At 35.4% G+C, this 68,551-nt stretch overlaps 6 protein-coding genes across 14 annotated transcripts; 3 read left to right on the top strand and 3 right to left on the bottom strand.

Annotated features, from left to right (window-relative positions):
• Window positions 1–954: 954 nt before the first annotated feature.
• On the top strand, window positions 955–9,023 carry LOC125188465 (sister-chromatid cohesion protein 3). 2 transcript variants are annotated; one of them, XM_048085314.1, is made up of 22 exons: window positions 955–1,240; window positions 1,355–1,547; window positions 2,089–2,201; window positions 2,296–2,388; window positions 2,604–2,764; window positions 2,844–3,080; window positions 3,210–3,354; window positions 3,448–3,626; window positions 3,788–3,933; window positions 4,003–4,130; window positions 4,731–4,904; window positions 5,094–5,255; window positions 5,368–5,568; window positions 5,643–5,780; window positions 5,857–6,060; window positions 6,184–6,328; window positions 6,728–6,840; window positions 7,180–7,314; window positions 7,426–7,688; window positions 7,958–8,082; window positions 8,359–8,649; window positions 8,749–9,023. In XM_048085314.1, the coding sequence occupies exons 1-22, from the start codon at window positions 1,196–1,198 to the stop codon at window positions 8,760–8,762; spliced, it is 3,405 nt and encodes a 1,134-aa protein (XP_047941271.1). In that variant the 5' UTR covers window positions 955–1,195; the 3' UTR covers window positions 8,763–9,023. The 2 variants fall into 2 exon arrangements, with proteins under 2 accessions (XP_047941271.1, XP_047941272.1); XM_048085315.1 differs by having other exon boundaries at window positions 8,365–8,649.
• Window positions 9,024–11,478: 2,455 nt separating this feature from the next.
• LOC125189114 (nodulin homeobox) lies at window positions 11,479–20,103 on the top strand. Its single transcript, XM_048086328.1, has 18 exons — window positions 11,479–11,636; window positions 11,880–11,961; window positions 12,459–12,584; window positions 12,669–12,827; window positions 13,571–13,654; window positions 13,731–13,862; window positions 14,007–14,225; window positions 15,096–15,224; window positions 15,385–15,480; window positions 15,923–16,084; window positions 16,930–17,030; window positions 17,148–17,239; window positions 17,322–17,444; window positions 17,522–17,591; window positions 17,843–17,906; window positions 18,273–18,791; window positions 18,908–18,942; window positions 19,100–20,103. The coding sequence occupies exons 2-18, from the start codon at window positions 11,890–11,892 to the stop codon at window positions 19,893–19,895; spliced, it is 2,979 nt and encodes a 992-aa protein (XP_047942285.1). The 5' UTR covers window positions 11,479–11,636; window positions 11,880–11,889; the 3' UTR covers window positions 19,896–20,103.
• A 15,562-nt stretch (window positions 20,104–35,665) lies between these two features.
• On the top strand, window positions 35,666–37,641 carry LOC125191143 (gibberellin receptor GID1B-like). Its single transcript, XM_048088625.1, has 2 exons — window positions 35,666–35,923; window positions 36,282–37,641. The coding sequence occupies exons 1-2, from the start codon at window positions 35,885–35,887 to the stop codon at window positions 37,269–37,271; spliced, it is 1,029 nt and encodes a 342-aa protein (XP_047944582.1). The 5' UTR covers window positions 35,666–35,884; the 3' UTR covers window positions 37,272–37,641.
• A 4,004-nt stretch (window positions 37,642–41,645) lies between these two features.
• On the bottom strand, window positions 41,646–44,046 carry LOC125186441 (LRR receptor-like serine/threonine-protein kinase ERL1). Its single transcript, XM_048082807.1, has one exon. The coding sequence runs from the start codon at window positions 43,753–43,755 to the stop codon at window positions 42,559–42,561; it is 1,197 nt and encodes a 398-aa protein (XP_047938764.1). The 5' UTR covers window positions 43,756–44,046; the 3' UTR covers window positions 41,646–42,558.
• Window positions 44,047–52,297: 8,251 nt separating this feature from the next.
• On the bottom strand, window positions 52,298–58,105 carry LOC125188751 (autophagy-related protein 18g-like). 7 transcript variants are annotated; one of them, XM_048085785.1, is made up of 9 exons: window positions 57,665–58,066; window positions 56,702–57,160; window positions 55,814–56,233; window positions 55,436–55,672; window positions 54,502–55,326; window positions 54,266–54,426; window positions 53,402–53,535; window positions 52,698–53,165; window positions 52,298–52,610 (listed from the first exon to the last, which is right to left on the bottom strand). In XM_048085785.1, exons 1-8 carry the CDS (start codon window positions 57,815–57,817, stop codon window positions 52,699–52,701), a joined length of 2,856 nt encoding a protein of 951 aa, XP_047941742.1. In that variant the 5' UTR covers window positions 57,818–58,066; the 3' UTR covers window positions 52,298–52,610; window position 52,698. The 7 variants fall into 7 exon arrangements, 5 of the variants coding, with proteins under 5 accessions (XP_047941742.1, XP_047941743.1, XP_047941746.1 ...); XM_048085786.1 differs by lacking the exon at window positions 52,298–52,610 and adding an exon at window positions 53,642–53,709 and having other exon boundaries at window positions 52,743–53,165; window positions 57,665–58,086; XR_007170769.1 differs by lacking the exons at window positions 52,298–52,610; window positions 52,698–53,165 and adding exons at window positions 53,642–53,709; window positions 53,804–53,886 and having other exon boundaries at window positions 53,462–53,535; window positions 57,665–58,105.
• A 2,087-nt stretch (window positions 58,106–60,192) lies between these two features.
• LOC125186338 (receptor-like cytosolic serine/threonine-protein kinase RBK2) lies at window positions 60,193–63,319 on the bottom strand. 2 transcript variants are annotated; one of them, XM_048082688.1, is made up of 8 exons: window positions 63,014–63,319; window positions 62,070–62,479; window positions 61,732–61,983; window positions 61,463–61,617; window positions 61,156–61,235; window positions 60,913–61,048; window positions 60,660–60,809; window positions 60,193–60,573 (listed from the first exon to the last, which is right to left on the bottom strand). In XM_048082688.1, exons 2-8 carry the CDS (start codon window positions 62,443–62,445, stop codon window positions 60,421–60,423), a joined length of 1,302 nt encoding a protein of 433 aa, XP_047938645.1. In that variant the 5' UTR covers window positions 62,446–62,479; window positions 63,014–63,319; the 3' UTR covers window positions 60,193–60,420. The 2 variants fall into 2 exon arrangements, with proteins under 2 accessions (XP_047938645.1, XP_047938646.1); XM_048082689.1 differs by lacking the exon at window positions 63,014–63,319 and having other exon boundaries at window positions 62,070–62,991.
• Between the last annotated feature and the right edge of the window lie 5,232 nt (window positions 63,320–68,551).

Raw genomic sequence — 68,551 nt, forward strand, 5'->3', positions numbered from 1 at the left:
GGCAGATGATCTTCATGGCAGATGATGGGGATGATGTGGCCGGGGGGGATGCCGGGGGTGCAGGGGTCACCGGGAGGGGCCGCGGTATATCGGCCCTCGCTTGATTTTTGACGGCTTCGTCTCACACGTCGACCCGGTAGAGACGCAGTTCTCTGGATGACCTTCTGTCGTTGCATGATATGGGGATCGATCTTGGGGACGATGATACTCCGTTCCGACGGCAGAGCGCGCCGAAGAAGAGAAGGCGAGGGGGAGAGGGAAGGTGCAAGGCAGTCAGCGAGTCATCGCGGCCCGCTGCCACTGGCCAGGGTAAAAGTGGACGGAGGATGAGTACGCCACGGTAGCCAAGGAGTACACTCTCCATTCGCGTAACCAAACGCGGGCTCAGATGTTACAGGTCTTCCGAGAGTGGAAGAACGCCACTGACCCCACGGAGAAGAGGTTTCTTTACGAGATGCTCGAGAGCATGCGTGCTGATTTAGAGATCGCGAGGTCACGGCTGGGGGGTTCCGACGTGGGCTCAGATACCACGGGTGGCGGCGGCGGCGGCGGCGGTCGACGAGTGGCGACGACGATGAGGAGTAGAGAGTGGCGGGGCTCGTGTGTTGAAGCCCTTTTTTTTAAAAAAAAATCATGTACTTTTTTTTAAAATCTTTGTATTTTTTTTTAATGGAATGGATTATTTTTCCCGTGTATGTGTCGTAAATTTAATTCCGTATATCGCAATTTTAATTCGGTAAATGTAGTATATTTTGAATTGTTTTTATTGCGGCTGGCCTATGGTTGACCTAAATCTAATCTGACGTGACAGGTGGTTTTTTTAGTGTTGCTGACGTGGTAGGGAAGAGAATGGCTGACCTAAGCACCATTGCGGATGCTCATAATCATTTTCTCAGATAAATAGAATTAGTCGATAATCGATAAATATATAAGTAAAAGTTTCAGTGTGGAGTAAATAACTCTGGTTTCCCGCTCCACTTGTCTTCACTTCCAAGTTCCGGCACTATTTTCAACTGGCGGGAAGATTTCGTTGGCTAATCGAAGCGCATCTCTCTTTCTCCTTCTACCCCTCTCTCTCTCTCTCTCTCTCTCTCTCTCTCTCTCTCTCTTTCGCCCGCTCTCTCGCTACTCTGGCACACCCTAATCCGTGACATTTGATTATCAGTGAATTAGCTCTCCAGATTTACAGTTGTTCATGGAAGAGGAGCCAGTTGCGCCGGATACGGCTACTCGTCGTTCGGTTAGTTGATTAAACTATAATTCGCAGATTTGATGGTTCCTTGATGTCGTTCTGAACCCTAATTTTGACTTGATCTTGACTTATGCGTAATTGCTGATGTTTGTGTTCGAGTAGAAAAGGACTAGGGCTGAGGTCAGGCAAGCCGATTTCACTCGCACTGACAGAATTGAAGACGAATTGGAGGATGAGAGGGAAGAATCTTCTGATGAATTTCAACAACCTCGCCCGAAAGCTAAGAGAAATAGACTTAATGAAGGTGCTTCAACTTCGGCTGCAGCCAGTCGTAAAGCCGACCTCAGCTTGATCGGTACCGCCTCTTTCCTCGTAGTCAGTTAGAGATATTTATACCACTAATGTGTTTGGGATTGGTTTATGTATATATCTATTCAAAATTCTAACCACTGAACTAAATTGTAGGACCTCTTCCAAGGGGTTCGAGCCTTTGATCTTGTGCATAAAAAATTTAATTATAGGACTTCGTATATTAATTGCAAGCGAATATGTCACTTTTTTCTCCTATTGCAGCTCCAGTATAAGTTGTGGCTGAGATAATATCAAGATTTGATATTTTTAGACCGAGTTTACTTTATTGTATGCTCAGCTAATCGTTTTTTTATTGTCTTATGCTCCGTTTTTCCCGCTTGGGGTTAACTGGCATTGGCTGTGTTGGGTTGCCTCAAGATGAAATTACGTGTGCTGTATGTTTCAGGCTAATTTTGCAGACTTTAGTTCACTTACCATCTAGTATATACAGTCTGCAGAGGAAGGGACTGAGCTGTTTTCTACTTTTTTATCTTGTTGCATTTATTATATTATGTGTATGACAAATGCAGCTTTCTTGTCTTCAGATGTTATCAAAGGTGATGGGAAGGAGATTCCAGAGGTAGTCAAAAGATGGGTTGAACATTATGAGAGGAACCAAAAGTCCGCAATGGCTGAACTCTTAACTATGCTATTTGAGGTTTATTATATGCTGTGCCCCTATCACTCTTTCTATTATCAGATTTCATATTTTATCAGTTTGCTCTACTACTTAAATGCACTGTCTCATGCAGGCTTGTGGAGCAAAATATAGTATCCTAGAAGAGAATATTGAAGAGACTGATGTTGACGATGTGGTTGTTGCTCTTGTAAACATGGCTAAAAGGGTATCTTTTGCTTATACCGAATCAGATGAATTATATATGTGTCGTGTTAATGTAACACATTTCTTTGGTTCTTAAAAGTGTTTATACATGTTTTAGAATATTTAGTTTTTTAGCATGAGGATATTTTTTGGTCACAACAGACGAGCGTTCTGTGGACAATACTATCAATAAAAATGATTGAAACTCAAAAAAATTTCTTGACAATTATGACTTAGGGGGAAGTTGAGGATTATCAGAGTTCCAAAAGGGGCTTCAAGAATTTCAAAGAAAATCTTGTATATTTCTGGGACAATTTGGTCAGCGAATGTCAGAATGGACCACTGTTTGATCAGTCACTATTTGATAGATGTTTGGACTACATCATTGCGTTGTCATGGTAAGTACATAAAATCAAGTTACCATGAATATTAAATAGAACGAAGTAGCTTTATTAAGCTTGTGGTTTTCTTTGACAGTACTCCTCCTAGAAGTTATCGTCAGATTGCATCTTTGATGGGACTTCAACTTGTCACATCCTTTGTCAATGTAGCTAAAATCCTTGGTCCGCAGAGGGAAACCACTCAGAGACAGTTAGATGCTGAAAAGAAGAAGAATATTGAAGGACCTCGAGTGGAGTCGCTCACTAAAAGGTTATCAATGACACATGAGAAGATAACTACGTTGGAAGAGATGATGAGGAAAATCTTTACTGGGTATGTTATCTATTTGCTGAAGTTTTGTTCATTAACTGTGATGAGATTTTGTTACTTAGTTTTCACACCCTCTAAGGGACTTATATCCTTTCAATGCTGTAAGTTCATCTTGAATATTTTTTTGTAAAGGCTATTCGTGCATCGTTACCGAGACATTGATCCAGATATTCGAATGTCGTGCATCGAGTCACTTGGCGTGTGGGTACTGTCATATCCCTCACTTTTCTTGCAGGATTTATATTTAAAGTATCTTGGATGGACATTGAATGACAAAGTAAGTTACATTTTGTTAAATTATTGTTCAGTGTCCGAGGCTTTATTTTCTTCCAAATGCTGAACATTTTCTTATCTTCCATCTGGTTTGAAGAGTTCTGCTGTTAGAAAGATTTCTGTCCTGGCATTGCAAAATCTTTATGAGGTGGATGCCAATGTGCCATCTCTGAATCTTTTCACTCAGAGATTCTACAGAAGGATGCTTGAGCTGGCTGATGATATTGACATTTCTGTTTCAGTATGTGCAATAGGCCTCGTAAAACAGTTGTTAAGGTACAGCAATTTGCGATTATATGTGTATGTGTGTGTTTATTTCCCTTTTTTTTGGGGGGGGGGGGATGGTTGAGCAGGGGGAGCTTCCCGAGTAAGTAGACATAATGCATGGCGATCATACATAACACTTTTCCTGATTAGGGGTTTTGGGTATATTGCAGACACGAACTTGTGCCTGATGAAGAACTAGGCTCTTTCTACGACTTATTAATTGATGACCCACCTGAAGTCCGACGCGCCATTGGAGCACTAGTACATGATCATTTGATTGCTCAGAAATTTAACAATTCACAATCTCACTCAACAGGTACCATTTCCAGATGCATATATGTTTTAATTCTTTGATTTGCCTGATTACCTATTTTGTTTCTTTCAGGCAGTGACAGTGATTCTCCAGAGGTCCACATTAATAGAATGCTGAAGATACTCAAAGAATTCTCGGCTGATCCCATTCTGAGTTCATATGTCATTGATGATATCTGGGATTACATGGGGGCCATGAAAGTACGTCACTGCTAATGATAGCATGTGTGTGTGTGTTATAAATTCAATTAAAACATTAAGAGAGCAGTAGTTGGAAACATAAAAATGATAGTAGTATATATTATGGTTTCTATGATGTTACTTTGGCGTGCTGGACTGTATATTTCTCTCCCCTTCCTCATTCTGTTACTTTGCTGACAAAGAAATAAGGAATCAAAAGAACGAGGCCCCGTCTAATGTCAACTACATTATTAATTCACCTAGGGTTTAGAAGCACAACAGATTCGTGAATCATCAAAATAAAGTGAGTTTAGTGATTCTTTCTAGGTTCTGAAGGTAGTGATAGTATATTTTGTACTCTCTCACTGTTGATGTCCTCACTTCTTGCATTACCTCTTTTGGCTTGTTGTTCTTTTTTCTTTTCACGTTCTTTCGTTCCTGGAAGTATGCTTGATCTAGTATTGCCTTATGGCCCTTATCCGAATCATCTTCTGGCTGTTCCAAATTCTGTGGCTGGAATAAAGTTGTTTAAATAAGTTCAATGGAATCAGATGTATTTGCGTTCATACTGGTATGTGTTGATAAATTGGCTACCTCATGAAGGAGTGAACATCCCTGCAGGATTGGAAGTGCATCATTCGTATGCTTCTGGCAGATAATCCATCGGCCGAGCTTGATGATGTAGATGCTACAAATTTGATTCGGCTCTTCTTCTCATCAGTTAGGAAAGCTGTTGGAGAGAGGATTGTTCCTGCTACTGACAATAGAAACCCACATCATACCAAAGCTCAGAAGGTTATACAATAACAGTTTTCTCATATTCTGTCAAATATTCTATTAGAGTTCCAATTCTATTTTTTCTTAATATACTGCAGCGGTTTATTGGTTTTCCTCAATCACAGTTATCAACATATTATCCTGGACAATGTATTATCACTAAATTCTACAATAACCAATTGCCTGTTTTTGCTTTACGATTACCAGGAAATGTTTGAAAACAGTAAGCGCGACATAACAGTTGCCATGATGAAGACCTATCCCCAGCTCTTGCGCAAATTTATGCCTGACAAGGACAAAGTAGCTCCTTTAGTAGGAATTATTCCCCACATGAATCTTGAGCTTTATTCTCTTAAGAGACAGGAACAGGTGAATATCTTAAATTGCTTTACTACTCGGTTTCATCTGTGTAGTGTTACAAGGCATGCTACTCTCTTAACACAACAGAGATGCGATATATGTCATGTTCTGTCTTTTGCAGAACTTCAGGGCTGTTCTTAAACTTATAAGAGAGGCCTTTTTCAAGCACGGGGAGAAAGATAATTTGAGAGCATGTGTGAAAGCAATTAAGTTCTGTTCCTCTGAGAGTCAAGGGGAATTGCAAGACTTTGCCCAAAATCAGATCAAGGATCTTGAAGATGATTTGGTTGCCAAACTAAAATCGGCTATGAAAGATGTTATGGTGGAAATCTAACAAAGCTAATATTTTCTGTATTTGGATGTTGATCTGGGGATTGACTTGCTTCTTATGTGCAGAATGGTGGGGATGAATACTCCTTGCTTGTAAATCTGAAAAGGTTGCATGAACTCCAGTTGTTGCACAAAGTTCCTCTAGACAGCTTGTATCAAGACCTTGTGCATATTCTTAAGAGTTTCAGGAACATAGATGACGAGGTCTGCAAATTAAATGTCTTCATTGAATGATTATTTTCTTCTATCATGCTTCTTGACATCGGGTTTTATTATACAGGTTGTTTCTTTCTTGTTTCTGAATATGTTCGTTCATATCTCTTGGTGCCTGCACTCCATTCTATCAAGTGAAACAGTTTCAGAGGCATCTTTATCTTCTCTATTAGGGAAGCGTGATGCCTTGTTGGAGGAACTTGATTACTTTTTACGTAACTCTTTTCAACTTCATAGTGAAAGTAGGTCCAAAACTCAGCTGGCATATTGGGTCAGTACTCATCCTATGATTTCTAAACATATTTTCCCTGCCTTCTTTGCCCTTTACTTTTTTTATGGTGTTTTAAAGAATTTTAGAATTATTTTGTTTGACACTGCCATATACTTTTTGTAGGTCTGTGGTATTCTGGCAGATACCTGGTGTTTGTTTAAAAGGGCTAAATTTTCTATGACAAAGCTGGAAATATTAGGGTACAGTCCAGATGTAACAGTTATTGAAAAGTATTGGAGGATGTGCGAGCAACTGCTTGATGTTTCAGGTAGTCACCTTGTATCTCTTCTAACTGGTACAGTTTCATAGATGTTTTTATTCAGTAACTTGTTTTGCAGCTGTGTGAATATTTATGCATGTGGTCATAAGTTTCATAGCATTCCAACTACTAAGTGATTTGGTTTACCCTGATGGCTGTGGTGAAGTCCCACCATTCTGAATCTGTCCCTTATTAGATTTTTGTATTTCTTTTGGTTTCGGAAAATCATATAGATAGCTGGTCCTATCTTCCTGCTTGCTTTGATGTACTTTGACTAATGAATTCATCCCTAAAGTACTTGTCAAACAGTTTGACGGGAGCATGTTTGTTTTCTCTTATAATATAATATGTGATGTAATGTATTCTTTTTTTTTTCTTTTTTTTATTTTAATCTATGTTTCACTGCAGATGATGCAGAAGATGAAGAAGATGAAGAAAACAGAGAATATACTGAGGAGACTAATGCAGACACAGTTATGTTTGCTCTGGCCAAATTAGTGGCTACTGATACAGTTGCTAAGGTATCTCAACCTTTTGTTTTCTTTCTAGATATTGATATAATTTCTTTATGTCAATCCATATGCTGGTTCTTATGTACTGGGCACTGGCTATATTTTTTGCTTATACTCCCCCGTCCATGGAAAATATTCTCATTCACCCATTCGGTCCATCCACCAAAATAAGTCCAATATCTATTTATGGAAACTTTCTCACCACTTTTTTTCTTCTCTCCTACTTTACCAATTGCACATTAAAATCATGAGACCATTCTTCGTGGATGGAGGAAAGATAAAGCTAAGTATAAAAGTGTCACGATTTGTATGTGCATAGATGATGTATTTATTGTGTTCTGAATGCAGGAACATCTTGCCCCAGAGGTCATCTCTCATCTGGGGAAGTATGGTGCTAGTGTCACTGAGATAGTTAAGCATCTAATTACTCTCTTAAAGAAAAAGGGCGACATCTCAAATATTCTTCTGGAAGCCTTAAAAAGGGTAAGGCTGTAAATTACCCACTTAGTACTATTTATGGTCTTTATTTTTTCCAAAGCTTCAATGTCTTCATTTTTTCTATTTCCTTTACAATATTTTTTATGGTTTGACTAGGCATACCAAAGGTATCTGGCAGCGATTTCCTCTGGTGATGATGAAACATCAAGCAAGCAATTCCAGGAGTGTAAAAGTCTTGCCGCTCGGCTGTCTGGGCCGTATGTTGGTGCTGCTCGAAACAAGTATAAAGCTGAAATTTTGAATATAGTCAGAGAAGGAATCAGTTTTGCATTTTCAGAAGCACCAAAGCAGCTGTCATTTCTTGATGGTGCAATGCTGCCTTTTGTATCCAAACTTCCTCCGTCTGACATACTTGACATGTAAGAGCATGTACTTCCAATTTTACTGGCATTAAAAAGGCACAAAAGAGACTAATCACATAAGAGCACTTATTAATTAATTATGTTTTTCTTTTGGTTGAAAGTATCAGTTTATAAATGGATTAATATGTTGTTGATTGATTATTTAATTCATTTATATACGTTAGAATCTCTGTTTTACCTCTGGGTCGAATGGTCTGATTCCTTTCTGATAGCATGTTTCTATTGCTCGACAAATAAATTTACACATTTACATGTTGTCTGACTAGTATGAAAGGAGTTGAGAGAAGAACTGAAAATGTGAAGACAGATGAAGATCCAAGTGGTTGGCGTGCTTATTACACATTTCTAGACACCCTTCGGGAGAAATATCTGAAAAATGAAGCGGCCAAAGGTACTGCTTTAGATTTTGGTCTGTCATTAACATTCCCATTCCCTTTTTTTTTGGGGGGGGGGGGGGTTGTGGTCTCTGTGGAATTGCAAGTCAAGTCACAGCTTCTTTTGGCTTAAAAGCATAACGTCTGATACAACTTCTTGCTCTCTAGTTATGTAAATCCATCTATTGATAACCTTTAGTTTAACTAACTACTAATTTAACGGCATCAGAATTTTGTGGTATTTAACCTTGGGGTAATACTTCACTAATTACCAAAACCTGATGTGAATAAAGTTGCAGATGGTAAAGAAGGCACAACTGTGAGACGACGTGGTCGTCCACGCAAGCAGCAGACCCTACAAGGAAAGAGACTTTTTGATGATCAAAGTTCAAGTGAAGATGAAGATCCGATTAGTGGGTCTGATCAGGATGTAGATGCTGAAGACAAGGAAGAAGAGGATGAACTACTGATACATTCACTTAGAGCATCATCCAAGCTAAGATCATTAAGGGTTTCTAAGAGCCAGACAAGAACAGTAGACAGTAGCCTTGCAGCAGAGGACTTGGCAACCCCAAAGACTTCAGGTACATATGGCTTTGTTTCTTGCCTCTGCCGCTTGAGGACTAGAATAAGGCCTTTTATGTTTCATTTCACTGATATAAAATTACATTTTCTTGATGTAGGGGCATCCAGTTAGAAAAACATCGCACTGAATTTAAGCAATTTCTGGATACTAAGAGTGGGTACCTCTCTCATATGATACTTGGTACAGGCCTCAGCTCGTGCCATGTTAAGTTAATGAAGCTACTGTTTTTATGTGTATTTTTGTTGGTCCCACTTTTGCTCATAGATTCCAAAAGATGATTCCGCAGGTGTACAAATTTGCTACAGGAAATTCATGTTCTATTTTCGTCCTATGATACTGTTAGGAAACTTTGCTGCTGGTTGATCTTTTTCACTACCTCGTATTTACAAGTTTACTCTTACTATAGTTGATCATTCTTTTATGCTTTTCTTGGTATGATGAAATGGGACGAGGATGGAATGAAATGAAGGTAGGAATGATATGACAATTTATTTGCATTTCCTTTGCATTTTCATTTCGTTCTCTCGTTTATTTTATTGTACCATGCAAATGAATTGAATGGAAGTAGGAATCACATTCCATCATTTTAAGAAGGGTTTTATTTATTTTTTCCTATTCTGTTTTCTGAGATCTAGCCTGAATAAAATTAGGAAACTGAAACTAGTACTCCATATAGCATCTTACTCGTTGGCCATTGCCCATTGAAATCCTATTTGTTTACCTGTCTTCTCGTTTTCATTTTGGTCAATTGCAATTACTTTCTTGTTTTGTGTTGGACTATTTGCGTGCACACTTTTTTTGTTTGTTGTTAAATACATATTCAACACAAATTAAATTCTTGTTTTGGCACTAATAAAGTATAACAAAAACTGAAGTAACATTATGGGTACAGTGTTCTAAAAACATTGTTCTCTTCGTCTCACAAGAGTACGCATATTTAGTTGGCCACGAGTTATAATGCACAATAGGTAAAATAAGAGTAAAATATAAAGAAAATATAAATAAAATATTGTTAGTAAATAATGAGTTTCATCTTATTAAAAAGAAACAAGATTAAAAAATTAGAAAAGGCATGTTTTTGTATAATTGACAAAAAAGGAAAGAATACATATTACTTGTGAATTTTTTTTTGACAAATATTTTTATTTAGTATTCGTTCTTTTCCCGACATACTGGTTTTATAGATGCTTTTTTTCAACATATGTTTATAGTCTTTATAGATGCTTTTTTTCAACATATGTTTATAGTCTTATACAGATAAATTCTTCTGCTTCATCATTATCGAAATATACTCTTTTAAAAAAAAAATTGAATGGATTTTCGTTGTCCAATATTGACTCGGCATATAGATTTATATTCTTAACCCGAATCCAAATTTGATCTTCATGGATCAAATTAATTTTAAAGTTATCGAAAAATATTTTTTTTAAGGCGATGAAATGAAGAAAGATGTGTGAATTTGAAATGATAAAGAAAAATTTTGAAAGTAGATGAATGATGAAACAAGCAGTCAGAAACGATGACAATTGTTAGTAAACGTAAGAAAAACAACAATCGGAACAGCAACACCGAAATAGGTGCACCTCCCCTTCACGAAAATAATCTCATTTTTCTACTTTGAGATGTCCTTAAAAGATAATCTCAATTTTACTTATTTTTTTTAATAATTTATCCATTTTTTCGTTCACTTTTTTACTTTATTAACTTTTTCTTGTTCTCTCTTTTACCTTACTTATTTTAAAATTAAAACTCGTGCTGTTCACAAATCAATTTTTTTTATGGACAGAGGAATATAAACTCCATTCATCTCATAAAAATATATGCATTTTCTATTTTTGTCCGTCCTATAAAAATATGAGCATTTCCATTTATAAAAAGTTGTTCCTAACTCATTAACCACATACGTATTTATTTATTTACAACTTATACCACCATTACAATTCAATAAACACTGAATAATACTCCTTCCGTCCCAACTTAATTGTCACTCTTTTCCATTTCGTCCGTCCCAAATTAATTGTCACACTTCATTTTTACCATAAATGGTAAGTAGGTCCCACATTATACTATCTCACTTCACATACATTTTATTATAAAACCAATATAAATAAATAGGTCTCAAATTCCATTAACTTTTACAATCAACTTTTCTTTACATTTCTTAAAACTCATGCCCACTTGAAAAGTAACGAATAAGTTGGACGGAGGGGGGTAATTACACCTTACCTACGAAATGTTTCACCAATGTTTCAATTGTATACAAAATATTTTAAGTTAACAAATATCATACAAAAAGTTTGATTAGTGTTGCAAATTAGTACATTCCGTCTAAAAATCACTAACATCGTTACTTTTTCTTATTTTTCGTCATTTGGACTCTAAAATTAGCTACAAATATTAGCCGAAAGTTAAATGTGAATTCATTGTTTAATAAAATGTCCATATGACAATGCATAAGGTATTATTTAGAGAAATAATATCACGTTTTTTTAGGGCAATATTTTGGAGAAAAATAAGAAATAGTAATAGTGATAGTTATTTTTAGACGGAATGTACTAATTCGTAACACTAATCAAACTTTTTGTATGATATTTGTTAACTTAAAATATTTTATACTCAATTGAAATATTTTGCATGTAGATTGTAATTATCCCGATTCCCGACGGAGGGAGTAATGTTTCCACTATCCACTATCGTACGCGCCAGAATGGAGGCGTGTGTCTGACGCGCGCTCGTCCTTGTGGGCTCCACCGCAATAGGTGCCTCCCTTAAAACAACGCATATTAACCTACGCCACAACGGTGCACAGTAGCATCGTGGTGCACTGCACACTCCCTAAACCATCAATTTTCATGAAAAAACAAAATTGAATAAGGTTTTCGCACCAACGCTATTTATCTTACTTAAATTACCTCCATTTTTCCGCTCTCTGCAGTTCGTTACTCCAAATAGTAACTTCGCCTGCCATCCCTTTCAAGTTTTGAGGTATGTTGTAGTATATTTAGGGTTTAAATTTTGTCTCTTCTTTTTCAGAAAATCCCTATGTCAATTCTGCCGGTTTCGCTTCGTACATAACGAGCAAAGCCAATGAACTTGCTTGCAGTCGCGCTTGTTTTGCATAGAGCAGTCATGCATAGTTGTCCTTGAAGTGGAAATATACATTCTTCAAATGTGTTTTATTTTGAAGGAGTTGTTAATTGTCTTCTTTCCCCTAAATTAATTTTATAGATTCTGAAGGATGAGGGCATCAAACGAAGCGTCTACCAGCACTGAGCTGGCGAGCACTTTATTTCGAGGCCGGCCTGAGGTGGTAAGTTGAGTAAAAGAGACTTAGTTCGATCCGTTAGCATTTTTGCAATAGTTATTAAATGAAACCCAATGATTAATTAAGAAATTAGACCCTATGCATGAGCACTAGAGAGGTAATTCAACTCCTCTTACTTACTTTGAATACATATTGGAATGTTGAATAACTATTTTGTAACTTTGTTCATACTTTAACGGGGATTCTTTTTGAGGTATTATGTTTGGATTCCTCGGGGGTGATTTTACACACACTATCTTCATAATAAAGTGGCGGTGTGGATCATTTAATGTGGTGCAGTATGTATTGCAAAAAAAAAGATTGGATTTGGACCAAAATATTATCTGGACTTAGTAATTGTGTGGAAAGTATATAACCAATCACTACATTTTATAACCAACCAAAAACTTCCTTCAGTCAACCTTTTAGGCCATTGAATTAGTTAGACTATACATTTGGAAACCATAAGGTTCCTTAATGACTTTGTTCTGTTTTTAATAAAGGCACTTGATTTAATTGCTGCGGTCAAGGGACTGCATGAGCTTAGTCCTCAACAGCTTGGCAAACTAATCAGAGATTCTGGGAACAATGTGGTTAGGCACATTGTCGAAGATGGATCGTGCATACAGGTTATTAGGAAGAAATAAATAGCTATATTGTTATTACTATTTAAACTTTGGAATGCACATGTTAGAATCATATGAATATTGCAGGTTGACTTGGAAAAATTGGCAAGGAATCTTCCTCTTCACCTTATTGCAGTGATTATGGCTTGGGAAAGGGACAAAGCCACATTAAAATATTTGCTGTATGGAATTCTTCTCTTGCATTCCATGTGTGATCTTGCCTCTCGGGTGCCCAAAATTGAACAGGTTATTATTTATCTATCATCATGTCAAGCAGATGACACTGGTCTAACTTTTTGTTAATTTTCAAAAGCCCTATATTACACTCAATAATTCGATTTGTGTGCTGATTGATGCAAGATGACAAACATAAATGGATGGAAAGAAAATCTTTATTGGGACTTGGTTGCTTTACTAGTGACTTGTATTCTCTTGGAGTGGTTTTTTCCACAGCATCATGCAACAGTCTGTTTGTTTTGGCTTTCCTCTCTTTTGCTTTAGGTTGCTTCTCATTTTTAACTCTCAATATTATGAGATTTGCATTCAGGAAACTATTGTAATAGATAGAGGTTTAAAAGTATTTTAACAAGTTTTTTTTCTAGTTTTCCTGACAACCTTTCTGCTTAATTTCCTCTAGTTTTAGTTCATTGCAGTTGCTGATGTTTTTGCATAAACCACAACTTCCTAAGCTCATAAACTCATCAATCATTTCTATGATATGGGCTACTTAATGCTTTATAGGTATTTTAGTTCCACCTCTCCAGTGCCCTTTTGGTCTTTAACCTTCAATAACTATGATTCACAGCACCTTATCTTCACATTGATCCTAGCTCTTTCTTAATTTTTCTTCCCTGTTTTTTTTGCACTTGGAAATCATTGTCATTCTCAGCTTCTGGCAATGTACTTGTTACGTGTGTTATGATGTGGTTATATGTGTATACATCCTCTGTATGTCCCTTAAATCATATATCATCATATGTTATCTTCAGATATTGCTTGATGATGTGAAGATATCAGAACAACTGATTGACCTGGTATTTTATCTGCTAGTTCTACTTGGTTCATACAGACAGGTCAATATTCATTTCCTTGAAAATTTAGGTCTTTCCTTTGTTGTTTGTAGATATGTACTTACTACTTCGTATCCAGGAATCTCACACCATTCCCAGTGACATGGTTCTTCTTCATTCGGCTCTGGTAGCTTGCAGTCTAAAATTGTTGACAGTCATTGTTTCTCCACAGTACCAAGAGGTTGCTCAAGCATTGACTGCATATTACAAGGTAGCAATCCAGGATTCAATGAAAACTGAGAACATTAAATTACTTGTTTAATGCTATTAATCTTCCTACTCCATCTTATTGATTGTTGTTATTTCAAAGTGTTATCAAATTATGTTGTGGCTGAGTAAGTGGAGTTGGTGGCAGGTGGACATATTCATAGAGGCAGCATTTGCTGCTGTTTGTGTGGATGTCAAGTTTCTGCAGATCAAACTGTGTGCTCAACAGGATGATTCATCTGGAAGTGCTTCCCCTACTGCTGAAGAGACCTTGAATCACCTCTGCCAGCAGTGTGATTCTTCTCTTCAATTTCTACAGTCCCTGTGTCAGCAAAAGTTGTTCCGGGAATGCGTTGTTAAGAACAAGGTTTTTCTTGATTTTATCCTATCATCTGATTAGAGTTTTCACTGCCTGAAAGCATTGGCATTTCTTTATAACATCAAATGTGGTGAATACATGTTTGCTGCTCCAGGAAACTTGAGCTGGAATTTCTGTTTTTTATACATATCAATTCACTCACCTAGGACTTCATTTATTTCTTTCCAAGTGATATAGTAAGAGATTCCATAATCAGCTTAATATGCTTATCTGGCTGCGGCTTTATCTGATGAATGTTGGTGTCCTATACGTCCTAGGATTTGTTTGTTACATTTGAGCTTGGGTGAAAAAGTTGCTGTTAGCTACGAAGGAATGTACTCCCTTGTCTCCCAATAGTATAGCACATTTGGCTTGCATGGATTATTGGATTTTAAGAAAATGGTTGGTCGATGTGGTTTGAGTGGATAAAGGGCATTACCGAGGGTCCCACTAAGTAGAAAAAATACGTGGTGTTTTGATAAATGTGTCTTTGGAAGGTTGAAATATAAACTAGAGTGTGGGTCATGGACCAAAATGGAAAGCGCTAACTTTTGGCGAACGCCAAACATAGTAATTGTGCTATACTATTGGGGGACGGATGGAGTAATTGTTACTAGTATCAGTGGAACCAAATGATTTTACAATGTTGGGAAGTCAAATTATTTTTTGTTAACTTAGCTAGAATGTTAGATTAGTACTGTGTATTAGTATTTACAAGTTCTATTAATAGCACTTATAACTTTATCTCACTCGTTAACTAAAATCTCACACTTCTGAATTCTTTCTTCATTTTTAATTATTTTCTCCTTTTCGTTTTCCCCTTTTGTTTCTTTATTAGTAGTATTTGTTTTCTTCCCTGTGACATGTTTATTAATTCAGGAGTTGTGTGGCAATGGTGGCGTTCTTATTCTGGTTCAGGCCGTCATGAACTTAAAGTTATCGGGCTCGGACAATATTTCCTCATACATGGCTGCTATCTCACGCTTAAAATCTAAAGCTTTATCTATTGTGAGTGCACTTTCCCATTAAGATAAGTGGATAATATGTCTTTGAATATTACAACTGATGGTAAAGTTGGCACACCTTAAAATTTTTATGTGCTTGTGCTTGGTTTGGTTGTGTGAACATGCCCTTATTTCTTTAAGTAAATGTGATTTTTCCGCTGCAGCTTTTGCACCTTTGTGAAGCTGAAAGTGTATCCTACCTGGATGAGGTGGCCAGCAACACAGCAACTCAGGATATGGCAAAGTCTGTTGGACTCGAGGTATTGGCTTCTAGAATCAAAGCATCATGCAGTTTCTGTCATAACTCTCAGAGAGATACTTGTTTCATTGCATTCATAATAGAAAAAGATTTCCCAGACCCTTTAGATCTATTGCTACATTTACATTGAAAAACCAGCAAGTTTTGTACTCTGAAAATGAAACTGAAATAATCTTAAATGCGCTGCAGAAATTTTGCACATCGAGAAAACCCAAATACGACATATTTCAAACTTTTTCTTATGATTTTTAACTGCCTATTGTAATCCTAGTTTGTAGCATTTCCCAGTCGAAATTGGGTCTATAACAAAGTTTATAGTATTTACTGTAAAATAAGCATTGCAATATCTGAACTTTGAGAAGATTTTTCCTTCTATACATATGCAGTTGTCAATTTGTCATTTTGCCTTACATGGTGGTATCACGGGCATTTGTTTTGTATAGGTTCTTGCGTTGCTGAAAAAAATGTTTGGTATAGATTCAAGACAGTTAAATGCTCCCTCTGAGGCAAGCTACCAGAAGGGGCAACTGGAACTTAATGCAATGCGCTTGGCAGATGTCTTCTCAGATGATTCAAATTTTCGGTCATTCATCATGATAAACTTTGTAAGCTTTCCATCAGTACAACTAATTTTAAAATCTTATAGAGTGCTATTGTTTCCACTGTATGGTTTCTTTGCTTTTCATGATTGAAGGTCGAAAAGACTCGAAGCATGACATCTAAGTTTCTTAGAAAATGTCTTTGCCTATTTGAACACACTAATGATGTGCTTGAAGAGATTTTGAGATCAAATTGCTGGTTTTAACAAATGGATGTTAATTTTATGAAAGTAACTTTCAAATGAAAAGGTGAGAGTTTGAGCACCTGCTATAACTTAGACTTGATGATCACCTCCGTGCTTATCTTATCTTAATGGTAGTACTATATATTCTGAGGACAATCTTTCATTTGTATTTTGCATGTTATTTGCAAGTATAGTGTGTGCCTGTGGATCTAGTGGCAAATTTCTGAACTCAAACCTAACCAACTAATTTTTAATATATGCTGGTATCTTGGGAAATGGAATAAAGAGGGCTTCCCAAACTGTAGTTGCTATGTTCACAAGTCACTTAGCACACACAATGAGTTTGTAAGTTTACCAGCATTAACTTTTTTGTCATTTTAATCATCTAATTGAAAAACTACGACGAACTGATCAAGTGACATCATTTCCTCATTTGGTTTTTGTCATTGCAAAGAGATACAAATGATTAGTAAGAAGAGTTTCAGCTGTTTGTCAATGAATGATGGTTAGTTATTTATTTTGTTTGACATTTCATCTCTCAAGAGTAAATGGAAATTGGTATGCCATACCATACACAGCAATTCTTTTAATTTATCAATCGTTATAATTTTTTCTCAATGAAATTGTGCATATTTTTTTCCTGACCCTACAAATGTGTTCCTTTAGAGGGAAGCTTTAGCAGCAATCTTTCTACTCCCTCATGGAGAATTTGTATCTGGCTGGTGCTCGTCTGACCTGCTAGTTTGTGAAGAGGATGCACCATTAGAGTATGTATTATCTACATCACCTTGATAAGTCTTATTTCACCAAATTAGTGTTACAACTATTGCATGGTCTGAAACAACAATGTATCGACACATTAAATTTGATTTTACCTCTTGCAGTATACCTCGGTCATCTTATGCTCATCAGAGAACGTCTTTGTTGATTAAAGTGATTGCAAACCTTCATTGCTTTGTTCCTGATGTATGCCAGGGTAAATGATTTAGTAATTTCTGGTTTCAATCAGGGTATGCTGCTTGATATTATTTAACTAATAACATTTGTTTCAACCCCAGATGAGAAGGATCTATTTCTAAACAAGTTCATTCGGTTCATACAGAAGGACTATCAGAAACTGTCAGATGGATTCTTCTCTACTTCAGAAGCTGACAAAGTGTCCACAGTTAGCAAGAACTTATGTATGCCTTCTTCTAACTCTTCCCTTTGTTAATCAAGTACTCCATGCCTATATTCTCTAATACTCTATTGCATGTAGGTTCACTGTTAAGTCATGCAGAGTCTTTGGTTCCAGGATTTTTGAATGAAGATGATGTACAACTGCTGAGGTAATTTAAATATATGCTTTCCTTCCATGCTGAAATTGGGCATTAATTATTTGTTCATGTCCTATCTTTCTTAGTTTGCAATTTAGATAATGAAACATTCTGGCAGATGGTCACTTTGCTGCTTCTTATAGTTGCACTTTTTATTTATTTAATAAACCTGCTTCACTCACCACATTTATTCATTATGCGCATGAGTGCATTCTGTACTTAATATTTTTAAGGCTATCTAAGATTGACAATCTTCTTTGTAGGTTATTTATAAGTCAGTTTGAGTCCCGGATCGTTCGTGCTGCATCTGAAGATCATTTAATCCATGTAAAACCTCTCTGGCTTAACCCATGGATGTCATTCATCTTTTCCATAAAATGTTAAGTGCATCTGTTTTTGGGGTCTTAATAGAAATGATCTTTACCTTAGCACATACTATATATATTTATCACTAACCATTCTTTGTATCATTTTGGTCATTTGGTTTTTTATTTCACTTGTAAACTAGTTGTTTCCTGCAATAGTTTACCTAAAGCTGAATACTGAGGGATGTTGGTACAAAATGATCATATACCTCCTTTTTTAACATTTACATAATGTCTAACACATGGTCCAGCTAGATCAGGATTTCTAGTTCTCTTGCAACTTTTTTAACTTCTTTCTGAATTTTTTTTATTTTCGTATTTGGTTTAGGATGAGAAAAATGCAGTTGTGCATTCTTCACCCTTACACCGAGAAATGAGTTCTGGTCATGGCAATAATGTTGTCAACATGGGAGAGGGTACACTGGATCTTGGTTTCCAAGAAGTGGTTCAGTTTGATGCCAACAGGAGAGGGGAGCAATTTTTTGATAGGAAGAACTCTGGGATGATGGAGCAGGAAAAATCCAATGGGCCTTCTATAAATTCGCGAGAAAATGAGAAAGATGGTCGAGCTTTTTATAGTAGTGGGTCGGATTCCAGTCCTACTCGAGGAAAGACCCCCATTGATCGCATGGATGTTGATCATATCAAGGGAAGTAGCTTTGATGAAACTGCTGAAGAAGAAAAGACTGATCCTATACATTCTGAAGAGAAGCAGCAACGGAAACGCAAGAGAACTATAATGAATGATAAACAGATAGCTCTTATTGAATCTGCACTTATAGATGAACCTGATATGCACCGCAATGCAACCGCTCTACGGTTGTGGGCTGATAAATTGAGTATTCATGTGAGTGAATAGTATTTTATATTGTGATATACTCATCATATTTATTTGTCTAATATTTGTCATGAATCTATGGGTTTTATTCTCTATTAAGTTCATTATTAATATATCTTTCTCAGGGCGCTGAGGTTACTACTTCAAGACTAAAAAATTGGTAGGGGCTCATACTCTGTGAGTTTTTCATGTTTTATTAATATAATTTTGGTTAAATGTTTGTCATTCTTGCCATAAATTGGGTTTACATGTTTTCATTGAATAATTGGATGCTATACATTACGATTATAATTTTATACTGTGTGTTAAATCTTCAGGCTTAATAACCGGAAAGCTAAGCTGGCACGTGCAGCCAAAGATATCCGTGTATCATATGATGGAGACACTGCTGACAGACTAGGAGGCTCTGGGCATCTTGACTCACCGCGGAGCTCTATGGATGATGCCCGTGTCTCACTTTCTGCAAGAGGGAGCAATGGTGATGAGGTTACAGATGTTGCAGTGTCAGCTAATGCTGATGAAGACGTGGGGACATCACATGCTGCACCTAGGGATATTGCAACGCCAAGCCCGTCCTTTGAACCGGGGCAATATGTAATGCTTGTGGACGAGAGAAGGGAGGAGATTGGGAAGGGTGCAGTGTTTCAAGTTGGTGGACTTTGGTGTGGGAATGACTTGGACCAATCTGGCACGTGTGTTGTGGACATCAAGAACCTCTCAGTCGATATATTTTCCAATGTTCTACACCCGGTGGAGGGCACACGCAGATTTTGTCAGGCTGAGAAAAGATTTGGTTTGATGCGAGTCTTGTGGGATATAAACAAACTCTTTCTCTACTTTGAGTCCGGGGAACACGTGATGCTTGTAGGCGACAAAGCAGAGGAGATTGGGAAGGGCAAGGTTTTTCAAGTACGTGGGAAATGGTGCGGGGAGGATTTGGAGCAATCTGGTATGTGCGTAGTTGACATCACGGAACTATCAATTGAGGCATTTGCTGACCTTCCGCATCCAGTGGAAGCCACGGGTAACAAGTTTTATCAGGCTGGGGAAAGGCTTGGTGTGATGAGAGTTCTGTGGGATTCAGACAAACTCTTGCGGTTGCCAGCTCGGTGATTCACACAGGCTCGGGCTCGATGTTAAGGTTCACTTTGCTCGTCAAGTTCAGAATTTGCAGGCAAGCAAATGTAGAATCCGTATCTATTGCTTGATGGTTAGCATGGAGAATATTTTTGCTGTTGTAATTTACAAGTAAATTCTGCTATGATTTTTCTCCAACTGCTGTTGACTTGCTCGTAGTAAAAAGTCAATTTTGGTTTCTAAAGTTGTCGGCATATGCTCATCAAATAATGTTTAGCAATCATTATTAGTTTCAACACTAGTCCACAATTTAATATTTAAACGACATTTTAATTCAGTTAATTACAAAAGCTAGAAAACTGTTTGAGTTTGATAATTGATAACTTGCAAGATTTCCACTCAATCTATCAGATTTCTCCTACACTCTAGATCTTATCTTGTTTTTTTCTCTTTTCTTTTTCCTTTTCATATTTTCTTTCTTTCCCCCCCCCCCCCAAGAAACATGTGGTTTGGCTAATGAAAAAAATCAGTATAAAAAATTGAAGATGATAACAAAGAATATTTATTTCGTAGTACATAAAATGGAAGTATGGGATGATACCCAAGCTGCGTACATGTAGGTTGTAGGTAGTACTTTTAACTCTTACAATAAAAGTAAAAGAACAAAAAAAATGGAATAAAACTATTTTCTTCTAGCGCGTAGAAGCACCTTAAACTTACTTGATATCAGTGAATTTGATGGATTTCCGAGATTCGAGCAAAACAAATTTATATAAATACAAAAACTATATGCACAATGACACTAAAGAGTTTAAGAGAAACTGCTATATAATTGTGTCCTACTCCAAGGGAAGGAATGTAAGAACTTGACTATAATTCAACCATAAAACAATGGATTTGAAAAGCCGAAGGACAAGCTAACAAATAGATTTGGGTTTACTATTTTCGGGCTATCTTCAACATTGGTTAGATTTCTACAAGCTTCAAATCAACATCTCCAAGTGGGATCAGACACATTAAAAAGTTATCGAGATATAATATTGCATTTGAAATGATAGCTTGATGAATGCAAATGCATGTAGAGAGGAAAATTGTTTTTCACTTGAAAAATTGCTTTGAATCTTGTGAAAAAATCAGCATTTTTCTACATTTTTTCTTTCTCTCTCTTTTCTTGTTTAGCAACACTAGATAACAATATTATCCACATAAATGCACAATCTTCGAGTGTTGAGTTTGGAATATGATAGAAGTTGTGGAAACGAAGGTGCGAGCCATCGTTGAGTCTTCAATTGGTATAACCCCTTAATCCCATTAATAAGCATGTTTAGGACTCTTCTCCTTTTGCTTGCAATAAAATTGTTGTGTGTTTAATCTAAACTGGATCATATTTTCTCCAAATACTATACACCTTGTAGAACTTATTAGTAGTTTTTTTAGTTTAGACACCTACTATTTTAACTTCTTTATGAAATAGTACGTTATTAATTGTTAGCTACCAATCACAGAAATTAAAACAAATTATGAATTACTTTCCATTGGGCCGAATTATGTGAGTCAAGTAATACTGCTTACTTATTATGGAGTATAATTTCACTGTTTAAATTTCAAAATTTCTCTCGATTATTAAAACTTAAAACCCACTCCTACTTTGAATAGTAGAAAAATGAATATTTTTCTCATATTGTACTAACAAACAAAAATAAATTATCTTGCTTCTTCCGTCAGAGCAATCAATGATCCAAAATTTCTATAATTGAGTTGAACCAAATTTCGAAATTTCGATTCAATTATAGCAATAACCGAAAACCAGAAACCATATTCCAATCTTTCGTCATTCGCATTTCATTGTGGAAATCATCCTTCAGTCACTATCATCACTTCGATATTGCAATCTTACACAATTTCTTTTCTTTATCTATACAAAAATAATTTAGAATTAATGGCCGCCAATAATACATCTACTACTATCTCTTTTATTCATGCATACGTGTCAATTATCATGTAGTAGGATTTAGATTATATAATTTGTTTGATGTTTGATTTCAATAATTTAAAAACAAGCATGCACATTGGCTCAGTGTATTTTGTTACGTTTCATCAGAAACAACATTTATAACGTCAAACGAAATCAAAAGATATGTTGTGTTGTCACAATATAAATGGCGGATTCCTAAAAAAAATGTTAAAGGATGTGAAAATTTGTTAAATTTACTCAAGTTCTGACATATACTAACTTTTCCTCTACTGCTACAGAAATTTCTGTTGAAAAACAATATCACTACTTCCTTTTATCCATTAGACCTTTATCTTTCTTTTTTTAATTTGTCTAATAATTTTCAGTTCAGTTAAATAATTAATCATTTCCGTAAAGAAGTTGTTAGCTTGTATTGAAATACTACTAGCACAAATTTATATATACGGGGGTTTCGGTTTGCAAGATTGTATCCGAAATTAAATTTGTATTGTATTTAGTTTAAGAGATTCAACCTCATAACTCAATCATAGATGGATAATCATGGAATAGTTAGTCATAGCTAACCCCCTATAACTAAAATAATCTCATAACTCAATATCCTAGATTGTAGTATGTATTATTTTATTTTGGAAACCGAATACCACCATGATGTACTATCATGATGTATGATATTTAGGCATACTGAAGGAGAAGAAGAAGAAGATGTTATTAGGGGTAATATTTCTAAAATCACAAAATTATAATCGGAATTTGGTATTTTTTTTACATGAACTTGTAAATAACTTTGGTCGCAAATATTATTTTGTTTTTAAGAGGTAAAAGCTCAAGTCACAAATGATGAGCTTAAGATTACAAAACATCAAAGCAAAGTACACTATCTATCCAAACTAATAAAACTCCCTCAATTACAACAACAATCAACTTAAAAACACCCAAAAGCTAACAAAGTGATAGCACTATGCCATAAAAAAACTAGGAGAAAGCCAACTGAAAAAATCAAATTTTCCACGAGTTTGATTTTTTCCTAAAGTAAATTTGATGTGCCATGTCAGATTATATAGTTGAACAAAATGGTCAGCCTAAGATATTGTGTTGCTTTAATGGATATAAACAACTTGTTTTGTGCGTTACTTTAGTTTATAGTTCTCTCCCAAAATTTGCCAAAAATTCTAAATCGGCTACACTGCATAAGTTTATGATTTTTTGTGACCAAGTTTTAAGGTTGTGAAACAAGATAAAATTTGAACCAAATTTTGTGATTTTGAAGATCAAAAACCTTATAATTAACACAATGGCGCACCTCGTGATACTGAAATCTCAATATTACTCTCACTTTGTATATATATATATATCCCTCATAAATAATTACTCGATTGGGTTGCTGTATTATAAGACCATGGGCTTAATCTTTTCATAACCCATATATAGTACTACGTGCTTTTGGAATTAAATACATATAAACAAGTTAGTTGGGCTTACCTCGAAATAATACTTTCTTATTAGTTATAATCTCAATCTCAAAAAAAAAAAAATACTATAGGATAAGATTCAGCCTAATTAAGATCTATATATCTAATAAGTCCAAAATTAAGCCTAATGATTGTAGTTCCAAATATCGAAAATCTAAGTGTAACGTTTAAATCATAATAATTCGTCCTATTAAACTAAATAATGCAATTATTCAATTTATGTCCAAACCTAAGAAGAAAGTAGTAATTAACACCTTTTCCCTAAAAACATCTTATATGAACCAAGTTAGGTTGGACCCTGACCAGAAATCACAAGTCTGTAGTTTTTCATATTACATGTATAGTTTTTTGTTGAGACTTTTTGGGTATTGAGTCATTGTCTTAGTGTGATCAGAGTGCATCAGTGCATAAGTTTCTTTGTTGTTTGAATTAATTTACATAATTTCTTGCCCTCCTAAAATTCATAGATTTTGGTTGTTAGTTTGTTGCTTTTGACTTTTGTTCCTACTTTTGTTTAGTTGTTAGAATTGTAGCTCAATAACTAAAGGTTCAAGCATTTGCTTGTCATATAAAAAATCAAAGACATGACAATACATCTACTTCTAGAAATATGAAAGATGACTATTGTAGGAAGAAAGTTACACTTTATGCTAATATTGGTACATTGCATAACCCCCCACATCCATATATATTAAGAAAATAGAGAGAAAAACTTCATTAAATTTAAATGTGGAAAGAATATAATTAAATTGAAAGTGGTAACAACGTGGTCGTGTGTGATTATGGATTAATCGGCAGGGGAAAAAACATAAAGCAACAAGAAAAACACAAAATAGGACAGTGAGGCGTAATTAGTTGTTAATTAATCTCTGACTAAATGTGTAAAACGCAATGTTTTAGAATAAGACATGAAATTATCCCTTTTGTTGCTTTTCTTTGTATTCACAACGCAACAAAAATCCACACACCAAACTATGAAACTATACAGAACATAATTGAGCATTGTTCATGCACTTGGACAAAGTTTTTGTCTTCACACACTTTTCTAGTATTTTTTTCAAACAATTATGTGCGTAGTGATGACCTCATTTTGTGGCCACCATTTAATCATTTATTACTATAATACCACAAAAAACAAGCCAATTGCGACGGTATTATATAGAGTTAAAAGCATGGCAAAATAAATAAATAACACTAAAATACCATATTGCCCCTCAGATCTTGCAACAATCTAGAATTTTCAAGTTAATCTCGATGCGACTTAGCTCATAATTACTAAAGGGTGCATCATGTAGTAATGGTGTTTAGTTTATTGTAATAAAGGAGTCTTAACAATTCAAGCCATGTGCATATCGATACCAGAGTTGAATAAAGGGACGGTTGGAATTATTTATAGGCCAAATTACGTGTATAACCTTGACTCATATAATCAATTAATTACTAGTAGCAAAATGAATATTGTTATGGTATGTTACCTTGCGTATGAACAATTGAAAATTGATCTTGCTTCATGTGTGATGCAAGGAGAAAATAGACTTGAACAGAGAAGTAATGAGAGAAACCCTAGTTTCTGTTGTGAAAATGAAAATATTATTATAAAAAATAACTGCGTCCAAAACAAAAACAAAGCTATTTATAAGTGTCTAGAAACCCTAGAAATTCAAAAGGAAATAAAACGTAAAATAGAAAATTAAAACTAAGTTCGAAAAACAGTAAAATGTCGTTCGAATTGCATCCCGTGCATACTTAAAAAAAACATATTTTGGTTGAAACTTTTGCTACGGGCATTACATTACTTTTAAAATAGTGCTTCATATTAGTATGTTAAACTAGCTCAACAATTCTAAAATACTCCCTCCGTTCCGTGGTAGTTGAGTCATTTCATTTTCTGCACTCGTTTTGAAAAAATGATAATAAATAGTTATAATGAAAATAGAGTAAAGTAAGTGACAGAATAAGGTAGATAATAGTCTTATCTACATTGTTCTCTCTTTTACTTTATTTTATCTCCACTTTAACTATTTATATCATTTTTCTGAAATGAGTGCAGAAAATGAAATGACCCAACTACTGCGGAACGGAGGGAGTATTAAGTTTGGCTAAAATAAAAAGACCTTTTATAACTATACGTAATTTGCTTAAAATTTTTTATTTTTGGATGCAACTATAATATTATTTATCCTTTATTAAATGTCCTTTTGGGATTAATAAGAATTTTAAGAAATAGGAGTATGAGTGAAAATAAGTTAATGTAGTAGTATGAAACAATTTTGTATATTAATTTTATAATTCAATGTGGATAAAATAAGTTAATTAGTAGAATGTGATAACAAGTCTAGTTATATTTTATTATTAACATAATGCAAATTATGCAATAAGAAATCTAGTTATACTCCTATTTTATTATAAGAATCATAGCATGCTTTGGATATCAAATAGGAATCATAGCATGCTTTGGATATCAAGTTCCAGTTAATCTCGCCTATGTCATGTATCACAGAGCATTTTCTGTTTTTTTTCTCTTTTTAAATTTATTCAAAATGGGTAATATTGTCAAAATGTCATTGCTTTTTTAGCCCTGATAAATGAAGACATTATTCAATACAGTTCAGTGTATCAATATACAACACAAAACATATAAGACCTCTTAATTTAATATCGATACCTGTTAAACTTTTAACATGTTTTAGCAATAATATCATCGTATTTTTACATAATTGAGCATATTAGTTTACAACGCAAAACATATGACATCATTATCATTTAAAACTTTAACATATATTTTTTTTGTGGTTAGTAATAACTTTATCATATTTTACACTAATGACATAATTTTTCGAAATCAAAACATATGAATAAGCACTATTGAATATCAATATCAGTTAAAGATAGTACTAATATGTCATCTTATGAAAAATATACGAACAACCTAGCTACATGCCTACATCATTTATGATTTACCTTACAATTTAATAATCTAGATTGATTCTGAGTTCTTAGATTAAGTTTTGACATTAGGGGATCATCATCCTGTATATGTCTACATACTAAGTACTTAACTGTATGATACTAATATGCTTGCATTTGGGGTCTAAATTTAAAACTGAAAGTACAAAATTGAGAATCAAATGCTTCGAAATAAAACGTAACTTTGTTATTGTGGTTCGTTTACATTAGTATTTCCATGAATATGTAAAAGGTTCACTTTCATGATTTTTGCCAATATTTTATCATTACTCAATAACAATAAAAAAATTTCCGGTACATATAAAATACCTTAATTCTTGTTCTCGTCTTGGCCGATTTCTTAGTATACACATTGCACAAAGTCAAATTGTTAGTATTTGTTTTACTAAGGTCATCTCCAACTATTTACGCTAAACTCAAACCTATTTTTGAGTATATGTCACACCAAAAAGTAGTTTTACTCCAACCATTTACATCATCTTTAAGTTTACATCATTTTTAAGTATTTCTTTAACAAAATTTTGGACTAGACACCATATTTGGTGTTATTCCATTGAAAAACCCAAAAATGGGTTTGAGTTTGGTATATGGTTGAAGAAATTATCTACACAAAAAATGAGTTTTGGTGTACGGTTGAAGATGTCTAAGGGTTAATTCTTTTTCATATGATATCAACTTTTCGTGTGTTGTGTAAGTTAATTTTCATAGTCAGACATCAATTAGTTTTCTGTTTTGTGTAAATTATTCTTGACAGTATAATTTTTGATATACTAGTAACCAATTAACGAATTTGTCAGTTGGCATAGATATCAATTTTTAAGTTTTAACTTACTCAAGAAGTGTCGTAGGTCAAACTTTGAAATTTGCAACGATTTCAATTTCAGTGATTTAGATTGCTTTGTATTTTGGTACACTGCATTTAGTGGATTCATTGGATCATTTCACATACTCGAAATAAATATAGTTATTAATAATAATGGATCATCAGATTGATTTTCACATGAAATAATGTTTTTTTTTATATATATTTTTTTAATTACTGTATAGTATTATAATTTGGTCCATGGTAAGAAAACAATAATGTATTTTTTTTTATCTGAAGTTCCGTTTGTATGAGTGTATTTAAAGTCTATCTACGTGATTGTATTCATAAATACAGTACACAATATTGGAATAATTTTTGGTCAAGTAGGAGTAGATCATATAATAATAATAATGTGTGTGGCGTTGAGGTGTTTGAGAATGTAGAATACATGTAGAGCAGCATAAATGAATTAGGAGTAATTTAGAGAAAGAAAAGAAAGATGGTAGAAGAGGATTAATGAGTAAAAGACAAAAGGGAAATAGTGAGTTTGATCTAAAAATGAACATATGCTTAAATAAGAGAGGCTTTATTGGCAGTAGGTGAAATTGACCACAAATTGCAGAACAAGCCAAAACGCTGTTCCCAGTTGTTGACCTAACACACTAGAGGCCAAATTCTTTGTGAGCCCGGGCCGGGCCCCCACCTCTCATTTATTAACTCTCTAACAAATTTCAATTATCCATCACACTAATTCATTTTGTATTTAATTACTTTAAAATTTGATTTTTCAAATATTAAAAAGTATTTTTGACTCCTATTTAGTTCAACAGTGTTTACGACAAATAACATAATGACAAGTGTGGTGGAGGTAAAAGAGAAGGAGTGGGGAGAGGTGGAGCTATCACATTCACGGCTAAATGTTTGGTGTGTGAGTGTGTGTGGCACATGCTTATCCACCTCCATATACGACAACCAATCACTACAAATTTCCGACCACTGTCCCTCCACTTTCTTAATTACAATTACACTAATTACATTTCTCTCTTTTCTTTTTCTTTCTTGCTACCTTCACACACATTTCATATACTACTATTACTACTATAATCAAGCTTGTCTCATTTTCTAAATATTCTATCTCGCCTTATCTTTATAAATATACTAGTACTTTGCAATTCAAATGTCTCGCACTAAAATAGCCAAATTAATCATTTCAAATGTGTCTTGTCGCTGACTAAATAACCTAAAATTATAATAACACGAAATCAAACGGAAGTGAACTTACCTGTCTTAAAAAGTCGCCAATCTTTATTGGACACTTGTCTAGAATAATTAAAAGTGCCCAAATTAATGTTGCTGTTAGGTGTGTTAAGTGAGTTGGCTCAACCATTGAATTTGAATGCATTTTGGGCACATATATTATTATTTTTTTATTTTTTATTTAATTTTGTAAATACAATATGATGATATCACTATGTTTGGGATAGAAAGGTGGAAAACATAGCTGCGTGGAGTCGTGGACTTGGAAGGCATTATCCCAAAAGACAGCACGTCTAAAGGAATAGAATCTTAGGATTACTATATTCAACTATGCCCTTTTTTATTACAACATCTATATCTCATTTCTTATTTTATTTTTCTTCTTCTTTTTCAAACAAACAGATGCCCACTAAGACTTGACTTTACACAACGCATCTTTTTAATATTTACTTTATTGGTATTAATTACTAACGCTTTTATTTAGTGTCTATTTTCTCTGTATCTATATGGGGTTGTAATCAATCAACATTAATATAGTAGTACTACTATTGTTCAAAGTTCAAATCTTAAGTTTGAGAAAATTCAGAATTCAGACCATGTTAAGAGTTAGGAATAAAGTTGCGTCCGTGATCGATAAAATAAAGTATGATTTCAAACCATAAATGCGAAAAATAATGTGACTCAATATTTAAAGTGGAAAAACTCTCACGGATCATAATGGAAAAAAACTAAATCATTATTAAATAAATAAAAGGATCGAAAGGATATCTAAAAAATCACAAAAACGTTCAGGAGCTTAAATTAAATTTGTAAGGACCATATATAAATATAATTGAATATCGTATGATTTTTAAAAAAAATCTTTTATTGCATATAGAGGATGATTGTCACGAATTGAAAGAATTCAAAGTTTGTCTAGTGTTTTTTTTACAAATTATGCAATAAATCAACTAGCTTGATATAAATAGGGTGAAACATGAAATTAAGAAAGAAAAAGCGACTGATCTAATAGTACAAAAACGTGTCAAACAGCCAAGGTTTATTTCGATTAGCTAGCTTGGAATTTGAACATTTATAGGAGTATATTTTATTTGAGAGCTATATTATGCTAATAAAATATCAAATCCGAATATAACGCTTATTCAAATCAACCTTAATTGACATGCTCCCATAAAATTACACAATCACGAGCATAGCGATATCAATCTATAAAATCCATAAAAAAAAAATGTCATTTCTTTCTTTAAAGACTTATAGAATACTGTATAACACAAAATTCATAATTTGATTTTTGATAATAAAAAAAAAAACAGACTATATAGAAGCTAGCTAGAAAGCAGGCTAGTTGATGCAGAAAATGGATTCATCCGAATCCACTATGGGTAATAGAGATATGTATTGTAATGAAAGTGATTTTTACTTTTTGCTCATGTTGTAACGAACAAATGGAAAAATCTTTTGCTTCTGCAAGAGAAAATAGAGCAATCAATCATCCAGATTTCTTACCTATTATGTTTCATTTTCCCCTACCAAACGAATCACAAATATAAATGCATGCTCCAAGTCATTCGGAGATTGCTCTACACATGATTTCATGTAATTATAGACAGAGATTTTATATATTTAGGTAGTTAATTACTAGTACTATAAGATCCGTTTACTAAAATCAGACAACCCTTTTATGGCCTAAAATCCCATATTAATTTATAACACAATGCCTCAAAAATAAATATCGGTCTCTTTCATTTTAAGAGACTATTTCTTATTTTTAATTAGCTTTTGGGGAACATCTATAAATAGTGTATGGGAACAATTTGCATGGGACAAAATTTTGTAGCTATGTTGGAATTATATTAATGGAATACTCCATATTTCCATTTTCTCGCGTGATCTTCACATACCAGATTTTTGTTGGTTTCCAAGCAGTGGTCTACTTTAGAACCCATCCATCATTGTATCAGAATAAACGATTCTTTATAATTTGCACTCACACCCTCTAAATTTGCAACTTCTTAATAAAACCACAAGACACCTTGCATCATTGTGATATAAAAAATGATTTGAAATAAAAACCATACAAATATAATCTGAACTCTTCCAGCATTGTTAAGGTTTTAGTCGTATTTTTGTTACTGTTGTCTAGTTGATACTCTCTCCATCTGCCGTTAGGAGCTTCATTTCTTTGCGGCACGAGTTTTAAGAAATTTTAAGAAAAGTTAGTGGGATAAGAGTCTCACTTGTATATATTATTATTTTAAATGAAACGTGAGTGTAATGAGTTAATGGAATGTGAGAGCCTATTACTATTTATTGTAAAAGTGAACTGGGAGTCTTATTGGCGGATAGAGGGAGTAAATTAGAAAGAAAGGTAGAAGGGGGCTGGAGCGGAAAATTGGTTAATAGATGGGTGTAAGTGCAATTAGAGCACTCTCAATGCTCTCCCTAAAAACTCCCTTATTTCTCCCTAACTCCTGCCACATCAGCGCCACATCAGCACTAAAATTTATCCCCAGTTTTTAGCCAACTTTTAGCCAACTGCTCCAATGGTTTCTCCCTTATTTCTCCCTAACTCAACATTTCATTTTTACATCATTACTAATTTAATTATTTTATTTTTGTATATAATAAAGCTAGCTAATTTATAAGACAAGACAAATAATAGTAATAAAGTTCGTTGTATTAAACACGAGTAAAAAATTACAACGACGAAAATTAAAAAAAAAATAGGGGGGAAATTATTTTAAATTAATTATTAAATTTTAAATTTATAGGGAGGGAAATTAAAAAAAAAAAACTATTTTTATCGCCGGATTATCGCCCACAGTGGTCGGTGATAATCCGGCGAATTTTCCGGATTCGGCGTTAATTCGGTAGAATTAACGCCGGATTATCGCCGATTCCTCTTCATTGCCGGCGAATTTTCGGCGATAATCGGCGATAAAACGCCGAGTGCATTGGAAGTGCTCTTAAGCACTTAATTTAGGGTATCAAGGATTGAGGCGATGTAAGCCAAAAATCTTGGACTTCCCTGCAAACAAAAAAAAAGGAAGCCACGTTTCGAACTATGAGGGGCTCTGGCCTACAAAGACGCGGTCCCACTACTTAACTCTAAAAATACGAAAGCGGGCCCCGCCGTCCCTCGGGACCCACGTGCGTCCAGCACGTGTCAGTCGAAATTTTATTTTTTCAATTTCATTTTTAACAATCCAATCCCAGACCCAGAGCACGACAAAATTCAAAGCACCTCTCAGGAATAAAAAAGTAAAAGAAAAAACAAACAAATAAATAGGAGCTGGGGGGTGTGAATGGGGGCGGCGAGAGAGGAGCGAAAATAAAGGCCGTGGGCCCCACGTCCGGGGTTCTGACAAAAAACATGCCGTCACGCGTTTGGCGCTACGCGACAAAAGACGTGTGGTTTCCGGCGATAGGGAAGGGCAAAATGGTAAGTACAGACGAGGACCTCCGCCCTGCTGCCACGTGCCAAAATTATACGTATTTTTGAGTGTGAATGGCTACTTCCAAAACATCTTTTTCTTTTACCTTTTGGAATTATTCGGGAAATTCCTCGTGGTTACCATGTGACAATTTGGAGCGTTTGGATTGAAAATTAGGCCATCTTTAGTTTTACTTTCCTAAATAATACTCCACTTTTTAAGGGTTATCAGCATGTAAAAAAAAAAATAATGCTCATATCAATTTTTTTTAAATTTTATTTTTTGTCATGGTTTAAGTGAATCAACTCCGACACCTTAAATTGCCTACACCATAGGAGTCCAAGAGCCTTATAATACATGTTAGAGAAGTCTACAATATTAATTGGTTTTCCACTTGTAGATTGAAAATAAATACGACGATCCAATATCAATACTTTTGACCACTACATAAGTTATAGGACATAAATTCATTGAAAACCACATACTATGTGTGTAAATTCAATTGATTTAATTGAGAGGGAAAACGATAGACCACGTCTTACAAATATATAGGCTAGGCCGACTAAATGGTAGATATTTTATTTATCACGCGATTGCGAATTAAAATGTTATGTGGTAGTGTCACGATATTAGGAGCTGTAGAGTTATTATTTTTATTTAGATATAGTTGCAAATTCATAAGGATTGGATATTTCGTTATCAGTGTCTCTAATTAATTTGTCATTCTACTAGTTTATTTTTACGTTATGAGTTTAGGGCTTAGGGGCATAGCGGCTCATTCTCAAAAAGAATTAATACTACATCAGTAACGAAGATGAAAATAATATTTCAACCATTCATAAAATCAGTTTTTTTTTGTCATTTTGGTAAATTCATTGAAATTAATGATTTAACATTTGTTGGAAAAAGGAAAGATATTAGCTTGGTGTCCAAGAAATTTTTTAGCTTGGAGTCCAAGAATAGATTGATTACATACTAGAATTAAATTTTTGTTCCATGCAACAAGTCTTACCATGTGTGAATACTTTGTAATACCCTATATATGGTGACATATCATTAAATAAAATCATCAAGCTATTATCGTGAATTACATTCTTCCTTAACCTAATGGTAAGAAAAACCTAATGATGTCTATACCATTCAAGATGGTGTCAGAGCGGGTTGACGACGGTGGACCAAACTTAACTAATTCAATAATATATCTAAATTGAATCAGAAATAAATGATTGTCCTAACAATATACTACATCTAAGCTTAAAATTTAAGCTAGTTGTCCAATTGATAGAAATGTCCAATTGCTCTAAGGTTCACCTTGAAGTTCTAAGAGAGATGGTGTTGATAATTGATACTTAAATGTAAAAATATAACTATTCCACATCATCTAAAGAGAGAACTAAAATTAGAGTACTATATAAATCTCATGGATCTCTCCTCTCATCAAATTTAGGATATATTCCATGAATTTCTACCAATATTAACAAAAAAGAAAAGACTCTTTTGTCACTCACAATATTTGAATCAAATTTATTAAAAATCATCTAGCACTTTTAAGCGGTTAAGCCTATCATTTATTGATGGATATAGCATTATTTCTTATATGTGTAGAGCATTCTCCAAATATTAGGTATATTTAGCATTATTGCACCATTTTTTGTGTCCCCATTTTGTCTTTTACTAAGATTTTTAGAAAATTGCATATCAATGTAAAATAAAATGTTAGTAGTGCATAATTTCCGCAACATATAAAATCGTGTACATGAAGTGTTGCTGCAAGAGTATTTTGGGAACAATGACTACCATTTTCATAATATTAATTTTAATTTTTATCCGAATGTATATACATAATATTATATATACACTATAAAATTGAATAATTTCCTTTTACAATTTAACTTTGGTAGAATAGGGTATTTTGGATTTATGTACTTTCCTTTTACAATTTGCCTTTGGCTAGAATAGGGTATTTTCTCTTGTTAGTACTTTCTATCATCTTTTTCAACTGTATTATTAGGAGGAATGTAATTTTCTTTTTAGATTTCTTAGTACTTTTTAATTTTCTATATTTAGAATCTACGAAAAGACAATGCCTATTATGTGGCGTTAAGACATCAACATTCGACATCGACTATGTAGAAACGAACTTTGCAAATTTGACAAATAGATAGGTACACAAGGAAATATGGAGTAATTCAATTATTAATGAATTACTAATTAGAAAATTCTATATTCATAAATCACGGAGTAATCGACAATGGGGGAAATGTATTTTTATTGAACTTCACGAACAATATTACATTCTTTTGACTAGTCATAGCAATCTATTACATGGTGGAAAACAATTTGTCTTCGAAATTGATACTCTATTCTATTGAGTTGTCTTTTCTATTGAAATGGCTAAGAAAACTAGAAGAAGTTGAGAAAATATACAAAAATGAAACAAAAATGGGTGCAAGTAGTAACACACTAAAAACAAAAGTGATAAATGTAGTTGTCGTAATAAGTGCAAAAATACTATGGACTTGCCAAAAGTTAGTTTGGCGTTAGCCCTTTTTAAAATTACTTTTTAATAACTTTTTGCTTGCGGCAAAGATAGTTTCTTTAACAATATTTTACATTATATTTTTACTATAATTTGCCACTGTTATTTCATAGAAAGTGAGGTCCAGGTACTATTATTGCTATTTTTTCTGCCTAAAACCATTTAACTTCTGTACTTCCTAATATTTTTTTTTATATTATCGTTTGGTGTACTTTTTTTTGCTAAATTATATAGTCGTCTTAGATATTGTGCAGAAGTTAGATTCATGATATTAATTTTAATCTTTACATTTTGACTTATAGCAAAATTATGTTATGTTTTCTAAATATAAAGATGAACTTTTAACATAAACAAAAGTTTATAAAAAGGACTTAGTTTTTATTCACAAAAGTAAGGGCCGCAATTCTAACAAAAGCACTGACGAAATTAAGAAACATAAGACAAATAATGTTTTACTAGTAGTAATTTACAATACATAATCACTCAAAGAATATAGGCTCTTTAGAGTTTTCACACTGATTACGAATTACAACTAGAAAAATCAGCTTAGGAGTTTAATACTCCGTTTGTCCGAGAAATAATATCCACTTTTATCATTTCGGTCTGTCTGCAAAATATTATCCACTTACACTAACTCATTACACTCATATTTTATTATAAAACTAATTTATAAATATGGAATCCATATTTTACTAACTTTTACCACTTACTTTTCTTCACATTTTGTAAAACATATGCAAAGTCAAATGTGAAAAATATTTTGCAGATGGAGGGATTAATAATAATAGTAATAGCCGTTGAAAAAATTATAAAATTTGGTTAAATTCTTCAAAGAAACTATGAGTTTAAATTTATTTTTCAATTTTAAATCATACTGTATAATTTTTTGGGTTAATGTGGAGTATTTGATATTACAATTAAAAAATTATATGTGACCAGACTGATTAAATAATCTGTCTATTAATAAATAAAATAACATCATTTGGTGGACAAGTAGTATAGTACTGTAGTATAAATAATAAGAGCAGATTTTTTCATAATTTGATAATTAAAAATAAATTTAAATTTCTTAATTTTAGCTGTTTTTAAAAATTACTGTATGAAAATTTATATCCGACTTGAGTTTATTTGCAAAGAGTTTAGCTTAATAATAATAAAGACAATAATGAAACGATAGCATATTTAAAAAAAAGGGCCCCACCTACACAGTTTATTTCGGCCGCCCCAATTTGTCGTCTCTCTCGGCTCCTCCTTTCGCTCCGTCGTTGTTTTGCCTTTGACCCTCTCTCTGCTCTATTATGGTAATTTCGCACGCTACCTTCAATTTTCCTCTCTTCTTTATCCACCATATGTATTTCTTTAATTGGTAAATGCTATTGCTTGTTTATATAACTCTCTCTCCTTGTTGTTATGTTTTCTCTTCTGGATCTTTTCTAGTTCTCTTTGGGTGGCCGAGCTGCTCAATCCCTCTTTCTGGCTTCAACTTCGGCGAAACTGCATACACTCGGGCGAAGAAATAGCAGCGAGCTCGTCAAAAATTCATAAAGATATTCGATCATCAGCGAGTGTAATTCCTCTGATGGCGGGCAGTAATGAAGTAAATGCTAATGAATCAAAGGTAATTTCACTTTCTGCGATTAATCACGAGGGTTTGCGGTGAAGAAATGATTTTTTGAGTCGTAAAGACTCGATTTTTACATTTGATTTTGAGGGTTTTGGCTGTGCTCATTTGTACCGATTTAGCAGCCCCCATAAGTCGAATTTACGCCCGCGTGTTGGGTTTTTTCGGGTGGTGGTTTCTTTTTATGTACATCCAATTTAATCTCCTCTGTTTCGAGTTTCTGTTTTAGCCCTTTTCCCCTTTTCCCAAATTGATGATGATGATTGATGATTGATGATTGGGATTAGCTTAGCTCTGCGTCTGTTTGAATTTATGTTTGTGAATCAATCAATCTCACAGTTAATTCCCGCTGCAGCGAGTGGTTCCCCTCAATACATGGATCTTGATTTCCAATTTCAAGCTCGCCTACAACATGCTCCGCCGATCGGACGGCACTTTCAATCGCGACCTTAACGAATTTCTCGACCGGAAAGTCCCCGCCAACGCCCTCCCCGTCGACGGCGTCTACTCCTTCGACGTCGTCGATCGCGCCACCAGCCTCGTCAACCGCGTCTACCTCGCCGCCGCCGACACCGACGCCCCCTGGGGGATCGCCGAGCTCGAGAAGCCCCTCAGCACCACCGCGATCGTCCCGGTCATCGTCTTCTTCCACGGCGGCAGCTTCGTCCACTCGTCCGCCAACAGCGCCATCTACGACACCTTCTGCCGCCGCCTCGTGCGGACCTGCGCCGCCGCCGTGGTCTCCGTCAACTACCGCCGATCCCCCGAGCACCGCTACCCGTGCGCGTACGACGACGGCTGGGCGGCCCTCAAGTGGGTCCACTCGCGCTCCTGGCTCCGGAGCGGACCCGACGCGAGGGTCCACGTGTACCTAGCCGGGGACAGCTCGGGCGGGAACATCGCCCACCACGTGGCCGTCCGCGCGGCCGAGGAGGGCGTCGACGTGCTCGGGAACATCCTCCTCCACCCGCTCTTCGGGGGCCAGGCGCGGACGGAGTCGGAGATGCGGTTGGACGGGAAGTACTTTGTTCGGATTCAGGATCGGGATTGGTATTGGCGGGCGTATTTGCCCGAGGGGGAGGATCGGGATCACCCGGCGTGCAATGTGTTCGGGAGGCGCAGCCGGAGCATCGAGGGGCTGAGCTTCCCGAAGAGCCTCGTCGTTGTGGCCGGGCTCGATCTCGTCCAAGACTGGCAATTAGGGTATGTTAAGGGATTGGAGGAGTCAGGGCATGAGGTGAAATTGCTGTATCTTGAGAAGGCCACCATTGGATTCTACTTCTTGCCAAACAATGACCATTTCCATTGCTTGATGGAGGAGATGAAGGCCTTTCTCCACTCCTAAGCCTAACAACTATTGTTAATACTCCTACATTGGTGTCTAGTTTACATCATTCCCCCCTTTTTTGGTGGATAACCATCATAAGTCATGAGATCGTCACTCTATTCAACCAGTCGATATCCATGGGGGAGAAGCTAATTGGGCAACATGGATCAGGCAAATCCATGGTGTTATAATCTTGTGTACTATAGAAATCTATACTAGTATTGTTTGCCTTTATGTAACTAGTAAGCCTACTATGGTTTCCACTTGTATGTCAGTAAATATGGAGTAATTTAGAAGGGCATCTTATATTTTTGATCTACTTCTGACTATGTAATATGTAGGCCTTAGTATATATGATGAATCTATAAAAATTGGAGTTGTATGATCATAGTATAAAATTTGCTGAAATGGGAAAATGGGGATGGGACCAAGCTTGCCATAAAAGTAGAGTATCATATGTTTCATTCGTATGTTGTGTAACTGTGTCTGTTTCTTACAAAATCTCCCAACTCTCAGAACTGTGAAGGTATATATAAACTGTTTTTCACAGAGATAGAAAGAGAATTTGTTGAAGATTTATGTGAATTCAATTAATGGATTAATAGCCTCAGCGCACTACCTTAAAACCAACAAATGAAGACGTATATATATAGTAGGAGACTAGGAGTAGTATATTATTTATGGTTTGTTTGTTTGTATGTGTGTATGTATAAATGGGTGCCTGCTATAAAATTCGCAACAGCGTAATAAAGAAGTGGTGGACCAAGGAACCCCCACAACTAAAAGCAACGAACCCCGTCCACCAAAGAGGAGAACATATCGCCATCTTGATTCATGCCAAAAACAAAAATATGATAAATTTATATGAAATGGAAAATTAAATAAAGTTTGATTGGACATTAGTCCAAATAATGGGATCTCACAATCATCAGCCCCTGATTTCATTAATTCTTGATGCTTTCTTTCTAGATGATTTTGCCCCTTTTCCTTGCTAACAAATCACTATCCTATTTTTCATTGTTATCTTTTTGCCTTGCCCAAACTAACATATCACCGAATCATAGATTCATAGTAGTAGTAAATTCTTTAATTTCAATTGATTTTTAGTAGGTGCTAAATGCTTTATGGATATGCTTACTGTGCCAATCCACAATTTTCAAATTAATTTGGTAAGCATAATTGAAAAAAATTAGGACATTTTATTCTTTAAAAAATTGTACTATAATTTTAGACCAAATCTCGAGACGTAAGTATTCACATATTTGTGATCCAATTATACTACGATCATCTATTAATCATATTCGATTAAAATATCATTTGACGTGGAATCCATATAAAATTATAAGGGCTTTGGGGATTGGGGTGCAATATGAATCTAGTGAAATGAAAAAATAGAAAAGAAAAGAAAAGAGAAAGCGCACACAGTTGTATGTTTCTTGATAACAAAAAACTAATAAGTAAAATGTTCTAAATTTCAACTCATAATTAGGACCACATTGATATTGAAATCCCCATAAAATCCTTTAAAATTACGGTTGTTGGGATTGCTTTAATCGTGAGTGTTACTAAATGGCAAGAGAAACAGGTAAGCTTAGACAATGACTACAAATGATAAAAACACTCCTGTTTCACGTTTCACTTTTTCTAGGATTTATGTTCTTGGAACGCCCACGACACTATTCATCCCACTGTAATTAAGCTGTTTCGTTTAGACATGTACATTAAGATATTACTTTAATGAATTAAATAGAGAACAAATAAAGTATTATAAAAAAATATATAATAGATAAATGAAGAGAATGGAATAAATAATTAAATGCAAGAAAGAATACAGTAGAAATTAAATACTGTACTAATTTTCCTCAAAAAATATAAAGAATTCAACTATAATGGGAGGACAAAAAAATCAAATACACCTTATTAACTAGAGTGGGACATCGTGTACAACATGTCTTTAATTTTTTCGTCTTTTATCATTATTTATGGGTCTCATTTTTAACACTTTAAATTCTTTTTTATTTCATATACTAAAAGTTCTACTCCATTTTGTTTCATATAATTAATAATTGTGTAGATCTTAAATTAATGCGAACAATTGAAAAATATAGTATTTTTAAATTACTTAATATTTTCTCCATTTGAAACCAATACAAATTAAAAAAAATATCAATTACATTAATTAAAAGGGAATGAAAATAAATAAAAAAATTAATAGCAAGAACCAAAAAACAATAAAAATAAACGTAAAAAAAGCGAAAAAAATATATTTGAGGCCTTTTGAACTTGGGTGGAGGAAGAAATACATATTTTAGGTAGGGCAAAATGTATGTTGTTGTGGACAATGATAAAGCGAGAAAAATAATATTGTTGCTCTTATTTAACTTCATTTTTATCTTCTTTCGATGACTTTTGTGGTTGGAGAAACGTTGGTTCATTAATTAAAGAAGATCAAGCATCGACACTATAAAACAATTACTACTACATAAAATTGATTCTTTTACCTCTAAAGAAAATCGAAATATTTTATTTGATTAGTTATTGTATTTTATTTAAATTTAAATTTATAAGATCCGAAAATTTATATTCGATTCCCATTTTCATTTTATATTTCTAAATTAATTTCATTCCCAACTAGTTCATTCATTTGTACTAATATTTGGTGGTGCAGTTCTATGAGTGCTTGTTAGCCCAAATATTATGCTACAACTATTCAGTCCTGGGTCGACAGTATATATTTTCGACAGCCCAATATTTATTTCAACGTAGCCCACTATTATCCGGTGGGCTAAATGAAACTGGATGACCCGACAAAAATAAGTGTACTAATTATCAATGGGCTAAGAGAATTTAGAACTGTACCCATGCTTGGATTTTTTTGACTATATATATAAAGAGTCTGGCCCAGTCCAACCCACTTTAAGTAAAGTGTCCACATATCTTGAGAATATTTATCATGTTTATTTGACATGTTGCTGTAGTAATTATGATAACAGCTGCATCAATTAATTTTTGAATTTGTGCTCAGATATGCACCTCCACCTTCATTGTTTGTGTTGGTTAAGGCAGGTCACTGGTTCTCTACCCAACGCTCAAATGATTCAACAAGTTCCATAAAAATTCGGTACATAAACCCAAATATCATGAGCAAATGGCATTCATCATCATCTCGATTCTCAATATACTATAATCACTGTTTTCCCAGATTTACAAAATGTTTGGTTACTATGAGTTTAGATTTCTTAAATTCATCATGGTTCCAGTGAGTACTATACTCACTCCGTCTCACTTTAGGAATCCCAATTGAATTAATCGTGCATTTTTAAGAAATGTAAAGAAAAAAAATAATGAAATGTGAATCTTATTTTTATATATTAGTTCTATCATAAAATGTGAGACCTATCACCATTAATAAAATATTTTAACAGGGACTCATAAAGTGGGATGAAGGGAGTATATTTACTATTTCTTTGCTTTATTTACTTGCAAGTTACAACTATTTCCGATGCAAATCTTAGAGTTTTTTTAAAATTGATCAAATCAATTAAGAATATTTGAGTAATTATATTTGTTGATTTCCATTTTATCCCATTGCGATCAAGTCAAGAAAATGAATACACCTCTTGTCCAACTGGGGCCGCATATACTTCGTTTGTTTAAAAGATCGTTTTATTTCCATATTTAATCATAGTCTTTCTTGTTTTACATAACTATCCCAATTTTACTGTTTGATCAATAGTAGTACAGTAGTATTTTTTTGGAGTGTTCCATATTTACAAATTATATTTTTTTATCTAATCTTGAAAACATTATAAAAACAACATTTTAACGACATGAAGGCATAGACAACTAAATTACTTTTATACTCCAAAAGCTAAAGAGAAGTTATGCAAAAGCTAAAGATGAATTACCGAGTTATAAATTGGTTAGATAATGCAAAAGCTAAAGACGAGTTAATGAGTTATGCTAATCGTGTTACTGACGGGTACGCGCATCGGTTCAACTACTTGTAGGACTTTAATTGTACATTAATTAATTATTCAAGAGTTTAAACTATGTTTTTATCAAGCCTTTAACTCTCTCATATAATCCCCTTTCAATTAAATAGAGTGAAACTGTAATTACACGCATAAGAGTGTTTAACTTTTTCTTAGATTGTTATGCGTGTTTAACTTTTTCTTAGATTGTTATTCTTTCTTAATTTAGGTGTTCGAGTTGAAAATATTGGGGAATCATTATTAATCAATTTTGTTGGTAAATAGTTGATGAGGCATATGTCCCTTTATAACTAGAAACTGCAAAAATGAAGAATCGTGGATAAAATGGAGATTTTGATTGGCTAATAATTGGAGTGACTGATTGTTGCAATAACGAGACGGGGTCATACATGAATGATTAAATGACTAATTTCACCTAACTATTCCATAGATGGATGGCAAATAGTTATGTTGGTTTAGTTTCAGCCCCCTACCCTGCAGAATTATATTCATCAATATCTACCCCACTCTAGCAACGGTTGAAGATAGCAAAACTTATGTCAGATAATTTTATTGGATGACAATCATATGATACAAAATATTCAAATAATGATGTATCATGAGTATAAACAAAACTGCATATCAATTTATTCTTTTAGAATTATAGTACTAGTAAGTATTCAATATAGTAGTGTATCAGTGTATGTTAAATTCAATAGCAACACATACTTGCAAAAAACAATCCCTTTATCTTTCACTTGTTTGAGATGCAAGAAAAGAAACTTCGAGAAACAATGACAGACCTAAATCTTAGTAATATCTTTTTGACCGTCTAGATCGTGATTAACAAATGATTTAGTGAAGACAAGGAGATACCTGTAAACTTTTTGTCAGCAAATTCTATGAATTATTATTTTAATGTAAAGCAAAAGAGATAAGTATATTCCTCACAAAGAAGGCTTTGGATATTTGTTACTTTATCCCCAACACCACATCATCTTCATATCAACCACTTCTGCTAAAATCATTCCAATAAAGACAAATACTAAATGCACACGAATATAATAATATACGAGTATAATATAATAACAGAAATAAGAAAATTACAAATTTAAGGTGCAAATGCAACTTTAAGTAGTAGTATGTGATTAAAACGCAATAAGAAAATGAAATAATGGTAAACATAATTAAAAAAAAGTGAGTGCCAACAAGATTGTGACCGTCATTATCCACAGTTGAAATGTGAGTAATAGCATATAGCATACCCAAAATAATAAATTTCTTTTTTCCCCCAAAAAATTCAGTTACGCAAAAAAGATGAAATCCCCATCTTACCCTTTCCATTGAACGCACTGCGTGGTTGGCCTTGTTTTCTGCCTCCCTGCCTTGAACGGGCAGGGCGTCTCCACGGGCAGCACCATGCAGTTGTACTGTAGGCATAGAGAGGTGCTCACCGGTATCTCCACCGTCGGATCAATCTCGATCCCGGTCAGATAATTATGCTGCAAGTAAAGAATTTCTATGCTGGCAGATAATAACCGCTCCACGAAGCTGCCCGGCACCTCCCCCGTGAACCTGTTGTTATTCAGATACAGATTTGAAACCGTAGCGAACAGCGGCGAAATTCCGCCCGAGAGGCGGTTGAAGCTGAGATCGACGGTAGGGATTGTCACTTCATTTAATGGTTGGACTGGACCGGAGAATTCGTTTCTCTGAAGCTGGAGATTGCTGATCGGGAAACTGAACACGATTCCCGGAATGCTGCCGGTGAACCGATTCGAGCTCAGGTCCACGTAGTTCAAACGGTTCAATCGAGATAGAATTCCGTCGACCGGGCCGCTGATCCGGTTCCACGATAATGAGAGGTATTGGAGAGATGGCGGCAGACCATCCGGCGAGAGAGAGCCGGATAGATCGTTGTGTTTTAGGTCGAGTCGAGTTAGGGCTCGAGATGCGAACGGAGGAACCGAACCGGAGAGGCGGTTGTGGCAGAGGATAACGTTGGATAGCGACGGCAAAGTTCCAACGACGAAGGGGATACTGCCGGTGAGCTGATTGAAGCTGAGATCGAGCGTCTGTAGCGTGCGGAGCTCGCCTAAGCCTGCTGGAATCTCTCCGGAGAGGAAATTCCGGCTGATTGCTAGAAAACGTAGGTTTTTAAGCTGAGACAGAGTGTGAGGCAATGCCCCGAAAATTCGACCCGGAACGATGGTGAACTCGGCTAAGGAGGAGAGCTTGGCGATGGCCGGGTCAATCCGACCCGTGAGGCCGGGAGAACCGGCCCGGGGATCGCCGAGATTGAGGGCGATCACTCTATCTGCGTCGCAGTAGACCCCGGCGAAGTTGCAGGGGTCCGACGTGAAATCCCAAGAGGCGAAGTAGTTGGAGCCGGGCAAATCATCCATGCTCTTTCGAATGGATTGTAAGGTGAGGAAATCGATGGGATCGAGCATCGCATAGGCCGTGATCATATGAGATACCATTAATACGGCGCCGTATGCATAGGCCTCGGTGAAGAAACGCTTCATTTTTTGGGTTGGGGGTTTTGAAAATGCTGCTAATATGCGTCGCCGCAGCACAATGCTGGAGATGGAGGGTTATAAGTTACTACTACAATTGTTCCGTGAATCTTAAATGGAGACAGCATCAAAAGTTGCAGATAAGTGTAAATAGAGGCACGGTGGTTGTGGTTGAGGAAAAAGAAAAAGTGGCTTCACATGAAAGAAAGTCGAGAGAGAGAGAGAAATTATGAAGATTTCAAGTTGGAATTTGAGATTTTTGATTGTTTTTGTTGGGTATATGAAGCTTATGGGAGAAGGTGAAAAGAGAGACAATTTTGATTATAGTAAATGTTTGGGTTTAGGGGTGAAATTAATTGGAAAGGGTTTATTAGGCGTGTGGATTAGTAGGGATAGGTTGAGTCAAAGTGTCGATAGCTGGATGGACGGTGCCTCATTTTATTGGCTTTTCCATTTAATCCTCTTCCGGATTTAGTTTCATAATCTCAATTTTTTGAGTGGAAAAATGAAATTAATTTAGATTTTGGGGTGGGGTGATGGTGACGTGTGGAGGCACGTAATAAATATGACCGCTGCCTAGATGGTGCCACGTTGGAAGAGGGAGAAGAGTGGACGCACAGCTGGAGGTGGTCCCGCTTCAGCTCTGCTGTGATCCTCTGTATCGCGGTGCAGGATGGAACTGCACTTTTGTACCTTTTGTTTGTTTCTTGACTTAACTCATTTTCTGTCAAGTTTCAGAGACTTGACTGTCAAGTATGTGTGAGCTTCACTGATATTTGATGTGTTTTAACTTTAAATTTGTGGACTAATATACATATTAATTTACTATTTTTAAGAGTATTATTTTCTATTCCAATTTGATTGAGTCGTATTACTTTTTGAGATGTTATAATTTAGTCGAGTCATTTTCCTCTATAATAATAAATAAAACATCAAATTATTTTTAATTTAATTCATCTTATGTTTTGATCTTTCTTATCTCATCTACTTTATTATCTTTCATATTTTATTTTATTTATATTAGTTTCATTTCACACAAGTTTTCAATTTTTGTGAAAAAAATGTCTCAATTAAATTAGGATAAAGAGGGTATATATTATTTGCATTTGTCTATAATTAATCTCAGTACTTTTATGGCTCAAGTTTTAAGATTGATATAAAATCTACTCTATTTGTCTCAACGAATATTAATTTTTTTTTGTTTCAATCAAGATGAATCATTATTAAAAATAAAAATATTTGTATTTTTTATTATTGTATTCTCTATCTGTAGGGATCAGACCACTCGGGATTCGCTAATTACCGGGACCTCTTTATTGCAAATGATCTGAGATGGCTAATCTCAGAGTTACAAGCCAAGATACAAAGTATACAGTCGAACTATACAATCTACTTGAAGCTAACAAGATACAAGGAACCCTAGCACTAATAAGAAACCTTGACCGGTTCTGATTCCATAGCTATCTCTTTGAATCTTGACCTGCACACTAAGTAGAACAGTTAGTATAGAAAGAACTCAGATCCTAAAGGATCTGACACAAGAGTAATCAGAAAAACACAAGTAATAAACCGAGGGACTTTGGCTCAGGTTGCACACGCAACTTCACAAGGGCCAGAGACCTCCACCGTCTACACCACGAGTCACAAAGGAGCACCGTGAGACTGAACAACCCAGAAACCCTAGGGATTAACCGATTACTACTTCACAGAAGCGATTCACCACAGAAATCACAAGGTCTCGTCTCAATCACCAAGAACACAGCCAGAACATCACCAACTGCCTCTCACACACCAAGATCTTCTCAATACTTCACCGAATGCAAAAGATCAGAACTCAACCGTTCGATCACCAACAGATCCACCTCATCAACACAACGTTGAAAGGATCTCACTCTTCCTCACACAACAAGAGAAGGAATGATCGGAGAAGATGACCGGAGAAGAATGAGAGAGAGAGCAGTTGCTAGAGAGAAGGCAGAGCAAAGAGAGAGAGGGAGATCTAAGAATTAGAAACGGCGGATAGGGATAGAGTGAGTTTAACTACTCACAAAAAACACACCCTAGATCCAACGGCCAACATTCACAATCCGGGTGATAATGCCACGTGGCAGCCATCGGTTAATCCCAGGTAAGTTACGGGCCACAACACATTGGGCCACAAATAATAGAATCTGGACTTCGAATTAATTAAGCCCATAATTAATTCATCCAGCCCAATTCACAATTGGTCCATATATCTCACATACTCCACCTTGGACCACATTGGGTAAACAGTGGAGAGCCCTGGTCCACGTGTGTCTTCATCACAGCCTACAAGGTAAATCCAAGACACCAAAGAACAAGGTTCATTAGTCAAGGAAATACCAGGTTGCCTCTAGGCACCAGAGGACTAAGGTCCATTAGCCAAAGAGGTCTTTTGACCCATAGACACTAGAGAAACAAATCCTCAAGTCTGGGTCATATTATCCGAGGGACATGCAATGCTAACCACAATCAAAGTGCAATTTTTTGATGCATGAAAGCAATTTATCAACAGATAGACACTTAGTGCCCATATCTGCTGGGTTTTGATCAGTGTGAATTTTATGCAATGCAATCTCACCCTTTTCAACAACATCTCTAATAAAATGAAACCTAACATCTATATGTTTGGTTCTATCATGAAAGACCGGGTTTTTGCACAACTGAATAGCAGATTGACTGTCAGAATATACAACAGGCAAAGACTTAATAAATTTCAGTTCAGAGAGCACTCCCTTGAGCCAAATGGCTTCTTTCATGGCTTCTGTTATAGCAATGTATTCAGACTCAGTTGTTGATAGAGCCACTATGTGTTGGAGTTGAGACTTCCAGCTGATACAAGACCTACACACAGTAAAAGCATAGGAAGTAGTGGACTTTCTCTTGTCCCTATCATTAGCATAGTTAGAATCCACATAGCCACACAACTCAACACCATCATCACACTTTGAGTAACACAGACCATACTTAGCAGTATGTTTCAAGTATCTCAACAACCATTTCAAGGCTTCCCAATGCACAGGGCCTGGATTAGACATGTATCTACTAAGCACAGAGACAGCATAAGCAATATCAGGTCTGGTACTGACCATTAAGTACATCACAGAACCAATAGCATTTGCATAGGGAATCTTTTTCATGGCAGCAATATCATCATCAGACTTAGGACAAAGATCTTTACTCAGTAAAAAATGTGCTGCTAAGGGAACAGAAGCAGTTTTAGCAGCAGCCATATTAAACTTTTGAAGAATCTTAAGTACATAAGGCTCTTGGTGAAGCACCAGGATAGACTTCTTTCTATCCCTGAAAATATTTATCCCCAATATTTTCTGAGCATCACCAAGGTCCTTCATGTCAAAGTTCTCACTTAGAGCAGTTTGCACAGACTTAATAGACTTTAAACAAGGTCCCATTATGAGCATATCATCCACATAAAGCAACAGAAAAACAGGAACACTGCCAAGATCTTTAACATATAAGCATGCATCAAAGGTGCTCCTAACAAAGCCTAGCTTCTGCATACAAGAGTTAAATTTGATGTTCCACTGTCTAGGAGACTGCTTCAAACCATATAAAGCCTTTTTTAACAAGCAAACATGATTGGGAAACTTAGGGTCAACAAAACCTTCAGGCTGTTTCATATAAATGGGTTTATCAAGATCACCATGAAGGAAAGCAGTTTTAACATCCATCTGTTTCATTTCCCAATTAAAGTGAGCACACAAGGCTAACATAAGTCTGACTGTGGTAAATTTTACAACAGGGGCAAAGATCTCAGTGTAGTCTACCCCCTCTTGCTGAGTAAACCCTTTGGCCACTAACCTGGCCTTGTACCTAAAACCATCAATCTACTTGAAGCTAACAAGATACAAGGAACCCTAGCACTAATCAGAAACCTTGACCGGTTCTGATTCCATAGCTATCTCTTTGAATCTTGACCTGCACACTAAGTAGAACAGTTAGTATAGAAAGAACTCAGATCCTAAAGGATCTGACACAAGAGTAATCAGAAAAACACAAGTAATAAACCGAGGGACTTTGGCTCAGGTTGCACACGCAACTTCACAAGGGCCAGAGACCTCCACCGTCTACACCACGAGTCACAAAGGAGCACCGTGAGACTGAACAACCCAGAAACCCTAGGGATTAACCGATTACTACTTCACAGAAGCGATTCACCACAGAAATCACAAGGTCTCGTCTCAATCACCAAGAACACAGCCAGAACATCACCAACTGCCTCTCACACACCAAGATCTTCTCAATACTTCACCGAATGCAAAAGATCAGAACTCAACCGTTCGATCACCAACAGATCCACCTCATCAACACAACGTTGAAAGGATCTCACTCTTCCTCACACAACAAGAGAAGGAATGATCGGAGAAGATGACCGGAGAAGAATGAGAGAGAGAGCAGTTGCTAGAGAGAAGGCAGAGCAAAGAGAGAGAGGGAGATCTAAGAATTAGAAACGGCGGATAGGGATAGAGTGAGTTTAACTACTCACAAAAAACACACCCTAGATCCAACGGCCAACATTCACAATCCGGGTGATAATGCCACGTGGCAGCCATCGGTTAATCCCAGGTAAGTTACGGGCCACAACACATTGGGCCACAAATAATAGAATCTGGACTTCGAATTAATTAAGCCCATAATTAATTCATCCAGCCCAATTCACAATTGGTCCATATATCTCACACTATCTACTAACACATAAAATAACGACGTACAAAATCTTGTGTCGTCTAATAATGGGATCATTTTTCTTGAGATGGAGGAATTACTACTATATGCAATAAAAATGAAATAAGATAAATAATATTGAGTAAAGTAGTATACTACTCCATCCGTCCCATATAATATGCACCATTTAATTTTTTGGCACAAGATTTTATGTAATGTTGTTTTGTGAGTTATTGAACATAGAGTGAAGTAAAAGAAAGGAAAAAGTAGATATAATATTAATATGTTTTAGTAAACATTTCGTTTTTAATGGGACAAAAAGAGAGTACTATTATTTGGATTTGGGGCCATATATTGTGATGGGAAATTGAAAATGAGGTCTTGAATACAAATATATAATAATGTTTGGGACTTGGTATTGTTTCATTGAAGATTTGAATCAATCATCTTTTAATATTTTTTTTATATGATCGAAACCAGTATAGCGGCATTTATTTTTTTGTGAATCTACTTATTTAATTAGTATTTATTTATATAGTTATTTAAAAGTTCTAACAATCATATGTTAAATTTTATAATCACAATATTTTTAACTGATGAGATAATGTTGTTTTCTTTCTAGAAACAAAATGCATTATGATCATTAAATAGTTAAATATTGTAATTATAATATTTTGAAAGTTGTGCTGAAATTACAAAATCGAGTTGAGATTGTCTCATTTGCCATTACAATTAATTCTATATAGTAATATACATATATCAGTGTGATATTAAATGATGTTTTTTTTGTGTATCCTATGAAATGCGGCATTTCATAAATTGAAGCAAATAAGTGGAACGTTAGAACTTCGAATTCGATTTTTGAAAAGGCTGAATGTGGAATCGATATTTAACTTGAGTGGTACATTTATATCTGAAGTTCGTTACAACGTCGGCTTCATAAATTATGCATTCAATTGTAAGCCTAAACATTTATAACAGTTTGAAATTTATTTCATTGCAATTGGTAGAAAATGTAAAGACAACATCAATTTTGTCCATGCCTGAACATTTTTTTTTTCATTTTGAGGGAAACAAAAAATAAGTTAAAGAATGAAACTAGCTTCTAAATTTGTTGGTCTTTTACAACTAAAAAATCCAACATTAGAAAATGTACGATAATATCATAAATATTAAAATATGCATCGTGTCTTCACAGTTCACACTAGCACAGTTGCACGAGCTTGTTGAAAAAAAAAAAAAGTTGGAACAATATTATATACTACTAGTAAAAGTCCAAAACTAATTATCGTCTATTATTCATCTTCGGCGTCGGTGCATTGAATTCATTTTGATACTTATTTTATGCAATTTACGATTAGAGGAAGAATAATCATTCATTCTCTTCGATAATTTGATAACATTCTCTACTTCCTCCCTATCAGTTGAGACAAGATTCCAACTAGAATTCGTCCTCAAACTGAATAAAATAACATTAATAATTTCAAAATTTATTTATATTTCATATTCTCCCATCCCCTGAAAATAGAAATTTCAAATTTGGTAGAATGGCAAGATTTTATTTATATTTTGCACAATACACTAGCAAATAATTTATTTATATGTATACTTGAAGTAAGCAAATAACAATCTTATTTTATTTGTATTTTGTACAATACACGTATATTACCATACAACGAATATATATTGATTAATATTTTACGAGAGTGCAAAGTAATTATAGAAATGGTCCACTGTCTGTGCATATGTAGCTCAGTAGCCTCGGGTTGACACAATAAATTGATAATGTAGTCTATTGCATGATATCAATTTTCAAGATCCCTATTGTAATGAGTTTTATTACACTACTAAGAACTGAGCACCATGACTTATGATGTTTAATTTTCCAATGACACTTTACAGAAGATACTAGTTTAAACACGTCTCCCTAACCTATCTATATCTGGATATAGTCTATAGGGGGTGTATTAGGGTTCTTCACAGCTCTTTGGTGTTAAGCTTCAAACAAATTGCAGCCCTTGGATCATTGAATTGGATGGTTATGATCAATGCATTATTAGACTATAATGTTGGTAGACTTTAATGTCGGTATAAGACTAATTATATCACGATCTTCTTAGGAAGGTCTGGATCAAATAATGGAAGAAAACGGTGCATCAAATAATAGCACTGGGCCATGCTGTTAGCTATGAAGCCGGAACAACAATACCTAGTATAGGATATTAAGACGACCATGTTGATTTTTCATTTATTAATTTGATTATAGTAATAGTAATTTATATATAGGCATGTTTTGTTATTTGTTAATTATTCATTTAATGATTATATATATAGGTGAGACATGTGATTGTGTATTAAAGTCTCAGCGGCTTCTTGTTGGAAGCTTATGAAAGACAATTTGTTTGGCCGAAAAGTTGCATATAAAAGGGTCTATTCATAAATGCAAATTCAGGACATTACGATGAATATGCTAATACAAATAGATTAATTGCGCAATAATTTATGAAAACATCAATGCAGATACATAATCATATATATGTAGTACTCCTACACAGTCCTACTTCTTAATTTCTCTTTATGGCACATTTAATTTATACTTTACCATCATTATTATATATAACAAAAACAAATATGGCTTATCAGTATATTAACTAACATAGAAAATCAGTTAAGAAAAACTCAATATCTAATGTACATTAAGATATGTAAGTATGTAACATTCTAGAGTGTATACTATTTTTTGGTTATCTAATTGAGTAATGTGTACAACAAAAGAGATTGAAGTTTTCTTTAAATAGTGAAAAGGGCTCGAGTTTGGTGGTACCAAAGATAATCAAATAGTACTAATGAGAAATAAAGTACTAGTACTACTTACTACTAGTATTCAAGAATCCCATTTTTATGAAGAGTGATCAATATAGTTCGATTTAGAAGCTAATAATGAAATTTGAATTCGAGATATTTAATTTAAATAATATTTACTTGGATTCGAAGACTATCACAAAAAATGCGTAGTAGGAGTAGTTTTTAAAATGGGATTAAGGTGAACGGAAAAATTAGATGAGATTGTATTAGGATTAGGCATAGCCGCATGGATTTCTTGTAGAAATGGAAAAAGGCTCTTTTCCTATTGATTAATGAAATTTTGCAAAGAACGCAACGTGCATTAACCACTTGACAAAAACACAAAACTGCAAATCATTAGTTTAACTGCTGAAAAATATTTCTAGTATTATCACTATAGATAGTATTTTATTTTAGTCAATCTATCTATATATATACACACACAAACTTGTTTTATCAGATCTAAATTAAATATATATTAGAAAAAGAGTCAAAACTTTGTACTAGAAAAAATGAATGAAAGAAGAGTAGACAGAGAAAGATGGAGTGGAAAGTAGATACAATTGTAGCTGTAAATTGCAAAAGTCCCGCAAAACTGAGCATGCTATAAAAAGATAAAAACAAAAGATTCACATTCACAGCACAACTGCACTTGCATATAATCTTTCTTACACAAAACAAAGAAATATTACTCTGATTCATATGGAATTTTGCAACTCTATATAATAAAGGAATCTATCCAGAACTAGACTACTCCTTAAAAAAGAGATTTAAAAAGAAAAGACTACAAATTGGCCCAGCCCAAAACTAAAGGGTTATGGTTTGGAAGATAGAAACAAAATAAAAGGAACGTTAAAGAAAAATAAAGCTTCGGAATCTCAAATACTTTATCTTCATGTAATCCACGTAGAGAGAAAAAGGCTTTAAAAATCGGCCATAAAAATCATGAAATATTAGTACATCTTTTCCAACACAAAATGGCAGATAAAGAAGCATAATATTGATTCCATTACTTTTCTGTAATTCCATTTCATTCTTTTTTCTGTTCATGGAAAACAAATGTTACACAAATTGGAGCAACTGGGTTATGTCATCTGTACAAAAGATGGGTCGATCAAAAATATCGATAATACAGCAAACGTGAGAAAACCATATCCCAAAATTCATCTTCTTATATCAACCCTTCTCCAGAAACAGCAAGAATGTTATATTTACAACAGTATACATACCATACTACAGAGGGTAGTAGGGTGCAGATGTGTATCATGTATCTGGTATATAGTCGTGATTCCTTTTCTGAATAAGCAACCAACCTGCGATTAACACAGAGAAACACATTTTACATCAGCACAAGAAAGGCGTCAAGGATGTCTGCAGCTTTGATTTTCTAGCAGTCTTACCTTATTCAGAGAAATCGAACATCCCACTAATCCAACCTTCCTCTCGAGGCCCTTCCTCATCTTCCAACTTCTCCTCAGGGGTGTCATCACCAGCCTTTGCTTCATGGGTAATAACCTCAGTTGACTGGCAACGATCGAGGAGCTCTGGTTTGTTATAGTATCCCTCCTTAAATAACGGACCAAAATCTACAGTTGATTCGATCCTCGAAGGTATAAGGATGTCTGCTTCTGAGTTGGGATTGTCAATATGCAGCGACTGCATCTCATTCCCCAGTGAGGACGACCTACTGATTGCAGCATTATCAACAAGAAGAATTCTGTTGCAGGTGTTTTGCGAAGGGTATGGAATAATTGCCCTCGACCCCCCCCTGAGACCGGTCTTATCCTCAGCATGACCACCAAGAGTCTGAGGTCTATCAATGGCCATGTGATCCAAATCAAGCAAATTCTCCATTCGTCTGGATGACCCTGGTGTAAAAGTACAGAGCTTGTGTTAATCATGTGACATAACTCAAGATGAAAGATACTGTAAACGTATAATCTCGATAAATGGATGAAAATGAAACTATCATCCGGAAGTAGCATCACTGCAAACTGTACATAAACTACAAATCTTCACATTTTAAGCAGGGCCCAAAACAAATCAAAGTTCCATCGGGGGAAATACACGGTTATCACAAAACCTAAATGGTAACGCATCTTACCTCCTTCTGAGCTTTCTGTAGAGCTAAAAGAGGGCGGCTTGGAATGAGAAATAATACTTGCTCCATCAGTCTTTTCTTTAGTTTGATCACTACTCCCGGAATCACTAAGATGTTTCTCGTCAGCAGGTATAGAACTGCATAAAAGAACCAAGTGAAATGCCGATAGGAAACATTATACACTACAGCTAACCTTGTATCGGAGTACAAAAAACAAATTACAGGAGAAAATGACTTATGTACCAGCTAACCAAATAACCATCATAAAGAGCTGTTTCCTGTTTAATGTTGTGCCAGCAGCTAATGGATGACTAGCAATGATAGATCAAAGAGGCTGTCAATTGCATTTCATGGGAAACTGATTGAGAAATGAGAACTGTAACCATCTAAAGTTTTCAGCAGTACCTCTTTAATATACACTGCATCTTCTGAGAGATTGCAATTAGAAACACTAATACCCATCTAACCCTATGCACATGCCATCCATACTATTCACTCATGAAAATGCAACACAGAAATTGACGATTTAGTGAGACTGTTAGCGCACAAGCAAAATATACTTAAAAAATATTTGTATATCAGAAAGATCGCATTTCACGTACTTGAGATGTGGTAAAGTTTTAAGAGTATTTCAATCAAAGACGTGGTCACTATACTATGCAGTAACCTTTGTTGCTGCTTATCTCAAATTCTTTTAGAGCAGTGGGTAATTTCCTTTCCTCTAACAAGCCTACAAGGAGTTTGCCGGGAAGTTGGGAACTGACAGATCCAACATTTGTAGATTGTATTTTTGAATATGATCCGTGAGGGAAAAAAGAACATACTAGATGTAACTGAGAGAATAATAGCCAAGTATGAGGTACCGACCTGTCAATCCAGCCAGATCTTGTTGCTCTAGGAAAATTATCAATTATTGGCAACAAATCTTTGTGCCTTATCTCAAGCTCATGTGACGAAGCCTTCTCAATTTCATACTCCCCACCTGGACCACATTCTTCGATTGGAGAGTCCATTACGTGGAAATGCATCTAGATCAAGAATGCATATTGAGTTAAACAAGAGCATCATTAATCACAAAAATGCCAGTGACTATAAATGCATACCTTTGACTTTTGCCATAATGGTAACCTGCCAGAGTTTATTTGTACTTCTGCATTTGACAAATACCAGTGAGATCTATCAGGTGACTTCAGAGAATCAGACTTAGCTAGTTTCTTGTCACTAGAACTTGCATTCTCCTGAGAAACCATTTTGGAATCCTTGTCAATTTCCGCATCATGCAGTCCATCAAAGATACTTCCAGATATACACTCCTCTCTTTCCGTATTTTCCAATCTTCTGCATACATCCCACCATTGAGTGGGTTCTACCTTCACCCTTAACTCTTCATTTTGAGGGTTAGCTTGTGGGGCTGACAAAGATCCGGTTCTACTCTCAATCAGTTCAGGGCCCATTGAGGATAGGATGTCATGCTGAACCACAAAGCCTGATGGGGTATAAACTAAGATATGCTCCAGTGATGTACTAGTCGACTTAACATCCCGAGAACCAGTGGAGCCAGTAGAGTTAGAATTATGGAAGATGGCAGCAACAGCTCCAGAAGGCACCCATAACTTACCCACCATTGAAGCAGCAGTATTGCTTACTGAATTAAGTAAGCCAGAGTCACTGCACTTAATCCTGGTGATGGCGGAGAGGGTGCACGTAGGTGGAGGCAAAGAAGGCTGCTCATTTACAGTCAAAGATGATGTAGACCACCATGGCTGAGTGGAAGCTAAAAACAGAGAGGTACCTTGTCCGGGTTTATGTAAAGTATGAAAACCTTCATCTCCTCCATAAGGAGATAGAGCAAAGATATGGCAAGTTCCTCTTGCTGATACAATAGCAATCCACTGACTGCAACGACTAAAGCAGATATCTTGGATGACCTGATGAATGAGACAGGGAAAAACATAGGTGGGAAGGTTAAGAAATGGGTTACGAATGAGAGGAGGGAATCAGTGAACAGTAGATGAAAATCGGCATGCATATACTTACTGCACTTGTTATGCCACGATAAAGCTTGTAAAGATGCACGTAGGAAGTGCTCCAGTCACCAGAACCTGATGCCCCACCTTTATGAGGCATGATCCTAAAGATGTTCATGTTATTTCCGTGCACAGAGGCAGTAACCAGAAGGGTTCCACTTGGGTCAAAACACAAAGCCAGTATTGGACTTGTATGAGCCCTAAATTGTGCTATGACATCCGAGGAAACAAGATCCTTAACAACAATCTGTAATAATTTAAGACAGCGAGGGAAAACAATTACGAGTAGATATAGAAACTCAATATCTCTCAATGATGGAATACTAAATACAAACCTTAAATTTACCAAATTTAATTAAATACCAAGATATCACTACTTTGCACTTACCACTCCCGCATTCTCTGGTTCAGATGCTGCTAGTTTCCCAGCTTTCCAGCCAGGAGAACCACTAGGACTCTCTGGAAGCAGCTCTGGATAATACTTGGAAAGTTTCTTGTACCCCATGTCCCCCAGGTTGAGCAATCCTGCAGCTAAGTTTTTGCTAGACTCCACTGCGTAGCGAGCCATTATGGTGCCGCTACCTGGTGATGTTGATGGACTCACACTAGAGGCAAGGCTTTTTGGACTCACACGCCCCGTATTTAACAGAAATGGGCGATTAGGGGGATAAGCCAACCACCTTGAACCCAGAGCCATTGGACCATAAATCATGTTGATTCCAGATGATCCTTGCTCTCCAACTCGCGGTACAGGATACGTCAGAACTATGAATTTCTTCTCAAGAGTAAGGGTGTCAAAGCAGTAGATCTGCAAAAATAACAAATAAGTTAAGTATCTGTAAGATATCAGGTTCATGAAAAATTGGAATTTGAAGTAAGGACATTAGTGCTCAATCATCTGGTAAATCATACTTGCAATGAATTTCATTCTAACAATCATTTATAGATTGAATATACTAGGACCCGCCAATTTAAGTAACTTTCCCAATTGAATGAAATCATCCCAAGTTCCTCCATAGAAGGCAGGCTTGCCAAAAGAAAAGTATCAAGTCCAAGTCACATCACATAACTGAAAGGGAAAGAAAATGCAAATTCCACCAATCAAGGAATTGGATATCATTATTTACTCAATCACTATCTACACTGCCATGTTAATTTATGCAATTTTTTAATGGCAGCCTTGCTTCTTGTTTTTTTCCTTTTCTTGGGGGCAGGGGATTGTGGTGCCCTAGGGTGCAAATTGTAAACAATAAATCCTACGTCCATGGGTGCTTACTTGTTCTTCGAGACCAATAGCTACTACTCGTGGGCAGCATCTAACCATGAATACTGCTGATTTGAAGTCAATAACCTTTACATATTCATTCGACTTCATTGAGTAAAATCGAACAGCAGTAGGGAGTTCGATCGGGATCCCAAATGACGTATCTGTCGAACTACGTCTACTATTGCCTTGACCAGTACACTGAGCTGATGTCATTCTTTCGTTCTCATTCCCACCAACCACCACCAGTATAGGATGTGATGATTTGTACTTTCCATTACCATCACCCTTTGCAGGAGCTGGAAGCATCTGCAAGAAGGTAACTGGCCCATCACGCCTAGATACCAATTCCCTTATACCAGATGCATCCTCAACATCAAAGACCTGAAAACCTTTCAGATAACCAAGTAATAGTGCACATCTGACGGAAGTAGCACTGAGTTCTAATTTGTCAAAACCAGCCCACAAAACCTGATATAAAAAAGCATATGTATGATCAATGGTTCCAAATTCTAGTTCAAGAAAACTGACATTTAAAATAAACAATGTAATTTCAAATAAATTTGATGTTCAGCAAACAAGAAATAAAACAACAATGAGAAGTTGGTCAAAACTAGTATTAATCAAGAAATTAGTACGACTAAATTCATAGATATAGATAGAAATCAAGTTAGAAAACCTAAAATACGGCAAGGCATTAAACCAATCCAGAAAATGAATGATCAACTTCACGCAACCGTTAGTAATGATCATTAATTATTCGGATCAACTTTGGGCGAAAAATCCAAGTTGGGTCATTTCTCCAAACAAACAAGTAACTGGCGTCTCGGAATCAATCAAGAAGAAGAAAAGGAGTAGATACAAATCATACAATAACAGAATCGACTTCAAACCAGAGTCCCGTATAGCAAGATGAGAAACGATTACGCGGCGGAGACAACAACACAGTCAAGTAAGGAAGTTAGGAATATCGACCTGCTCCTTGCGATCGTCTCCAGGGGAGGAAATGGAGGCGGCGGCAGAGCGCACGGCGGTGCTAGCATTCGTCGACACCGTTTTGATGCAGGACGAGATAATCCTCAAGGAATTAGGCAGCAATTTGGTGCTCTTCCCCTTGCCTTTCTTCATTGCTCCAATAGAGATACTTCCTATCCTCAATCAGCCTTTCCCAAGCACGGAAACCACTCCACCACCGTCGCGTACAGGCCGACGCGTTAGCCGAGCTGCCGTCGATCATCAATTTGTAGGATCGCCGGAGAGAAATGACGACAGCAAAGCGAAACAGCAGCAATAATTTTGTAAAAAAAATTGGTGAAATTTGTGGGGTTTGACTTGGAAGCGAGATATGTACCTTTGTTTACTGTGAATGGACTCGGTTCGATTATATAGTTGCGTTTGTGTGTGTATAGATATAGTTATAGAGATACAGGATTCCCTCCTCTTCAAATGTTTGTTTTGGGGGTAAGCCAAATCTATCCTTGCACCAAAATTCAACTTTCAAATCAAGTCATAATAGTAATTGTTGGGTGAGTATAACTTATATCCTTTTTTGGTAACATGCATAATTGCATATTCATTCTACTCGCTTATATATGTAAACATGATTTTTTTACATTATTGGATTATTATTTTAGTTTTGCGTGCTGTCAACCATTATGATGCAATATCACGATTCACATATGGATCAATTTATATTTATACGTGTAATGTAATTTAAACAACCTTGCAAACTCTTTTTAAAGTTATCTATTAGTCTATTACAATTACAATTACAATTACAATTACGGAGTACTATATAACTACACATATTAAAAGCTAAAAATAACATGTTTTGTACTCCATATTGAATCAACTTTAAAACAATATTCATACCATGACATCTAAAACTACAAACACAATTATACATACAGAAACTAAGGGAAGGGATGCACCCTCTTTAGTCTAAGCAAAGATACATATGAGTGGTTTAAAAGTGACCAAATCCAACCAAATTCAACAAACTAACACTCTTACAAAGAATATTTTATATGTTTATGAATATAGGTAGGTCATTATAGATTACCGTATCAAAATTGTCATGAAATATACCTTATCGAAAATATCACTATGAATATTGTTATCTTATCGATTTTTCCGATGTATCAAAATTTATAGTATAACTATAGTTTTCAATACTGATATCTTATCACCTTTTTAATTTGTTACGACATATTGAATTTTTATTTAGCATATTGAAATAATGTTATACCGTAAAACTTATTTCAGGATATAACGTTATAACGGATATAAAGAAAATAATGTTTCAGAATATTTAGATAACATCTGATTAAAATTATTTATGTTTTTCATTTGTTTAATTGTTTTAACTTTTCAGCATAATGTATTTTACAACATACATCAAATTCGGTACCGTAATATAAAAAAAATGTTTATATTATTATTGCATCAAAATCTTTCAGTACAATATCATATTGTGCATACTTTTGATATTCACAATATGTGTTCAACAATATAAGGTGATATAAAGGTATTTCAATGTATTATACAGGTCTTTTTATGACTAATACATACCGACAATATAATGATATATTGTCACTAAATGCAAAATCACAAATATATACGTATACCCATGTTTTTCTTAAATTTTGAGTTGGACAATATCACATGAGTTTAATTTAGTTATTTAAGTTCATTTTGATTTTGAATTAATTGATATATCTTGAACATGTACGCACGAGTATATATAAATATTTACAGTTTTATGGTAATGGTACGTCGAGTACAGAAATGAAATTACCCGTCTCCAATTTTTAGTGTAGGTGCACAAATAGAGTGTTATATATATATCACGAACTATAACTGAAACCAAATAAGCAGTATACTATTTAAGTTGATCTATGTTTATAAATCTTCAAGACATCAACCATTTTTATCGTCAATAGGACTACTAAACAATACAGGATTAACAACCCATAAATTGGCCTCTCGTATTTGATTTGCGGTTTGACACATTAAAAGAAGTCAATATAACCACATCTACTACCGCCCATAAGTTGCTAATACAATATCTCTGAAAGTCGTGCATATAATTAATTTGCATTTATTGTAATCAATAATACTATTATACATGCCCCATCTACCATTTTAAGATATTCCCAATAGATTCCCTCAGAAAAAAGAAGAAGATATCTTCATTAGAACATACTACTAGTAACTAACATCAAATAGGTGAACATTTGTGTTATTAACAAAAATATTACTATGATCTACACATAATCACAATAAATATCCATATTTAAGTAGTAATCGTTCAAGAGAATTATAAAACACTTTTGTTAATCTTGTAATAATAGTTTACTTATTAAAATATAATCATGTATAGTTAGGAATATCCCCTGTTTGGGGTGTGCAAAAATGGCGACATCCACGTCCCTATCGACCTTTTGGATACATACACACCCACTTTAGTAAAAGGTGTAACCAACCCGAACTTCACATGGATCTCGAATCGAATATACTATCCAACTTATAAATATAGTATACTATAAAACAAAATCATATGTACAATTTACAATTTACAGCCATGTAACTTTATTTTCTCTCTCTGTAACATTAATTGCTACTTTCATCCTATAACTCTTTAATCACATATACTTGGTATATTCGGATGTCCCACAACGTGCCTAACCTAATGCACCAATTCAAACAATATTACTCCATTGTTTACCGGTTTAAGCTTCACCAGACCACCGCGGTCGCCCGTCCAGTCCTCCGTACTTCTCCGTGCTGAAGAGCTCCTTGTAATACTTCTTCCAGCTTGACAGCTTCTTGCATTTCCTGATCAGGTCTAGGCTGCCGCAGCTCCCTCTCAGAAGCAACAGAATCTGCATTTTTTTGCCATATATCACACGATAATGACACGAGCAAGCACTCTACAGTTCAAGAGAACGAAAAATTTAAAGAGGCATGCCTGGCTCATCCGTGGACGTTTGATTGAGGATTGCTGGACGCACAGTGAAGCTGCTAGGATCACGAGATTCATTTGCACAGCATTATAGTTTTCTGCAAGCGATGGATCGATGAGCTCCTGGATTTTGTTCTTCTTCAGCAGAGGCTTAGCCTAGCAAAAGGTGATAGGAAATAACAGGTGATTAAATACTGGAATAATAGCCAAAGCTTGGTACAAACTCCAACTCAAACTCAAACAAAAAGTGGAGGCTTACCCAAATAACAAGGCTTTGTTGTGAATAATCAAGGGCTCGACGCCCGGTGATGAGTTCCAACAGCAGTACGCCAAAGGCGAATACGTCAGTTTTCTCATCGACGATTCCATGCATTAGAAACTCGGGAGCTAGATAACTGCAGAGCAGAGATGAGAATTAGGACCGATGTTTCTTGAAAATTGGACAAGAGTGGTGAACTAAAATTGATCAAATTCTAGGCCGTCTCATGGTGCACATACGTACCCAAAAGTGCCTTCACATTTTGAAACAGTGAGGTGAGTCCATCGGTCTGGCAGCCATTTCGCGAGGCCAAAATCACATATCTGAAACCAAACTAAGCCATGAGAACTAAATCTTCAACACATGACAAATCTACAACCTTAGGAGGGGGCTATTCATTGATGTCGAAACTGGTAATCTGACTTATGTCATATCCGTTACTTGTAAAATAGATCCTCCATTTATGCAAATCATTAGAGATGTAAAAAAGAGATATTGGCCTAAAAACAAAGCAAATAACAGAAAACTGCACACTTTCTAGACATACTACCTGAGGTTCAAAGTCATCCCTAAGCAATATGTTTGCAGCCTTAATATCACGGTGAATGATCCTCCTTTGACAGCCCTCATGAAGGTACAGCAATCCCTTAGCAATTCCCAGCGCCACCTTGTAACGAGTACTCCACTCCACCTTTTCCACCGGATCTGTTTCGTTATAAAAAAGGACAGGGAAACAACGTAGGTTGATCTAAATTAGACAGAGTCATACAAATACTGCTAGAAAAGAAAATTATAGGAATTTTGCAATGATGCACTAACTGTGAAGCATAGAAGCCAAGCTTCCAAGGGGAGATAACTCGAGAACAAGGTACACTCCACCTTCAACACCATAACCAATCAATTTAGCAGTATTGGGATGATTCACATGCGCCATTATCCCAAGTTCTGTGAGGAAATCTGCAATTCTTTCTTCCATAGCCCCTTTTGTCAAGCGTTTGATGGCAACGAGCTGACCCCCACGCAAACGCCCTCTATACACTTCAGCATAACCGCCCTTCCCGATCAGATAACCTATTCAGAATACCATCAAACACCATCAACCAATGATTAAAAAAAGATCAATCATTTGCAAATCTCAAAGGGTAAAGCTAGCTAACCTTGGCAAAAGTTGCTGGTCGCGGTTTGGAGTTCTAACAAGCTAAAGTTCTTCCATTGAGGCTTAAAATAGTTCATATTCGGATCAAGAAGGGCATTGGGTGCACTACTAACTTGCTCCCTAAAACTACTAAATCGTTTCGACAATTTAAGCGCAGTGAGGGGCTGCAATGTGGCTAGCTGCCGTTTGGATTTGAATCTTAACAGCTTGAAAAATAAGGCCAGCCGTGAGGCTGGCTTAGGATCAATCTCCACTAGGGATTCAGAGGTGCTTGCTTTTGAGGAATCAGTTTGAGATTCTGCACTTCTCAAGAAATCCTCAAGAATCGTGTCTGGTGAGCTAGGATTTGCTTTCTCTCTCTCTTTCTCCTTCTCCATACTTGAACAACACAAATCTACTAGGCTACTATGTCTATAACCAAAAATAACACTACTTTTCAGCAAAATTGAAAATGAGGCACGAATGTATGCATAATTCACTGAAAAATTATCACATTAATTGCTTGAAAGTGAAGAAACAAACAAGCAAAAAGCACAATTCTTTCAGCAAAATGAAGAAGTCACCAAAAATAGAACGAAAAATGAGGAAAAACAAATTTACAGGAATGGAAGCACAATATAATAGGAAGAGCAAGCAATTTTGAAGCTAAACACAGAATTGGATTTGCAAATGGAAATGGTTGCCACTTTTTATCAAACACCTTGTGCCAATTACAAAAAGGAACACAACAAAAACGTATTTATTCCGCATAATTATGGCTCAGATCTAAAAGGGATCTTTATTTTCAGTAAGATTAAAGAAAGAATCAACGTTGCGCCTCCATCAAACAACGACAACGACAGCTCATAGCTTTAACAAGAACTCTCGCTGGGACTGAGAGAGAGTAGCATGAAAATAAGAGCAATACGTACGGACTGCGTATGAAAAGTGTGGAGAAACGCATACCACAGAATGGAAGCTGACAGTTTGTCGGAATTTTATCGAAGAATCTCGGACAAGAAAGAAAGCCAAGACATAGATTTATCAGAAACAGAGGTTTTCTTGCTCTGTTGAGACAAAACCAAAAATTATCGATAGCTTCTCAGTTTTCGTAACGCCGACAAAATATGAAGATCGTCTTTTTATGAGTAAAAATTTGTGGGTTAAAATTATTGGTGAAGGTGGTAGAATGTGTGCATGAAGGAAGAAGAGTGATGGTGATGATTATGTGATGTTATTCTTCCAAGATAAGCTGCTGCTACTGTTGCTTCACTACCCACCTTCATTCTTTCTTTGTAACACTAGTAGGAGTAGTGGAGTAATTCTTTTACTGTTTTTAGTCCTCGTGCAATTTCCCTTTTTTTAACCAAAAAAATTAAATAATTACTAATCAATATCAACATAATATTTTACTAAAATTGGTTTCATCTTCATTTTACACTGATGGAGGAAAATATATTTTGTTAATTTGATTTTACTATGTTTTTATTTTGTGTGTTTATCCGATTTTTATTTGGTCGGTCGGATTTGTCAGCAAACTAACAAGTGATCGGTGGAGTCTGAAAGCTGCCCACGTGCTATTTCTGCTTCTATTTTGAGTCAAATTTATTGAGCTCGTTTTTCAATTATCAAAAATTAAATGTCAATTCTTGGAATATGTTTTTAAATAGAGGCAACGGTCCAATTGTTAATTTTGTCACATTTTTAGCAATTAGGATTTGAATTTCATGAATTTAACAAAACTAAGTAATATGATAACACAGCTCTTTGGAACCTTAATTATAGCAAGCTACTGAAAACAAATCTAACGTTAATTCTCTAGTTAATAAATTGAAAATTTGATCGAGTTATTTATTGCGTTTACACGCTAATTGACTTCTTAATATTCCTTAATTATTTTCGCTAATGCAAATGGGAACAATTTAGATTTCTGTCCAATCTAAACACATAGTATATTGTTGTTGAATAGTATCTAGAGTCAGAAATATGAATTTCACCAACATAGGAGTATTAAAATATGTATATATTAATATCGCGCTCGGTTTAGAAAATCTGTATGATCCTTAAATTAAATATAACAATTTCCAAGTTCTAGCTGAATAACGCAGTTGTTTTTTTCTTCTTATCATTGTTATATTTTATAACTTTATTTTATATCGGTGGGTATGGAAAAGTCGATTTTGTTGTCTTAAAGATTACGCATCCACGTTAGTGTTTCAATATAATGCCTTTTGAAAAGGACCAAATTTATGAATTGTTCTGATCTAGGCTGTCAAATTTATGTTGTGATGTAGAATTTATATCGGATTTTATAATAAGAGTAATAATATATTGGAATGTAAAATTAAATACTAATATGACCTGTAATTTATAAAAGTATTAGCATAAACATAAACTAATTAAGCTTTCCTGAATATTACTTCTGGTAGGAGACTATTAGGTACATATAGAGAGTCTAGCCCACTATTAATTATCGAATGAGATTTAATTATTTGCATAATCATTAGACTGGAGTAACTGAATGCTCTGTCTCAGTCCCAATGTGTTTTAATCACTCCATTAATCATTTCAAAAACTTATTGCATCTTTATCTAATACACATCCGATCTTAGATGCGTACCTAATTAATCATTTTAGTTTTTACTAACTTAATATGTAGATACTTTGTCGCTAAAATCAATTTGTGTCAATTTTGATAAATTCGATAACTTCCAAAAATTTCAATTATAATTTATAATTCGATTTTCATGTCTTATTTATTCTAGGTTAAAGTTTTTCCAAATTATACGTGTATTAAGATTGATGACATGGCGTATAAATTTTGACGATGTGACTTACTATTAATCTAATACTCCACCGGTCTTATGAAACGTTTTCTTTTTATTATTATCCTATTAAAAATAAATGTACCCTAAAATGAAAACAACATCATTTTTATTTTTTCATCTCTCTTACTTTATTATCTCATTATTAATTCACAAAACACCACTACATAAGAGCAAATGCTCTCCCTAAAAACTCTCTTATTTCTCCCTAACTCCTGCCACATCAGCACCAAAATTTATCCCCAGTTTTTAGCCAACTTTTAGCCAACTGCTACAATGGTTTCTCCTTTATTTCTCCCTAACTCAACATTTCATTTTTACATCATCATTTTTAATATTATTTAATTTTCCCTACAAATGTGTTTAATAAATAGATTTATAATGAACAATTCATCGTTGTATTAATCATTGGAAAATATAATACAACGAGAAAAAAAAAACTACAAATAAAAAACCATAAAAAACAAAGATTTAAAAAACTAAGAGGGAGGGGCGTCCGGCGGGAGGCCCATCAGGATCTTCATATTTTGGATGGTCGACCAGAGGGACTGCTTCTCTTCTGGGGTTCCGCCGCCGGTGAAGTACAGCGTGTACAGCTGCGTCAGATTGGCGACATTGGCAGAGAGCGTGGCTTGTTGTATGAACTGGGGTTCCGACTGGGCATCCGACGATGCGCCCTTCCCCTTCCGCCTCCCCTTCGCCTTCTTCGCTCCCACAGGGCGCTCGTGCGGACCATCCCCAGTCAAGTCGATGGGGTCGCGCTTCCCTCACTCTCCGCACCGCTAAGTCGCGAGCGCACCGATTTCCCGTGCAGCGCGGTGTGCATCCCCGTCCGGAATTTGGGGAGATCCTTCAGCCTATCATAGATGTTCCAATACTTGAAGCCCTTCGATAAGAACTGGCCATTATACCTCTGCATGGCCTCATCTCGGACCATGTGCTCGTTCTGGCCACTCGTCATGTTCGTCATCAAGTTAGAGTATATACCGTTGAAGTGGCCGCAGTCCCTCATGAGGCGCTCCCAATGCCGGCGGATCGCCTCGCTGCCATGGTCCTTCATCGAGGCAGTCTTGTTGCTCGTGTACTTCTCCGCAACCCGCTCCCAGAACACGAGCTCAGTCTGGTAGTTGCTGCGCTCCGAGTCTTGCGTCGTGTCCGCCCAGCAGTTGGCTATAAGCTCGGACTCTTCCAGACGTAAGTAGTCCTTACCCGCTTCGACTTCTCATCGGAAGCCGTATCGATTCTCGCAGCCGTCGACGCCGGCGCCGGCGCCTTCCCCTTCCCCTCCTGGAAGGCGGCTCGGCGGGCGTTTCTTCCACCTCGTAGTCGTCCGTGCTGAGTGTCGGATCCGTTGTGTACGTCGCGTCCTGAGATCCTTCGTCGTCTGGGGTGGATCCAGGGGTGTCGAACAACGATGTGACTATCTGGGGGCGATACACATCGTCGGTTGGAGAGGGCATGCTGAGGGCAGACTGGAAGTACGGAGAAAGTCTGCGCACCGGAGGAGTCTGCAATGGGGACGGACCCGCATATGATATTGGCCGGGAGGAGAACCCATCGACAACAACGAGTTCATCCACTGCTGATTTGCTTCATCAGTGGGAAATTGCGTACTCGACTCTTTGCCCTTACCTTTTCGGAAATTATTCCTACTTGAACTCATAATTTTGAAGATTGAAGATTGAGATAATGAGATTGAAAAATTGAGAGAGAGAATGAAGATTGTGTGTGATGAATGGAGGAGGAGGAATTATATATAGTGGAGGAGAGTTAGCCGTTGGCGAAAAAAAAAAAAATTATCGCCGATTTATCGCCGAATCGCGCCCACAGTGGGCGGCGATGATTCGGCGATAAATCGGCGATAATAAGGGAGTTGGCGATGAATCGGTAGATTTATCGCCGAATTATCGTCGATTTCCCTCCAACGCCCGGCGATTTTCGGCGATTTTTCGCCGACAATAACGCCTAACCATTGGGAGTGCCCTAAAATCCCATGCCGAAAAGCAAATTTTTATTTGTAATGGGACGGGGAAGTACTTATTAAATTTACCTTTTAAATCCAGATCATCAGATCGGGGTTGACTTATAGTAGGGTCTGTGGATTTAGTCTCGACCGAGGTCACTCGAATTAGAACCTTATTGTGGATGCTCTTAGCATATTAAGTGAAGATATAATAAAGTAATAGCAAAATAAAATAAAATAATACTAATTAAAATAGAAAATAAAATGAAAAAAAAAATTAAAGTAAGAAAAGAAGTACTATACAACATCATAAGTTTTTTATTTTAACTTTGCCCCAAAAAGTATTATCTCATGTTAGTTTTCTTACTAATTGAACTCATAAAACCAAATGTAGAGTTGATTATTCTTCACAACTTTTCGTGTTCTTTATAAAATGTGCGTCAAAACTTAGTACTCCATATTTTATTAAAATTCTCAATTCGAGAAAATTTTTATTTACTGGTTGCTTGACATAATTAGGCAACAAATCGACGAGTCGCCTTTCTTTATTCTTAGGTAAACTTTTACAATTTTTCTTTCACACACCCTCAATTTCGTTAAAAAAAAAGATTTATGTTCCGATCTTCAGGTACTACTATTACTTACTATCTCAAGCGGGGCAAATAAAACAACTTTTTCATGTGGTTTAGGTTTTTCACTTTTTTTGTGAGAAATAGTGAAAATTGGATACCTTATTTTGAAAATGCTCACTATATTAGCTAGAGACCAAAACATGATTAATTATTGTGTGAATAATATATACCGTTTTAAAATATTGGTACTAGAAACGAATCATCTCGATTTATACATGGAATCTAACATCGGTCTATTTTTCAATCAAACTAGAACTAACGTGGTTGCTAAAAAAATTAAATGAATTAGTTTTATTTATGTTCCATTTCTCAATATCATTTGTGTTGGTATGAGTTTCTATACGTGTATTTACAGTCACGTCTATTTAATTACTCTACAGTCTACACCAATATAGTATTCATAATTCATAATTCTGTGATGTGAAGATGACACATGTCTACCGAAAATCAACAACTTATTTACTATTAATTGATTGGTGAAATCATATTTAATTATAATCCAATTTGTTAATGTTGAACTACTTTCTGAATCATGAATATCGAACATAATATTGGTATTGATTATTTGATTTCGTTGTGACTATCTATGCTACGTTATCTGGTGATCATTTTTAAATATTTGATCTTAATTAATTTGTACTCCATGATATTTCAGTTTTGAAAGTATACTCCTTTTGTAGGTGGCTTGTTTAATGGGGTGGGTTAAGATTGATAGTTACAATTAAATTATAAAGCTACTTTTGCACAATGGCTGTCGCACTCAATTTATTCATCCACGACACATAATATCCAAATGTTAGATAAATTTAAGCCCTAAAGTATGATTTCTTACCATTTAGATTTTTTAGTTATATTATTCTTTAATTTGGCATTTCTGGTATTAAAAACTAAATTAAAATGGACTGTTATTATACCTACGTAATGTAGTAGTAGTATATAATAATTAATTTGTTTTCACTCCGATCATAGCTGTCCCATGTTTTCTTATAAATCACCGATCCAATAATAAAATTATCAAATCAATGCCACTTTCCCAAAATTAATTTAAGTGGGCTTTACGTAACCCACACTTAATTTCATTGCA

The sequence above is a fragment of the Salvia hispanica genome, chromosome 5 (assembly GCF_023119035.1).
Source record: "Salvia hispanica cultivar TCC Black 2014 chromosome 5, UniMelb_Shisp_WGS_1.0, whole genome shotgun sequence".
Classification (NCBI taxonomy): Eukaryota; Viridiplantae; Streptophyta; class Magnoliopsida; order Lamiales; family Lamiaceae; genus Salvia; species Salvia hispanica.

Excerpts from the sequence above, each read along its gene's own strand:
- LOC125188465 (XM_048085314.1), top strand. The coding sequence starts at position 1,196 with ATGGAAGAGGAGCCAGTTGCGCCGGATACGGCTACTCGTCGTTCG. Across the intron at positions 4,131-4,730 it reads ATTACATGGGGGCCATGAAA|GATTGGAAGTGCATCATTCG; the intron begins GTACGTCACTGC and ends ACATCCCTGCAG. Across the intron at positions 6,329-6,727 it reads GCAACTGCTTGATGTTTCAG|ATGATGCAGAAGATGAAGAA; the intron begins GTAGTCACCTTG and ends GTTTCACTGCAG.
- LOC125189114 (XM_048086328.1), top strand. The coding sequence starts at position 11,890 with ATGAGGGCATCAAACGAAGCGTCTACCAGCACTGAGCTGGCGAGCACT. Across the intron at positions 15,225-15,384 it reads AATCTAAAGCTTTATCTATT|CTTTTGCACCTTTGTGAAGC; the intron begins GTGAGTGCACTT and ends TTTCCGCTGCAG. Across the intron at positions 17,907-18,272 it reads CTGAAGATCATTTAATCCAT|GATGAGAAAAATGCAGTTGT; the intron begins GTAAAACCTCTC and ends TATTTGGTTTAG.
- LOC125191143 (XM_048088625.1), top strand. The coding sequence starts at position 35,885 with ATGGCGGGCAGTAATGAAGTAAATGCTAATGAATCAAAG. Across the intron at positions 35,924-36,281 it reads TAAATGCTAATGAATCAAAG|CGAGTGGTTCCCCTCAATAC; the intron begins GTAATTTCACTT and ends TTCCCGCTGCAG.
- LOC125186441 (XM_048082807.1), bottom strand. The coding sequence starts at position 43,755 with ATGAAGCGTTTCTTCACCGAGGCCTATGCATACGGCGCCGTATTAATG.
- LOC125188751 (XM_048085785.1), bottom strand. The coding sequence starts at position 57,817 with ATGAAGAAAGGCAAGGGGAAGAGCACCAAATTGCTGCCTAATTCCTTG. Across the intron at positions 53,536-54,265 it reads AGATCTGGCTGGATTGACAG|TTCTATACCTGCTGACGAGA; the intron begins GTCGGTACCTCA and ends TCTTTTATGCAG. Across the intron at positions 53,166-53,401 it reads TACAGAAAGCTCAGAAGGAG|GGTCATCCAGACGAATGGAG; the intron begins GTAAGATGCGTT and ends CTTTTACACCAG.
- LOC125186338 (XM_048082688.1), bottom strand. The coding sequence starts at position 62,445 with ATGGAGAAGGAGAAAGAGAGAGAGAAAGCAAATCCTAGCTCACCAGAC. Across the intron at positions 61,984-62,069 it reads GACCAGCAACTTTTGCCAAG|GTTATCTGATCGGGAAGGGC; the intron begins GTTAGCTAGCTT and ends TATTCTGAATAG. Across the intron at positions 61,049-61,155 it reads AAATGTGAAGGCACTTTTGG|TTATCTAGCTCCCGAGTTTC; the intron begins GTACGTATGTGC and ends TCTGCTCTGCAG.